The sequence below is a fragment of the Myotis lucifugus genome, unplaced genomic scaffold (assembly GCF_000147115.1).
Source record: "Myotis lucifugus unplaced genomic scaffold, Myoluc2.0 scaffold_49, whole genome shotgun sequence".
NCBI classification, from domain to species: domain Eukaryota; kingdom Metazoa; phylum Chordata; class Mammalia; order Chiroptera; family Vespertilionidae; genus Myotis; species Myotis lucifugus.
Window position 1 is genome coordinate 5,501,326 of NW_005871097.1, and position 72,089 is coordinate 5,573,414.

Below are 72,089 nucleotides of genomic sequence, written 5' to 3' on the forward strand. Positions count from 1 at the left end.
ATGAGGTACCACCTCATAGCTGCCAGAATGGCTACCATCAATAAATTAAGTAATATATTTGATAAATTATGCCATGGTACTTACACAGAGCTGTTTTCATAAGAAACATATTCCTAAAGGCAAAAGGCAGGTTTATCTTTACAGTGGGGCCTTGACTTACGAGTGTCCCGACTAACGAGTTTTTTGAGATACTAGCTGTCTCTCAGCCAATTTTTTGCATTGAGTTGATAGAGTAATTTGAGTTAACAAGCTCCTTAACGAGCTCAGTCTCAGAAAGAATTAAACTCGTAAGTCAAGGCCCCACTGTATTTCAATCAAACATTTTCTATGGCCACAAATGCTGCTGATTGTCCACCACCCAGAGGTAAGGTAGCTGATTGCAGGTGAGATAGTTATTTTGTTTTGTTTTGTTTAGGAATGAATAAAACAATTTGAATCATGAAACTTAAAGTTATCCCATCATCTGTGAGGAAAAGCAAACATCTGTCTGGTGACCTCTAGTGTAACCTGCACTGTCTGAATTTTTCAGGCGTTTTGACAACCCTATAATTCTCAGAATTTTCCCAGCCTACTCTGAGGAAGAGGTTTGATTGTTACGTACAAGAATATTCTTTAAGTACTCAACTCAGCAACAAGCAGCAGGCTGAAATAAATAAGAGAGATGAAAAGGGTACAAATAACATATTTCAGCCAAAGAATGAATGTTCTGAATAGGCAATTAGTGACATTTGAAAAGCAGCCGTAATAAACAAGATTGGAAATGAAGACCACTACAGGAGAGGCAAGGACAACTTGTTGGGTAAACAAGACCCTCATCTCAGTAAAATGAGGTGAACGTTGGGCTCATCAATGCAATAATCCCACATGAGTATAAGAGAGAGAGAAAAATCTGAGACGGTTGTGGATAAAGATGGAAGACAAACCTGGACATTAAACAGCAGCTCAATACAAGTGCTGAACTGCCACGAAATAGTTTGCATTGGTTTGGGGTACTTAAAAGTGATAGCCATATGTAATTGAGAGAAGGAGCAGAGGGAAAGACCTCATATGTTCCCAGGAAGTTTCTGTGTGGATCTACAATGTAAAGTGATATAGCTATCAAGTAAGGGTCTGAAAGAGTCCCTTCCTAAAAAGAAAGGAGTGCGGCATTGAAGAAATGCTTAGCTTCACTTTTTTTCCACTCGATTTTCTTTTTAAAACAAATGCATTATATTTAGAAAATGATGCTTAACTGTCATTTAAGCTCTTCTTTATGTGCGATGCACAGAACTAAGCACTTTACAGACATTATCTCATTTTATCTTCACAACAACCCTTCAAGTAGGTATTATTATCGCCAATTGCCTAGTACATATAATACAAATATTAGCTAGAATGACCCTTCCTTTTGAGATATACAGGGTGTCCCCAAAAATGTATACACACTTTAACAGCTGGGAGCTCAATTAATGTTTCTTTCTTTTCAGATTTAACCCATTGGAATTAAAACTGGCAGCCAAAGTGTGTATACATTTTGGGGGGCACTCTATATGGGTGTTAACTTCTTGGTGTTAACTTCTACTTAATGAAAAAACAATGCTAGTCTCATGATTCCTAAACTTCTTAGTGGCTTACCTTCTCATGGTTTTCCCTGCCTCTGAGCTCCTGCTTTTGCTAAATGAGTTTAGCTTAGTAATTGTCTGATCATCCCATAGTTTTATCTTTTCCATTCAGTTCTACTCTAAACATTGAGCTCCTCCCTTACTTAATTCACACACAATCACACTTACACGCATACACATAAACAAACACACACAAATCCAACCAAGCCATTTATGCTTGGAGCAACTTTTATCAAAGATCTGGAAAGACAGAAAAGGTCTACAACACGGTAATAGAAGTAACTTCGAAGTCATATTAGCTCTCCCTGTTCCTAGAGTCCACTTGGCCACCCCAACATTCCATGTAGGCCCAACCTTTCTTACTGGCTCTTCTTTCGCTTCTCATCAGGGCCAACAAGAAATGAATCGTTTCTCCCATGTTCTTATAGAAAATGCCTGGCCTTTCCTGTATTCTGCATTCCCTTTCCAGACCCTTCTCTGAGACCTATACAGTAGGTCCTCGGGTTACGTCGGAGATCTGTTCCTACGGTGCGACGTGATGCAATTTTCGCCATAAGTCGGAACCCACCTACATAAGCACCTACTTCACTCACATGGAGCACATACACAGCAGTAATGAAGTGAAACAATAAAAAAAAAAATTAAAAGAAAGATAACAATTCCTGACCTTTACTTGTAAATAAATAATAAAAAAACATAAAGCACATATGTACACACGTCAAAATGACGGAACTCTTTTTTTATAAATAAATGGGAGATGGCGACGTAATCACGAAACGATGTACGTCAAATCCGACGTAACCCGAAGACTGCCTGTATTTTCATAGCCAAATTATCCATCAAGGCATTTTCCCAGAGTTCTCTCCCTAAGAGGATTTAGATATCAGCAAATAAGAAATACAGGCGAGGGAACCGAGGCCTGAAGAGATTTAGAAATTTGCCCCCAGGTTAAGGGTGCAGGAAGTAGTAAGTGGCAGAGTCTAAATCAGCCGTGGGCAAACTACGGCCCGCCGGCCGGATCCAGCCCGTTTGAAATGAATAAAACTAAAAAAAAAAAAAAAAGACCGTACCCTTTTATGTAATGATGTTTACTTTGAATTTATATTAGTTCACACAAACACTCCATCCATGCTTTTGTTCCGGCCCTCCGGTCCAGTTTAAGAACCCATTGTGGCCCTCGAGTCAAAAAGTTTGCCCACCCCCGATTCATTCTCTAGAACTGTACCGTCTAATGTGGAAGCCACTCGTCTCATGTTGATACTTAAATTGAAATTGTACTTAATTGAAATAAAATTAAAATTTCAGTTCCTCACTCTCACTAACCATACCAAGTGCTGAGGAGCTCACATGGCTCATGGCTATTGTACCAAGTAGCTCAGATTAGAACAGTTCCATCATTCAAGAAAATTCTATGGGCCGTAACCGGTTTGGCTCAGTGGATAGAGCATTGGCCTGTGGACTGAGAGGTCCCAGGTTCGATTCCGGTCAAGGGCATGTACCTTGGTTGCGGGCACATCTCCAGTGGGGAGTGTGCAGGAGGCAGCTGATCGATGTTTCTCTCTCGTGGATGTTTCTAACTCTCTATCTCTCTCCCTTCCTCTCTGTAAAAAATCAATAAAATATATTTTTTTAAAAAAGAAAAGAAAATTCTATGGGACAGTGCTCTGCAGACTGTATAGTTCCCAGACTTTGCTGTCTCTGGCCTAGCTGCCACATTGGAGATGGTCACAGATTCATCTCATTCTTTTTATGTTGGACTGCCATCTGCTGTGCTATTTACAAATTCAAAGAAACACGGAGCATAGTTCCAAGTACAGAGTCTGCAGAAAATCAGCTGAGTTTGTCTGTCATCTGTGTGAAGGCCATTTCTCTGCACAGGTGTCCAGCCTTTCAGTGACGAAATCACCAGACCGTGCTCTTGCCATGCTTCTGCTGGCCTTGGAAGACTGCTGAGACTGCTTATCTTCTGGAAACAAAGGCCTCACTTCATAATCAAGGCGCTGGCTGCTTTATGAACCTTACAGAAAGAGCAGGACTTTTAAGGAGGGGCTGTGTTTCCAGCCCCTCATCCCCTTAGATCAGTGGTTCTCCACCTTCCTAATGCCGTGACCCTTGAATACAGTTCCTCATGTTTTGGTGACCCCCGACCATAAAATTATTTTCGTTGCTACTTCATAACTGTAATGTTGCTACTGTTATGAATCGTCATGTAAATATCTGATATACAGGATGTATTTTCATGGTTACAAATTGAACATCATTAAAGCATAGTGATTAATCACAAAAACAATATGTAATTATATATGTTTTCCGATGGTCTTAGGCGACCCCTGTGAAAGGGTCGTTCGACCCCCAAAGGGGTTGCAACCCACAAGTTGAGAACCACTGCCTTAGATGATAAAGTGCAGCTGCCTCTGAGAGAAAGTGCTCTTAGTGGTGCTGTATTGATAATGATGTGCCTACTCCCTCTGCACCCGCCCACTCTGAGTCCTTTCTCCTGTTCTCTCAGTTCTCTTGAATTATCCGGTTAAATTACTCAAACTGCCACCATTTCTTCATTTTGAGCTTTGATAGCAAGAGCAATGATTCATCAGGATTGAATGCCTTTATTTTTTTAAGTGATACAAATGTTGCCAATGCATTTTTTAAAAATCCTCACCTGAGGATATTTTTTCCATTGCTTTTCAGAGAGCATGGGAGAGAGGGAGGGAGGTAGAGAGAGAGAGAGAGGTGACACATTGACTGGTTGCCTCCCCCACACCTGACAGGGGTTGGGAAGTGAACCCGCAACCCAGGTACCTGCCCCTGACCAGGAATCGAATCCGTGACCCTTGGGTTCCTAGGCTGATGCTCTAACCATTGAGAAACACGGCCAGGGCTGGATCGAATGCATTTAAATCAGTGGTTCTCAACTTGGCTGCTCATTGCAATTACCAGGAGAGCTTGGAATCCCGGTCATCAGGCCCTCAGAAGATCAATGACAGAATCCTGAAGGATAGGTCCCAGGCATCCGCTTTATTAATAGTCCCCACATGGTTCTGACGTGCAGCCGGGTGGTCTGGCACCACTGAGTTGCGTGTAATGACAGTAGAGGTTCCCAAACTTGGATGTGCATGAGCACTGCCCCGGAAGCTTTGTAAAAATACAGATTCCCAGGTTTCTCACCCACCAATGAGTCACAATCTTAGAGCCTGGGATCAAGCTACCTGTATTTTTCTAAACAGGCACCAGAGAGTCCAATAAAAGATAGCTTTGCAAACACTTGCCTAGAGGCAACTGCTACTCTATAGGGCCAAGGCCAAATTGCTCCATATCAGTAGGCCTCTCTCTCCTGCACTTTGCACCCTCTGACAGGCTTCCATTCCCCCCCACCCCGACCACCCCCCCACCCCGCACCACCCCCACCAGTACTGCAAACACCTCAGCTCCACACCTGCAGTCCTGCTGGTCAAACACCCCCAGGGCCCCTCCTGCCTCCATCTTCTAAAAGAAGAAAACAGAAGGGGAAAAACAAAAATCTGACTCTTAAAAATAAAGATTAAAAAAATAAAAAGGAAACTGAAATAAAACTGGCATCTAGAAAATGCTCAGAGAATCCCTTCGCAATGGACCTTTCTGCATTCATCATATAACTTTCTGCCTCAAGATTAGTCTTGTTTCTCCCTAGCACCCAATCCATTTTGCAACTGAGTCCATAGTCCAGCATCTTGCCTTATGTGCAGTAGGTACTCAATAAATGTTTGAATATAAATGATTGTGCAGAAGTTTTCCTGTATTCATAATTTAACATTCATAGTTGTTGTTTTTTAAGGTCTGGGTTGTTTCTTTTTACAGTCAAAAAAACAAGTCCCTTTTGTAACAATCAAACAGTGGCATATCTGCACACAGAAGTGGTAAAGCAGAATTTAGGGAAATAATTTAAATTAGCAGAAGATAGACCCTGCAAGCTGTTTAATTAATGCATTGGGAATTAATGTCACTCTAATTTTAAATCAATTTTCTGAAGTAAGTGGAAGAGCCCACTGAAACGTTCCCCACCTATTTGTATGAATTTTGCTCTTAAATGTATATAAATGAACCAGAAGACCAAAGAAAATATAAACAAATGTTACATTTCTCCAAGGAGATTTACATCTCCTTGCAGAAACCCCAGCAGTTTCAGAGCCCAGGGCTGCTGGGCATTTATTAAATCTGCTTATAGGTGGTTTTTCTCGGGCTCAACCACTGGAGGTAGTTCAGACCTGCTAATGACTCAAAGATGCTCATCCAGGAACCCTGTAGAAAGAGGCCATGATTACTGCCAGGGAGGGAGAGAGTTTTCCTTCCTTCCTTTTGCTTATATTTTCTGTTTTTTATACAATAAAAATCTATTTTAGGTAATAATAAATTTAAGTGTCCCAGCTCAATAGTGAACATTGGGAGTTTCATTTTTATTCAGGTAGAAATTAGAGAGGATCTTTCCATCTCTGTTTAAAGATGAATTAGGTGGCCAAGCTTGTGTTCATTACTTGGTTGGAACCCTCTTTATTGGGAGCTTTCTGCCAGTTTAAACCTTTGATGATAAAAATTAATCCATTAGAGAATATTTTTCTCCATCACACAATGTTTCCCAGTTGCATATTTCTTTATGCATTCTTCATAGATAAAGACCAAAGTGGATCTTGAAAGCAGCGTAAGAAAATAATCCAAACATTAGAAAATCTGTATGCAGGAAAATCTATCTATAATTGTAAAAATTAGTAAACAAGTGTCCCTAGATAGAAGAATGGTCTAGCAAATTATAATATAGCTATTTGAAAGATATTTCTAATCCATTTGAAATATTATGAAGATAGCAACCTGGAAATACATATCAAATAACATTAATATATATCAACACCACAATGATATGCCCCTTCATACTCACTAGATGGTTAGGTAATAAAAAGTGTTGGTAAGGATGTGGAGAAATTTCAGAACTCATACATTACTGATGGGGATGTAAAATGGCATGACCTCCTTGGAAAGCATACTTGCACTTCCTCCAAAGGTTAAACACTGACTTCCCATACGACCAAGCAATTCAACTCCTAAATATATACCCTCCAAAATTGAAAACAGATGGTCGAACAAATACTTGGACACAAATGTTCATACCAGCACTATTCACGGTAGCCCAAAGGTGGAAACAACCCACTATCCATAATCTAATGAATAAACAAAATGTGCTATCTCCACACAATGGGATATTATCCAGCCATAAAAAGGAATGTAGTATTGCCAGGCTGGCATGGCTCAGTGGTTGAGTGTCAACCTATGAACTAGGAAGTTAGGGTTTAATTTCTGGTCAGGGCACATGCCTGGGTTGCGGGCTCAATCCCCAGTAGGGAGCGTGCAGGAGGCAGCCAATTGATTTTCTCTCATGATTGATGTTTCTATCTCTCTCTCCCTCTCCCTTCCTCTCTTAAATCAATAAAAATATATCCCCCAAAAAGGAATGAACTACTGATACATGCTATAGTGTGGATAAACTTTAAAAATATTATGCTAAGTGAAAGAAGCCATATACAAAAGACTTTATATTGAATTAATTCATTTCTATGAAATGTCCAGAACAGGCAAATCTATAGAGACAGAAAATATCTGGGGCTTAGAAGGTTGGGGTAAATGGGGAGTGACTACTAATGGGTACAGGGTTTCTTTTGGGGGTGATGAAAATGTTCTAAAGTTGATTGTGGTGATGGTTGCACAACTCTGTGAATATACTAAAAACCATTGACTATACTTTGAGTGGGTGAATTGTATGGTATGTGAATTATATCTCAATAAAGCTGTTATAAAAACACACCTAGTTATAAGCACACTATGACTAGAGAAAAGCATATGCATAGATAAAAAATTCAAATTTTAAATATTTTAATATGATTATATAATTATAATGACAAAATTAAAAATTTATCCAATTAATGTAGAGCTATCAGTACAGGGATTTCCAAGCTATTTTTGTGAGTATCCCATATTGTCTTCAGAAAAGATTCACTTTATTTACTTACAGCACATGGTGACTCTCCCTAAAAAAGAAATGTAGTATTATAGATTAGAAAGGTGACTGACAGGTGCACAGTAGATCTGCAATAAATATTAGCCAAGTAGGTATTTCTTGAGGTATAACCTGAGCCCCCTTCTCCCTATACCCTCTCTCTCACTTTTATTCTCTCCCAGAACTTTGACTTCTTCTGCAATAATAATCCCCAAGTGTATTTCCAGCACGGAACTCTTTCCCAAGTTTCAGACCCCTGCAGTTAACAGTCCCATGTTAATAATATATATAAAAAGTTTATTAATAAACTTTTCATTGCTATTAAGCCCTCTTCCCTTAGAATCAGCATTTATAAAAATATTTTTGACTTTTTAAAAATATTTTTATTGATTTCAGAGAGGAAGGGAGAGGGAGAAAGAGATAGAAACATCAATGATGAGAGAGAATCATTGATTAGCTGCCTCCTGCATGCCCCCAACTGGAAATGGAGCCCACAACCTGGGCATGTGCCCTGACTGGGAATTGAATTGTGACCTCCTGGTTCCTAGGTCAATGCTCAATCACTGAACCACACTGGTTGGGCTATTCTTTACTTTTTATTTGAACCAATACAAGCTTGTTTACTTGAACACTCCACCTCAACACAAGTGTTAAGCTCTAGTAGTAAACCAGGAAAGGAACATGAAAGGTGGGAGAAGGAAATTAACAGTGTCTGTAGGGCTGTCTCCTCTGAATTTCCTCTTAGAATCCAAAGCAGGTGCATTTTCAAAGATAACTCCACCCTTCAACCCCTATCCCCCTCCTATCACCTAGTCATGAAATACTAACACTGAGACTGTTGAGAGTAGGGTCAAACGTGATCTCAAGGACCCTAACAAGAGGCTATAAATGCTCCAGTATGGCAGACATATTTTGATGATAAATAGCTATCTGGCACTGTGTTAAGGCTCCACATGCATAAACCCATTTAAACCTCACATCAACTCCAAGGTGAATGCTAATTAATAGCTACATTTTCAGATGGATTCAGGCTGGAATAATAAGTTGCTCAAGGTTATACAGCTAGGAAGTAGAGGAATGAGAATATGAATACATACAGTCAGTTGTTGATCAAGGTTCCTTCACCCCAGCACTAGTGTCATTTGGCACCAGATGATTGTGTGCTATGGGGACTGTTCTGTGCACTGTAGGATGTTTAGCAACATTACTGGCCTCTACCCACTAGATGTCAAAAGCAACCTCTGAGTGGTGACGATTAAAAATGTCTCCAACATTGCCAACTGTCTCCTAGGGGGTAAAATTATCTCCAGTTGAGAATCACTGCTGTAGATGGGGGACCTAGTTTAGAGGCTAAATAAATTGCCAGTCAATGATAACTAGCAAATAGCCCAACCTGGATTCAAACCTAGGATGACCTAATGCCATACATTATGCTATATTGATCAATATGGCAGAGAAACCAAAGAGCCAAAAGATAAAAGGAGGAATAAAAGAAAGCAAATAAGATTATTCTTTTAAAATGATTTGCTTTTGTTCAAAGCAAAAGAAACATAACAGAAATGGTTCCTATAGACTCTTAAAGAAATAGAGTCTTAAAGATTGTTAGAGTCCCTAATGCACTTAAATTTAAGAGTAAACGGATATTCTATAAAGCAGTGTTTCCCAGACTCAGCTACATATTAGAATCACCCAGTGAACTTTAAAAATACTGATATCTGAGTCCCAGCCCCAGGATATTCTAATGTAATTGGTCTAGGATATGGCCTGGGTTTAGGGTTTTAAAAGCTTTCCAAGTGTTGCTAGTATGAATCCAAAGCTAAGAACCATGGCTAGAAACAATTAAACTAGCCTTATCAATTATATATTAAATTGTTGCATTTGTTTAGCTTAATAGCAAACCAAATGGTTACCTAATAAACTTAGTACATACATTATTGTCAACATTCATTGAGCTAATGATAATCAAATTTGCATATGTTCATAGCATTGTATAGCCAGAATGGAAAGTATTCTCTAGTTCCTAACCCTTGGTCCATCTTGTCTCCCATCATCATTTACAGTAGAAAATGAGCAATAATGATGGAAAGGATATTGGTTATTTCATAACTTTTCATAACACTGTAAAACGAATTTTTTAACTTATAGGGCAAAATGTGGCTTGAAATGGTTTCAGGGCTCTAAACACTTTCATTTGGATTATTACTTCAATATGTTTGATTAAGTGGTTTCTCTAAAAGTTAACCTTGTCTCTACTATCATGAATAATCTAGAATTTATTTGATGCATCACTTTCTAATATGTGATTTATTCAGCTGACAATAGGACATTGTAGGTATTTATTAAGATAGCCTTCAAACTATGTTAAAGATAGCCATGTTCTCAACTAGCTTCTTTTCAAAATGACCAGCAAAACTTGTGTAATACGGACAAAACACTGCTGTTCACCGCAAATATGCTCCCTTTCCTTCCCTGAACAGTCTACACACACCTGCATGTAAGCAATAAACAGTGTGGACTTCCGGATCATTTTTCCAATACCAGAGGCCATTTCTAATCATACTGAACGAAAATGTTTGCAGGGGACAGGGTGGCGGGTGGGGTGGGGTTCTGGAGGAAGAACCAGAAGGGGGTGGGACGGCAGTGCCTCGTTTCCTCCCTCAGCGCCGTTTTGTGGCTGCGAGACCCACAAATAAAGGGGAGAATCAGATCAGACCGGCGGTTGATCGATTGGGCGGTTTCACGCCCCCTGGTTGGCGATCCTGCAGCGCCGCCTCGGCCTCTGTGACCGGGCTGCATCTGTGGGACTTCTGTCTGGAGAGGACTCAAGATGACCACCGAGGAACCTCTTCCCAAAAAGGTTCGACTGAGTGAGACAGACTTTCAAGTTATGGCACGAGATGAGTTGATTTTAAGATGGAAAGAGTATGAAGCATATGTGCAGGCTTTGGAGGACAAGTACACAGACCTGAACTCCAATGTAACTGGCTTAAGGGAGTCAGCAGAAAAACTACAGCAACAACACGAAGCGTCTGCACACAGAAAAGACATCCTTGTCATGCGACTAGCAACCAAGGAGCGAGAGGTCCAAGAGTACACTGCTCAAATCCAGTACCTCCAGCAAGTCCAGCAGCCCGGTGCTGCCCCGCTGACATCAACAGCGGCAGACCCCGCGATCAACTTCTTTTTCCTAAAAATGAGAGGTGAGCTGGACGAGACTAAAGACAAACTGGAACAAACCCGGAATGAACTGAGTGCCTGGAAGTTCACTCCTGAAAGCCAAACAGGCAAAGACGTCATGGTGAAATGCCGAAGGCTTCTCCAGGAGAATCAGCAGCTTGGAAGGCAGGTGAACCGGCAACTTATTGCGCAACTTGAAGCAGAGTTGGCTTTACAGAAGAAATACAGTGAGGAGCTTAAAAGCAGCCGGAGTGAACTGAATGACTTCATCATTCAGCTGGAGGAAGAAGTAGAGGATATGCAGAGTACCATTCTAGTTCTACAGCAGCAACTGAAGGAGACGCGCCAGCAGTTGGCTCAGTACCAACAGCAGCAGGCTCAAGCCCCAGCCCCAGGTACCAGCAGGACTACATCTGAGCCTGTGGGACAGGCAGAGGCCACAGGTAAAGACTGCAGTCGGCTGACCAATGGACCAAGCAACGGCAGTTCCTCCCGGCTGAGGACGTCTGGGTCTGGAGGTCACAGGGCGGGGGACACGACCGAAGATGGCTTTCCTTCTTCTCCAGGGACTGGTAAGAAGGCCTCCAACAGCTCAGAGGAGAGAACTGGCAAAGGAGGTAGTAGTTACATAAACCAACTCAGTGCGGGATAGGGAAGTATAGTCTCTCCCACGGGCAGTGAAAACTCTCTCACACAGTGAAACGACATAGACTCCAATCATGACTCTCAAAAGGAAAAAACTGAGTGGGAAAGGTAACCGAACTGTTGGTTCCGGCCACGTTCAGAATGGCTTGGACTCACGTGTAAATGTACAGTGTTCAGTTTTATAATATTTTTCCAGCAACTTTTTATGCAGGGTTATTCAATTTGGGAGAGGATACTATCCACAAAATTAATGCATACTTTTGTCACAATTTGCCGTGTGTGTGTGTGTGTGTGTGTGTGTGTGTGTTTTCCTTTTTTTTTTCTTCTTTGCTTCAATATATCTGCCACTTTGGAAATTCTAACAGTTAGTTACTTTGTTGCTAAAACGTAATTTGGGGTCAGGTTACTTTATAAGAGTTAATGTGATGTTGTAAATGGAAATCTTTCCTTAAAGTATAAGGCAATGGTGTCTGTATAAATCTGTGTCTATCTAGAACCTGTGGTGTGTAGGGCATTCCTGCTCGTGCTTTACTATGCTTATGCACCATTCAGACTGTTAGAGTAGATGTGGTTTTATGACTGCCAAGTTTCTCAGCGCAGTAGTTTTCACTAAAAGTTAGACTTGTTGATGAAGTCCTGTAGTAGTTTCAGTGTTAGTTTTCCCCCCATGCATCTGTGAATTTTATATTTAGGTGACTGAATGTTTGAGAAATTTGTGTGCATAGTTACTCAGTTTTTATGAACTGTTGTATCCTGTCAATGCACATTGTTCTGTGACTCCAGTATTTACCTGTACTGACCAAACTTAAATAAAGATTTTTCTTGTTAAAAACATTGCCTAGCAGTTTGCATTGATTCTTAGAAGATGGTTATTTCTCATACATGAATCTAAGTGAAGGTCATTTCTCACACACTGATCCATGGAATCTGTAAGGTTTCTTCAGAATTAAACAAAAGAAACCAAAAATTATGTCCCATTACAAGCTGTCTTTCAATCACTGCTCTGAAGATGAAGGGATAGATTTGCTTTTTTTATTTTATAGTTATTACCCATTTTGTTGGGTATTTTTTGGAGTAAGGAGAAGGCTGGGAAGTATAAAAACTTTTCCTAAGCCCTGGAAGTGCATAAATACCTTCAAGGGCGGGGTGGAGTTCAATAAATTATGGTAGAAATGCTCTTCAAAAAAGTGCCTATACATCTATAGTGGATAACATTGAATTGGAGTCTTACTTTAGACACCAGAACTAAAAGAAAAGAGCAGTGACTCTGGGTAACAGCAATATCTGAATTTACTTAACATCTAGATTCCCAGAGAGTTATGTATTATTTAATTTAATTACATTTAATTCTATTTTAATTGCACAAATGGTCCACTTTACTCTTGCAGTTAATTCTTTTATTAAAAAGTGCCCTAACTGGTTTGGCTCAATGGATAGAGCGTCAGCCTGCGGACTCAAGGGTCCCAGGTTCGATTCCGGTCAAGGGCATGTACCTTGGTTGCGGGCACATCCCCAGTAGGGGGTGTGCAGGAGGCAGCTGATCGATGTTTCTCTCTCACCGATGTTTCTAACTCTCTACCCCTCTCCCTTCCTCTCTGTAAAAAAATCAATAAAATATATTTTTTTAAAAAAGTAAGGGTAGGGCCCTGGCCAGTGTGACTCAATGGTAGAGCATCAGCCCGCACACTAAAGGGTCACAGGTTCAGTTCCCAGTCAAGGGCATGTTTCTGGGTTGCAGGTTTGAGTCTCCATTGCATCTAGCAATCTGTTTTATATGTTTTAAATATGCCCTGTATGTTTAAAAGATGTGCTATTTATTGGTTGGCTAAAGGAAATAAGCCTTGCATCACATAAATTATCAGTCCCTAATTAATTTTGTATAATTTCTGCTGATCCTTGTTCAGTTGCTCCTTTCTAAACTAGAGATAAATTTGTACCAGGATGAATGGAAAGGATGAAGTGACAAGGAAAAAGAACGGAGCAGATGCAAGCATGAGGTTTTTGATGACTATTGATTGCTTGGCTCTGCTGTCAGTTTCCATTGATTTGTTGAGGTCGACTGGATTTACTACTACTATGCTTTGTTTCTGAGAGCCAGTATTTCATTTTCCCTGCAGCAGATGTAGCTTGTGCATAGGTCATTTCCCTGAGACCTCAGCGTATCCAGGAAACAGTCAGGAGCTAAGAAATAAGTCAAAACACCTCTGAGCAACCAACATAGATATGGCCGTTTCCCCACTGTCTAAACACATACATAAAGTGGAAAGCCCTTTGGAGCTCTCTGCACAACATAATTCTAGTAAACTCAATTGTGTGATTTTCCAGCAAGGCATATTAGAAGCAGCAAATTTGTTAGGAGGTCAGAAAAAAATAAGGCTGCCACAGAGAGACTGCTAACTCTCTGACACTGGCAACCACAAAAATAACGCCTAAGAGACTACAAGAGAGAAAAAGACCAAACAACACAAAAAGAAAACCTGTAAGAACAAGATTCAAGGAATCAAAACTCAGGAGATTTGATCATGCCTTGTAGAGGCAAATAACCTTATAGTTCAGGGGTGGGGAATGTCCAGCTGCAGGCTGTATAAAGCCCACCAAATCATTTAGTCTGGCCCTCAAGGCATTAGGGGTGAGCCAATTAAATGTTTGACCAAATATAGCAGGCTAATTTTTAAGTTGATAATTTTGTATGGCCCACAAATGATGTTATAAATATCCAAATGGCCTTTGGCAGAAAAAAGGGTCCCCACCCCTGCTCTAGTTGAACTGCACATGAGGACAACACTGTATTCTGTGTGGAAGAGAAATTGACAGTCTCATGGCAAGCCTGAGATAGGAAAGAGTAAGATATGCCCAGGAAACTGTTGGAGGAAACAGGAAAGTATGTAGTATATTTAAGAAAGAGTTCTAGCCAAAATGGTTTTGCTGCTGTTGTTTTGTGTATTTAAATGAGTAAAGATCAGGAAAAAATGATCTCTTAATTTTTAAAATTTTAATCAGTTAAAAATTTTAACAGAAAAAAACATTCTTATTTAAATGACATAGTTAAGTAAGTCATTTAAATATGCCACTTCTTCCCTAACATTCTGGATACTTTAGGCATTATTGTTTTTCAAACGAAGTATGAAAATCTCTTTAGAAGTGTCGTGTTCTGCAAGTATCATTATAACAGCAATAATGTGATTTAGGAAAGAGAGATACAGAAAGAGAGAGAGGTACAGAAAGACAGAGACTACTAACTCTCTGGCATGTCAGGGGTTATTACCATTCCATCTTTCTTGCCTTTCTTGCCCAGCAACATATGCTTTCAATTTTTACATAGTCATTAACATGAAGCATAATTCATTCTGCTTTTATTTGACTTGCCACTCATCAGATTTACTTTTTATGTAACTATAATAATAATAATTTTAATTTTTATGACTGCCAGTTCCTAAATTGCTTCCAAGTTCACTAATTATCCATAAGCAATACTGTAATAAATAAACATCTATGCATATATAGCTATTATGTCCTTTTGTAGTCTTGAATTACTGTCAAAGGATAAATTCCCCCAAATGAAATTAGACATGTATCTAAAGTAAAGTAAGAAACATAACTGAAGAGTGACCAGCTTTACCAGGTTGTGGTAAAAATAAGGTCTGAATACTAATCAAATCCCTCCTCCCCAGATTAGCAGAAAACTAATTCCAGAACACCTCTTCCTCCCACTGCTCTGAATTGCCCAAGAACCTGGAGATTCATTCAAATTCTTCACAGAAAACTAGAGACTGACCACCATCCAGTGGGCACTTCATGACATTGCTTCAGTTAATTCTGTACTGTGACACAAATGACCCCATGCATCTGATGGGCAATGTCCATGGCTCTTACACTCTGAGCACCCATCACCCATCTATGACGGGGGCCCAGTGGGCATTCTCATCCCTCTATTAAGAGATGAAAAAAGAGAAGTTCTGAGAAGTAGTTACTTGACCAAAGTGTCAAAATCAGTAAGGTACAAAGCCAGATCTTTCATCCCCTAGAACAGGCCTTTGTCCATTTCACCATATGAGCTCATTATGTGCAATATTCATGCCAACCAAAATCTGAAAACAATGGGAGGGCACTATTAACCTGATTTTTACAAAACTATAAGGGGAACACTGTGCAGTATATGTAGGTATGTTTTTCTATCATGCCCTATACAATATCTTGTGAGACTAGAAAACATACCATAAGTGCAACTGTGCTCTAAAATACCCTTACACATTATAGGGCTCAAATGATTTTAGGCAGTTGAAATTAACACTATTCTTTAGAGATTAACTTAATCCTGAGCTTGTTGAAGATATAACATTAAAAAATGTGAAAGAATAGAGTTGGAAATGCAGTCTACAAACAACACCTTATTAAACATCAGATGTATAGTTACACCCATTTACATGTGATAACATGTCACTAGCGTATGGCTGTGAGATTATGCATTTGTATTTGCTTTTAAAAGTATTTCTCCATCAATAACTATGTACAGCTGTGCCCTCTGCTGGTTGAAAATGGGTGCTATTTTAGGGAGCTATACATGGACAAAATATAGTGCATTATCACATCTATTTAAGTGGAAATTTTCATTACTTGAATTCTGAGTAATATTTCATAAATTAGTTGAATCCATCCCACACCAATCCCCTAATCCTCTTTATAAATTACTGCTAAAGAATCTCATCTACTGAAAATTCAAAACAGTTAAAAATTAGCTCAGTACTGTTTATCAGCTGATAGTGACTTGTTACTTCCAAAAAAAGTAGTCATAATTTAATAATATAAATATAGATTAATCTTTTTGGAGTTCACCAGATCTCAAGAAGCCTTTCATTATAGTATTTTAAGTTTGCCAATATCCAAATAACCACAATTATTGTCCCATTTAATTTCACAGTCGTTTAACCAGTGTTTATTCCCATGTGGTATGCTCCGTTTTAATGACACAGAACCAAGTGAGGCATGCCCCAATTCTCAGGGGTTTTATCATTGAGTGGAAGATGCTGAGAAGCAAATTAACAATTCTGGAGTAGCATGTGTCATGAACACTGGGATGGCCCAGAACTCCCTTCAATGAAGGACTTGTTGCTCCAGCCTCAGTGAGCCACCTCACCCAACACCATGCTCCCTCTCAGAGGCCCATGTCCAATGACTTCTCCATATGAAAGATAAAGGCCCTGACAGCTCAGCCTATCACAACCCAGAAAGGCATTTTAGCACCTGAAATGCCTGTGGAGTCCACAAAGACTGTTGTTAGGCCACATCCAAGTTCAACTCTTCTCTCTACCCCATTGCTTCCCAACTGGGGGCGATTTCCACCCCCCCCCCACTCCAATATTTGGCAATGTGGAAACATTTTTACTTGTCACAACTGTGGGGAGGAGAGGTATGTGTATATCATTGAATCAGCTTTCTGGGGAACAGTTATAATCGGACCTACAACAAGAAACCATTTGGTTTTTATATGAGGGTGTATAAGAAAGAGAGTGGTGTGTGTGTGTGTGTGTGTGTGTGTGTGTGTGTGTGTGTGTGTGTGTGTGTGTAAATGTATTAGTATACAACAAACTTGGAAGGACATACACTAAATATAAAGAGTGGTTATTTTTAAAGTAACAGGAGTATTTCTTGTTTTTCTTTGTGCTTAAGTGCCTGTGTTTTCCAAGATTTGTGTTTTTGTTCTTCTGTGTTTCTTCTTGTGTTTTGTTCTGTGCTTGAAACACATGTTACTTTTGCAGTCTGGGGAGGGAAAATATGGTAATTGCAAGGAAAGAGGGCATGGTCAATAGTATCAAACACTGCATAGAGGCCAAGTAATACTAGATAGTAGATAGAAAGAAGTCAGCAGAGAGCCTCCGTGAGACAGCTGTGTTGTAGTGCACGTGCTAGGAGAGAAATGACAGTGGATTGAGAGAAAAGGTGAGAGAATCACAGCAGGCCACTTATTACAGAAGTAGGACCACAGAGAAAAGTTGAAAAAATAGACAGTAAGGAGTGGTAGATGAACAGTCAACCCAAACTATTGCAAAGATCAGAAAGCCTGAGCAAGGCTGATGCTGATGGAGAGAGAGAGAGGAGAGAGAGAGGAGAGAGAGAGAGAGAGAGAGAGAGAGAGAGAGAGAGAGAGAGAAATTGAAGTGGCAAGGTGCTTGTGAGACCGTGGGTTTGGATGCAAAGAACACAAGAATGGATTGGCCTAGGCAGAAACCAAGAGACCTCTTATTCTAAGGCAAGAGGCAGGGTGAGTACAGAGTTTAGACATTTTGAAGTGATAAAATCTGCACCTGGTCATCTTTATTTTTTCAGTAGGAGGTGAGGTCATCACCTGAAATAGAGTATCTGCATGCTGGGACAGGAGCTTGCCAGGGAGGTGAACCTGAAGGGAAATTGGCAAGGCCTGAAGGTGGCTCACTGGGGGGGGGCGGGGGGAATACTCCCAGGAAACTGACATTTCCTTTACTCGGTTTCAAAATAACATCTTAGGAGTGTTAGCACCACCTACATGAGGCAAGGGGACTGGCTCCAACCAACTTCTCCACAACACTCTGGTAGCAGAGGGGTGCCGGAGGGGTCTAAAAAGCCCCATAAAATTAGCTATGGCTTCCCACACCTGGCAGGATCATCTACACCTGCACATCTCTGAGGGGAATTCGGGGTCCCAGTATCACAGTCTGGGATTATTCTGTGCTACTTTGTGCTTTAGGTAATGGCCTCTGTAGATTGCCTTGCCCTGGGGTTTACTAGTAAATAAACTCTGCATCCTCACAGGGCCATCGGGCCTACCTCAGTCAACCTGATCGCCAGCTGCTGGGACAAGCAGAAACAGACTTCTCCAAAATATAAAAAAGAGGACATGCCATGCTGCAGCTGGAGCTTCGTTTTCTCCAAGCTCTGACTACCTCCCCCCCCGGCCACACACACACACATGCCTCTCCCACCCCCAGGATACATTGATATGAGATTACTGTGGCATATGGCCTTAACAGACCGTGGAATTTTTAGGAGCTCCGTTAAAAGGAATGGTTCTCAACTGGGAGCAATGTGGCCTCCCTGCCCAAGGGAGATTTGGCCATTTTGGCTAAACATCCCACAATGCACAAGGCAGCCCCCACAATGGAGAATTATGCTGCCCCAGATGTCCTAGTGCTGAAGGTGAGAAACCCTCCTTTTTTTGAGGGTATCTTTGAAAAGTTTTATTAAATTTTTATTATAAGTAATTGTATTCAAAACAAAAATAAGTGCAGATAATACAAAAGAGCATAAAATACAAAGTAAAAGATCTTCCCACCCACTTCCAATCATCAGAGGTAATGCTGTCAACAATACCTACTTGTTAAAACCAACATGGTGCTCTAGAGCAGCAGTCACCAACATTTTGGACCTCATGGACCACAGTGGTCCGCGGACCACCTGTTGGCGACCGCTGTTCGAGAGAAATCCTGCTTTAAAGAGTTACTCATCTGGAAGGACCTTTTAAATTCTTGCTAAAATCCATATAAGGGTTATTACTAATTTTTTATATTTTTATTGATTTCAGAGAGGAAGAGAGAGATAGAAACATCAATGATGAGAGAGACTCATCGATTGGCCACCTTCCACAACCTGGGCATGTGCCCTGACTGGGAATCCAACCATGACCTCCTGGTTCATAGATCGATGCTCAACCACCGAGCCACGCCAGCTGGGCGAGTTATTACTAATTTGAGGTTATTGCTTTAAGAAAATCAAAGAAAGTGCCAGACAACAGGGTAACAAGTGGTAGGATTTATAAATTGCTAAAGGATGACATTAAAACTCATGTGAACTCCAACCTTCTTCAGCTTCCATTTCAGAATCAGTTTCTCACTCACCCTGGTCAGCTCTCTGGAGTAACAAATGCCCATCCTTTTCTAAAGGGATTGTCCATTGTCGTGCTCAGTGTTCCCCATCACCAATATTTCCATGTGAATTTAAATGATTAATGACTAAAACTTAGCCTGGAAGATAAAAAGAACAGGGCCACCTCCTCAGTCAGCTACAGAATTTCCACTCCCTGTAGCAATGGGGATGCGGAAGAATCTGCTAGCTTCCTGCCTTCTTCTTCAGTTAACTTTTAGCTGGGAATCTGGCTAGCAGACAATTCCAAGACTCCACTACCCTTAGGATGGTCCAGTGATGAAGCTCTGGCCATTAGTGGGATTTAAGCAGAAGTGTGGCTGGAGACTTAAAGTAGCCTTAAAGCTGTGGTTCTCAACTGGGGGTAGCTTTGGTCCTAGGGGACATTCGGCATTGTCTGGGACATTTTTAATTGTCACAGCTGGGGGATGCTAGTAGCATCTACTGAGTAGAGCCCAGAAATGCTACTAAACATCCTACAATGCACAAGAGAGCCCCCAAACCCAGAATTGCCCAGCTTCAAATTGAATTGTGCCAAGGTGGAGAAACACTACCTTAGAGAGACGGGGCTTGCCACGGCTTCCCATATCTCTCTTCCCGCTGGCTGAAGTAAGGCACAGTGGTGTGCCATCTTGTGCCATGTGAGCCAAGGCAACAAACCAGGGAGCATGAAGCAACAAAATAGTTGGAATTTGAGTCTCTGGCCAGGTGGGTCTACCTCACCACTCTGAGCACCTTCCACCCAGAGAGACAGAATATATACACGCACTCATGGTACTATAAACTCATAGCACGCCAGTAACTGCTCTACCTGACACGTATCTACACGTATCTACTCCAGGCCTGCTTGGTTCTGCCTTTCCCAGGGTTACTTCAGCTCTTTCTCCCTCTATCTTCTCCCTCTTCTTCTCTCTTTCTTTCCTCCCCTGATGCAGTTTCTTCCATAAGGCAGAGATTTAGCCAGGCCCCAATTAACTTATCAGCCTCAATCCACACCTGAATTTTCCCAGAAGACACACAATTCCTATCATTCCCTACCCCCATTTTCCATCCATAGATATCCCATTTCATCCCACATCCATTTTCTAAACAGTAGAGAAAGTATCTTGTCTAAAGTAATCTCCCTCAATATAGAAACACTTTCTGGCCTTTACCTGCTAGATTTTCTTCATATAACTTACCATCATATACAATTATATTATCTGTTTATTGTCTATGCTCTACTCAACAGTGTTAATTTTATAAGGTCAAAAAATGTCTTGTTCACCACTGTATATCGGGTAAATAGAATACCACTGTCTGATAGGCATTTATAAATACATAATGCGTGCCACATATATAATTTTAAATGTCCTACTAGCCATGTTAAAGTGATAGTGGGGAAGGGCACGTAGTAAGAAGAGAGCCACAGTTGTTTGATAATCATTCACCTTAACTAACTATAGATGAGAAGTTTTCTTACAGACCCTGGGAAGCTGGAGGATGAAACAAGGCTGTAAAAAGGTACTAGTAAGATGCCTGGATGGTTCCATTACTCAGAAAAGAAATACATTTTGAGAACTGTGCCCAGACCCTGACCCCCTCTGGTTGTTTTTCTCAGGAAGATTGTTTTTCTCTACCCCGCCCCCCTCCCCCAGGCTGAGCCATTTGTGACATCATAGATTAGCTACCTTGTGATGGGATTTTGAGCTCCTGCAGGCCGGACTGCAGACCCCATCCTCCCCTTTCCATGTTACACTTGCAGCTGCAAGTAGCTATCTTCTCCCTCCTATGTATATAACCAGCCAACTGGTGTGTGTGGGGTGGGGGCTCTGAGCAGAATTTCCAGGGTGACCGACTGCTCTCCCATACTGCCAGCATTATTGGAATAAACGCTCATATATGATTCAACACTGTCTCTGCTTAATTTGGCTCAAGTAGTGACAGGTGGTGGACTGGGACCGATTGTGTCCAGTTTCAAAAGTAAAAAGATCATTTAATTTTTATCTTATAATTTATTTTACCTAAATAGTCCTTCCCTAACGTGCTCTATTAAAAAGAGATTTTTTTAGCCTTGGCCCATGTTGCCCATTGGTTAGAGTGTTGCCCTGTGCACCTGAAGGTTGCTGGTTCGATTCCCAGTCATGAGCGCATGCCTAGGTTGCAGGTTCTATCCCCAGCCCCAGTCTGAGGCAACCAATAGAGTGTCTCTCTTACACCGATGTTTTTCTCTACCCACCCCTTCCACCCTCTCTTCCACTCTCTCTAAAAATCAATGAAAAAAATAACCTCAGGTGAGGATTAACAAAAGAATTGAGATTTTTCTATTTTCTTATACTAATTCTTCAAAACCCTCTGTACGTTACTCTTACAGCACATCTCAATTCAGCTACCACATTCCAAGCTGTGAATAGCCACAGGTGTTGAGTGGCTACAGTGGACAGTGCAGATGCAAAATAATACTTGAGAATAACTGTAGTAGGCACGCAGTACATCTTGGTTAAAGTTAATATTCTTCTGGGCTGTGATTCTTCTATAGTCCAAGAACAGCATGGTAATAATGTCCACGCCGTTCACTTAGCCTGACTTAGCCACCTCCTCTTATTAGGCATTTGTTTCCAGTGTTCACTTCTTAAAATAATTCTGCAATGAGCATCCAGTTTACATGTTTTCCCTTGGAATAAATTCCCAGATGTGAAAAATTCTAGGACTTAAAGTATGCTCCCTTTTAGGGCTCTTGCCGCATTTTGCCAAATTACCCCAGAAAAAAATATGCCTCTTACACTCCGAGTGGTTTATCTTGGTTATTAATGATTTCTCTGCGATACTAACCGGGCAAGTACTGCTGATAATGATTGTGAGGATAAGTAATGTTAATAGGCACCACTTGTTTGTTTGCTCTAACGCACCAGGCACTGTGCACTAGGTATTTTTCACATACATTATGGGAGAGGACCTGAGGCACAGGAAAGTCAATAGACTTAGCGCTAGAATGGCGCTCAAACTCAGATCCGGAGACTATTTCCAAAGCTGGGCCGTTTTCCCCTGGGCCGCGACCACCCTCCCTTGAGAAGAGCGAAATATCAAAGGCCGAGGAACTATGGGGGGGTCGGGGGCCGCGCAGAAACCACCTTCGTGGCCGCAGCGGTCCGGGTCCTCGCCGTAGCGCCGCGACCAGGGTGTCCCACGTTCAACTCGAGGGGTGGACCCTTCTCCGGCGCCCGCCCCCCAGCGTCGTGGTGCAGAACGCGCTGCGGACGTGGCGTCACCGCGGTGTGGGCGGGACTTCCGGCGCTCGGTGTGGCGAATCGGAAGTTCACGTCTAGTCGCCGTGGCGATAGCTCCGCCCACTCACCGCCACGGAGAAGTAGGTCCGTGCATCCCACCGCCCAGGATCTGGAAGCTGGGAGCCCGAGGTGACTCCGGGGACGGCTGGGTGTTCATTGGGAGGTGAAGCGTAGCCTGGCTTCCTCGGAGGCCCTGAGAGCCGAGGGCTGGGCTGTCACGTTGTCGTAGAAATGATCATCTCGCGGTAAAAGGTGGAGCCAGAGGCCCAAGAGATGCCTAACTCCTTGCTGGTGTTTTGTGACGAGGGCCTAGTTGCAGTCTTCTCCGCTCGCACGTGCGTCAGAATCACTGGGTGACTTTCCAGGTCAATTAAATTCGAATCCCTAGAAGTAGGGCCCAGGCATCGGTATTTTTATTAAAGTTCCCCATTGTGATTCTGGTGTGCCAGGGGCATTGTGAGAAGCTAGATGTGGAAGGTGAAATCGGCCTGCCCATCCAGCCCTGTCTCTGAACAAGATCGTCCGGGGCAGCCTTCTTCTTGGAGGGACGTCTAGGATATTGGTCCGTCTTCTAAAAAAATTGGGGTTTCTTTCTTTTCCCTCGCACTTTGACCTCTGTGGGAAGTCGATGGGTGGAAGTGGAAGTTATCTGGAGAACATTTGTATGCACCTTACCCGTGGAGATGGGGAATGCCTTTGCCCTTCTTTCTTACTCAGTAGTTAAACCAGTAGCCAACCAGTACCCATTAGCTTTGAAATCCAGAGAGTTCCTTAGTACAAACCAGTGGGTTCTGAGCAATTTCTTTATCAGAAATTATTTTTAAAGTTATTTCACAGGCTAGGTTCTGTATTCAGCTGTCTTGAACCTGAAGTCAAAACAGCATTACTCGAAAGTCCAGACTAAAGGTTAATAACACAAATGAGACTTCTGGGGCTATTTACTTTCAACATACAATGTATGCTTATATGGTTTATAAAATTAACAGTTCCTTTGGGATGGTAATGCAAACAGAAAACTGTATTTTGAAAGATTGTTAGTAACTTTGGATAGGCATAACTGAAGGCAAGTTCACTGTAAGGTGTGTGATCATTGCTCTGCTGGGAAAGTATATAAACTAAAGTTCCAGAGAAAAATTTTCATTCTAAAACTCTTACAGAGGGTGAAAGATTGTTGTATCTTTTAGGGTCCACCATTGAAGGATATAATGTGAGATGAGAGGGGTGGGGAAAATGGAACATGTAGGCTGGAGTTTGGAGTTTTCAAACTAGCTACAGAGCTCCTGGAACCACTGATCTACAATAGGAAATCCAGTTGCAGGTCAGAGAAAAAAGTGAACAAGTGAAGAACGTATAACTATAGTTGGTCATATACATTGAAAATATCTTTGAAAACATTAGTTAAATAACGCTTTCTGAAAAAAAATGTGGAGTTTTATAATAAAGTCAGAGTTATTTGAGTGATTAGCTACTCAGTGATTTTAGAGAGGGTAGAGGTAGGAGGAGAATGTGTTACCAGGAAACAACAATCCCAATAGCATCCAAGGAAAGGAAATATTAGCTGTGATTTTTATGCTGGAAGAAAAATGGGAAATTTAAAAGAAGTAGACTGCCAAATCCATGCCTACAGATAATTGATTAAACACCCAAATGAGTGGGGCATAATGAATGCTGTCTACATTCAGAAAAGAGAGATTAACATGAAATTACCATGTATGTATTTATAGAAGTAAAATTTGAAATGAGGCTCCTGAAATCTACTGATGCTCTTAACCACTTTTAAACTAGCCATGGTTTTTGCTGGTAGGTGCTTAACTTGGATTACCTGACCACTTATTTATGATCACACTAGGTTTTTTACTGCATGAAGGATATACTTATAGTGAAGAGATCTTACTGTCTCTTCTTATGAGTTGTTTTATTATTATGTCCTCAGTTATCCCAGTTTTCAGCTATCCTATTGCCTGTTGTGTTCTTTTTGGGTGTCCTCATATTTCACTTCTGATTCTGACGTTACACTTCTGATTCTGAGGTTAGTCACATGGGCATTTGGTGAACTTTTAAAGAAATCCATTCACAAATCCATCACTCTTGCTGACTGTTATCCATGTTAAAAAGAATTAACTACATCTTTTCAGTCTATCTCCTTCCCTCAAGCTATGTTTCTTTGTGCCATTACTTATTGCAACATCCGGAAGACTGTAAACTGGGGTTTGGGGAAACTGCTTGTGGGCTCCCTTGCCTATGGTGGCTGTTAGAGACGGAAAGGTGTGGTCTTGCTGAACACGGAAGCCTATACACTTGTGGGAGGCCTGTGTCTGGGAGGTGGAGCTTGGGCTGTTGAGGGTAGAAGACCATTCAGACTTGATGTCCAAAACACTGAGCAGGGACCATGCAAAGCCACAGGAGGGAGCCAGATGAACTTGCCAGCCTTATTAGCTGCTGGGGGTGAGGGCAGGAAACAGTGCTCTCAAAAAAAACCTCATTTTATTATTTCTCTTAGGTGAGGAGGTTCCTACCAGTGTGTGTTATTGAAGTCATCCACTCCGATAGGGTTATTAGAACCGCGTGACTCCATTTATGTAATTCAGATTTCTCACCATATCTTATTATGAACAATCTCCAGCAGACCCTCCTCCTCCTTCCTTTTACCTTAAAACATTGTAATGAAGGCCTAACTAGATCCTGAAATTATTTCATTGGCTCAGAGAATCAAATCGGTGGGAGCTTTATAAGAATGGTACGACTTTCAGGGCTTTAACCAGCATAACTTACTTAATGACTGACTTTTTGTGTGTTCCTATGCAAAAATCAAAGCAGGTGAGTTTTCGTTTATTTAATTTTCAGAATTCTAGTGGAAAAGGAAGATAGGAAAATCCAGTTACAGACTTATCATTTTGAGGGAAATTTGTGCTTTTATTTTATTTATCTGGCTGCTATGACACACCCTAGATCAGGGGTCCTCAAACTACGGCCCACGGGCCACAAGCAAATACAAATATTGTATTTGTTCCCGTTTTGTTTTTTTACTTCAAAATAAGATATGTTCAGTGTGCATAGGAATTTGTTCCTAGTTCTTTTTTAAACTATAGTCCGGCCCTCCAACGGTCTGAGGGACAGTGAACTGGCCCCCTGTTTAAAAAGTTTGAGGACCCCTGCCCTAGATCCTATATTTATAAGACTATAAATGCTGTATACAATGAAAAGAAGATGTACAACACATTACTTATTTGTGAAATTTTCAAAATAACTCGATGGAAGTAGTCACAGTGTGTCCATTGAAAACTACAAAGCTCTTGTCTGTTGTTATTCATGTATATTTATACATTTAAAAATGTCTTTTCCAGGATAAGCAGATTCAATGAAGAATGAGCGCATTTTTCAAGCAAGGCTTTATAGGGAAATATATTGTTGAAGACTCAGAGGCACTGTCTTGTCTGTGGGTCTCGGCAGCGTTCAGTGAATGACCTCAATGCTGTTTTTATTCCTTCCTTCTCTAATGGTTGAGGACAGACAATGAATTCGGTCTCTGTACTTGCCAGGGCTCAGCTGGGTAGTGACTATTATGCCATTGTACTCACGGGGGAAGGGCTGCCCGGTTGGTAGTGCTGTGGCTCCCGGCCTGCCCTGACATTGCCAATCTCTTTTCTTTCAGCTGCACCATCCCGTCAGCCCACAAAATGTGCTATAATAGAGTAGGAGACACTCCTAGGGAGGTAGGGAATGAAAGATAAAATTAAAGACCACTGAAAAGGCATCTAAGTCTGCGGCAACCATAAGCTTTCTTTGCTTTGAAATGATAGTGGTGTCTGATGGTGGTGCTGTCATAATGTCTAGAATTATTTTAATGTTGGCCTTTCAGAAACCCAGGTGTTTTTATTAAGTTCATAGCATTGTGTGTAGAAAGAATAACCAGCTTTGAACAGGACCCTTCCCTTGGGAGCTAACTGGTGCAGCTAGTGGGGAAGGATGTGTATTCCTTCTCCCAGTGATCAGACTGGGAACTCTCCCTGCTTCCTGTCCTTGTTGGGTCACTGTCTCACTCACGGCAGCTGGTAGAGCAGTGGTTCTCAACCTTCTGGCCCTTTAAATACAGTTCCTCATGTTGTGACCCAACCATAAAATTATTTTCGTTGCTACTTCATAACTGTAATGTTGCTACTGTTATGAATCATCATGTAAATATCTGATATGCATGATGGCCTTAGGCAACCCCTGTGAAAGGGTCGTTCGACCCCCAAAGGGGCCGCGACCCACAGGTTGAGAACCGCTGTGGTAGAGTGTTCATCAGAAATCATGGCACTGCATGTGCATTCTTTTTTTTTTTTTTTAAATATATTTTATTGATTTTTTACAGAGAGGAAGGGAGAGGGACAGAGAGCCAGAAACATCGATGAGAGAGAAACATCGATCAGCCGCCTCCTGCACATCTCCCACTGGGGATGTGCCCACAACCCAGGTACATGCCCTTGACCGGAATCGAACCTGGGACCCCTCAGTCCGCAGGCCGATGCTCTATACCTGAGCCAAACCGGTTTCGGCTGCATGTGCATTCTTAAGTCCCGTCAATTGATACTGTTTTGCCGGAGTTTAAGGTCATTTTTTCTTAAGTCTTTAAATGTCTATGTAGATCTTTAAGAAGTGATTCAGTTTTCTTATTTAGTCATGGAGAGGATTCTTTTGTCCCAAGTATTAGGAACTCGTCACCAACATTGGGGTTGGTCATAATCTCAGTTCTCTTGCTTCCACTCGTCTTAGTCCAAGTTTAAGGGTGAGAGTCCAAAGTTTTTCCAGTGATTTCCAAGTGGAAAGTGAGGAACAATTAGGATGCTCAGCACATTGAGGGCAGTGTCTGTACAGCTTAATGATGTATGCACGTAAAACGGGTGGGCAAATGATAACCTGCAGCTTTTCTTTTTAAAAAATATATTTTATTGATTTTTTACAGAGAGGAAGGGAGTGGGATAGAGAGTTAGAAACATCGATGAGACAGAAACATCGATCAGCTGCCTTCTGCACACTCCCTACTGGGTATGTGCCTGCAACCAAGTTACATGCCCTTGACCAGAATTGAACCTGGGACCCTTGAGTCTGCAGGCCGACGCTCTATCCACTGAGCCAAACCAGTCAGGGCTGGCCTGCAGCTTTTCTGTTGTACTACACAGGAGCTAAAGATAGTGTTTACATTTTTAAAGGGTTGTTCTTTTCAATTGAAAAAAGAGACTGGATGTAGCCCATAAGCCCAAAATATTTACTATTTGACCCTTTACAGAAAAAGTTGCTGGCATAAAATACCAAGAGTAATACTGGAAATAGCGAGCTAATCCTATACAATAAAGAGCTAATATGCTAATTAGACCAAACAGCAGAAGGACCGTCCCAGACAGCCATCTGTATGATCTTCCTGACAAAGCTAGGGCTGTGGGGCTGCAAGAGGCAGCCGGGGCTTGCAAGGGCTGAGCCCGTTGCACGAATTTCGTGCATTGGGCCTCTAGTAATAATAATAAAGCTCTATGCAAGCTGGTATTCCTTTTATGTGTTTTTCTATACTTTATCTGATTTAATTTTTCAGAGATTGATTAATTTGTCATTTCAGGAACTATTTCTAAGCAACTATCTGTAGGATTTTAGGAATCTTAAAAATAAGGAAATGTAAGAGGATATGATACATAGGTTTTGGAATTTGGGGGGCGGGGGGAGATAATAAAGCCAAGGATGAAATTGGTATATTTGACATACAGCCCCAGGCCTCTGAACTTGCTGGAGGATGGCAGCAGATGTGATTGTGAATGTCCTAGTGTCTGTCCATACCAATGCAGAAAGCACTAAAATTGAGGACAAAGTTGCCTGTATTCCATCATTAATATAAATTCCTCTTTCCTTAATGGCCTCGGTCTTAAAAGAGTCTAGTCCTTTAGCTGATTAGTTGGTGTGCTTTGTAAATAGGCAGCACACTGGGCTGAATCAGAGCTGCTTCTGCTTCAAATGCTGAAATTGGCTTTCTTCGCTCATCTCAGCTTATTATCCTGGTGTCTTTCTTGCAAACGTGGTCAGTGTACCTTGCGTGATCTCTAAAGCAGTGTACCATGGCAGCCCTTCTCTCAAATTATTTAATGAATTAAAGGCATAAATAAGTAATCTCTCCTCAAATTAGTGCTTCCCCCTTCTTTTTAATCACAGCCATTGACATTTAGCAGCCTGGTGAACATGATGGATTGCACTTGAACTTCTTAAATAGTTGCCTACTTTATCACATCTGCCTACACTTCCCACTCTGCAAAGTGGAGCCTCTCAGACACCATCTCATGCATTTGTAGAATATTGGTGCTGCTTCTTTAAAGCCAGGCTGGATTGTCCCAATTCTAAATAAAAGCAGGCCTTTCTGAGGTCTATAGTAGTGTTCAGTGACAATCATGTTGATTACATATTCGAGGCTGTCAGTTTGGGATAAGTACTATTCACATTAATGTGGTTCTAAGTATGTTTTTTAAGGCTAGAAGGCTGGATTCAAAACTCTTCATCTTCAGAAGACATGCAGATGTCTCCTGGACTTTTCTAATTTAATTCCTAGGCTACTTGTGAATCTCTAAAACAAATTTGATTAAGACACACATGGAGTTCACTTTAATGTCATTAGGTGCTGCAGGCTCTCAGAAAGCGATTCGGGAATCGGTGATAGACAGATGAAAACTGGCTGCAGGTAATTAGCACCGAAAGGCTGCACCTTACAGTTTAGCACTCAAGTGTGTGCTGATTTTGCCATAATTTCATTTTCGGTTCGTTTCACTTCTCTGGGTGGTTAGCCCCTGAATTATATTGACTATTTTAGATTTCTTCAGTGGCCTGTAAAGCACAAAGCAGGTAACCAGGTTTTCAGATAATGGCTCATGTTTTAAACCTTTAAATTATACTTTAACTGGTGAACTGCCACGATACTTTGAATTTAATTTAAAAAGGTCCGCCGCTTGCGTCTATAGATGCTTATGGCGTACAAATGGTTAAGAGTAATGTGGACTGAATGTGCACTTACATTTCCACTGCATCTGTTAACCTTTTTCCAGTTTACGTTCACTGCATATGTGTGTATTTCTGAATTTAGAACAGTGAACAGGAAGTGTGGGTTATATTTAAGATAAATTTACAGAAGTTCATGTCAGCCCTCTTGGAAATACCCTATTTGAAAGCTTATTATATTTAAAAAGAAAGCAAATGATTCTCTTTTAGGTTAAATCTTAAAAGAAGTGGTCATTTTAACGTCTCAACATTACCCATAGTGAAACATCTGATCAAGATTACAAAATAAGTCAAGTTTCTTTCTTAAGGCTTGGAGATTTTTAAATTCTATTCTGTGATTGAGTGAAGTTAGGAAAAATAGGACTCTTTCAGTATCTGATTTCTGAATTTTCAAATCCTAAGCAACTGCTCAGCAACACATTGTGTTAGTGGCTTCGTCTAACACAGCGGTTCTGAACCTGTGGGTCGCGACCCCTTTGGGGGTCGAACGACCCTTTCACAGGGGTCGCCTAAGACCATAGGAAAACACATATATAATTACATATTGTTTTTGTGATTAATCACTATGCTTTAATGATGTTCAATTTGTAACAATGAAAATACATCCTGCATATCAGATATTTACATGACGATTCATAACAGTAGCAAAATTACAGTTATGAAGTAGCAACGAAAATAATTTTATCGTTGGGGGTCACCACAACATGAGGAACTGTATGAAAGGGTCGCGGCATTAGGAAGGTTGAGAACCACTGGTCTAACAGATGCTTAAATTCTCATGCATTTTAGGGTATTATTATTGTTTAACTTCTTAGAGTACATTCTGATATAGATTGTCATTTTAGTAGCTCTGAACTTCTGAACAGAAGGAAAAATATTAAGTCGGTTTTAAATGGGTTGTAAAAGGTGCAGATTGGACTTTACCTTTAGGTATTTCCTGTCATATCAGTAAGTCACACGCGCTTAGGTAGCGGGGAAAGGCGCAGATATGGGTATAGCAAGGCTGTTGGGCACAGGCATCCTGCATGGTGGCTCCATGAAGAGCCTCCTTGGAAGTTTCTCCTCCTGCAAAGGGGCAGCGTGGTTAGACAGGGAGAGCACCTGTCACCCGCTGGCTGAGAGGTGCTTATCACAACCCAAACCAAAATAAGGTCCATTGAGGGGCCTTAAAGCGCAGGGCACAACCCAGGCTGGAAGATGTCTTATTTAGAGGGGCTTCCCCAAGGCCCAACAAAGGTTTCTGGTGAGTTGGCAAGATGAACATTATTCTATTCAAGTCTCAGGGACATGCAAGTTAAATTTAAATAGACATTGGCATGAGTTCAGGATTGGTACATAACATAATAGTTGTCAATTTTAGTTCATACTCTCTATATTATTTTTATATATATACTAACTACTATTTATATAGTTATTTTCAATAGGGAAACAAGTTCTGTTGTTAAATCTCTATATGTCGTTGCACTTTAAGATAGTGACCTTTATGCTGCTGGGGGCATCTTGCATGTCTTTCAATAGTGCTGATGTAGAGTACAGCTTAGGGAATACTGTCAATAATATTGTGATCACTATGTACGGTGCCAGGTGGGCACTGGAAATATCAGGGGGAACACTTTGTAAAGTATATAATTGTCTAACCACTATGCATACACCTGAAACCAATACCAAAAAATATTGAAAAGTAAACTGTAATTGAAAAACAAAAATTAGGGAAACCAGTACTTGAGAAGTGGAGTGTCCCTTGAGCCACTTGATCATACCTAAGAGGATCCCTCCTTTTCAGACCACAAGGTCATGCCCAGGTGCCAGGGTCCCGTAGTAGTAAGTTGCATGAAGACTAGGCATGGTACTGGCAAGAGGCACCCTATGAGAAGCTGCTTGGCAAACTACAAAATAGCCATGAATACCACATACCTATACTGACCAGATGTTGTACTGTGGTTGGTCTTTCCTAGTTCCCGTGCCCATTTGGACTTTCACAATCAGAGATGGCAGCAAAGGTAAGATTTTTGTTTTAACTTATAAGAGAAAAAGGTAAATTTTAGTCTTTTAAAGTCTTGGTGTTCTCATTCCATGATGGAGAAGACCAAAGAAATACATCAGAAACGAAAAGTAAAAGCACCACTGGGTGCATTGCTCAATGTCTTTTGTCCGTGGCACTGAGGAATAGGCTGGGCCAGCAGGCATTTAGGGGGCAGAGAGGGAGGGACCAGAAAACATGCCATTCATTAGTCCATGTGGTTCTTGGCAGGCCGTTTCAAACTGGGAACTAGTTGCTTAATTACAGTGGATAGAAAGGGCCAAGGTGATAGATGTCCAGTCCTTATCTCTCCCTGCATCCTATCTAAAAATGATCATTACTAGCTTCTGTCCTGCTTTTTTATGGCCATCACATTAAGCTAATTATCCTGTGCGTACCTCATGTACACATACTTCAGATCGGGTGTGCATACACTCAGTTTCCATTGTGGGCATGGACCTGTCATGTCCTCTTTGGCCAGCAGCATCCTACAGTAGAGTAGGTTGTTAGTAGATACTCAGTAAATATGTGTTAAGTTGATGAAACATTTAGAGATTTATCTTGAGGATGAATTGTAGTGTCTAGCCTACACCTCCCTTTATTTTGTAGATGACATCATCGGAAACTACCACGCCTTGGTCTTGTCATCCAGTATACGCAAGATACTGGCAACATTATTATCAAGCAATGGCTTGGATGCGAAGCCACCAGAATGCCTATCGGAGGGCCATGGAGTCTTATTTCAGTTCCCCCTGGTACTTCGCTCCAGGAGGTCTTCCCCAGAGCTTTTATGCTAAGAAAGGTAGATCTTCTCAGCCCTTCTATGACCATCACCTGTCCTCCCAGGACTCCCACTGTGGTTATTCACATTCTCCAAGGTCTGGGCAGCATCCTCCTGACACCACAAGCGAAGACCAATCTTGGACCACAGAAGAGGAGGCGGAGACCGACTCAGATGATGAGGTGGAGTGCGACCTGAGCAACATGGAGATCACAGAGGAGCTCCGCCAGTACTTTGCAGAGACTGAGAGGCACAGGGAGGAGCGGCGTAAGTGCAGAGCTGCCTTCACATGCTTCCTTTCCTTGCCCTGCATTCTGCAGCTTTCTCTCCCTCAATCTGTAAATTTACTTTCTAACTCCTCAACTGGGTACAGATACTATTCCAAATCCAGTCACAGGCCTGGAAAAGCCATGGTGACATGGCACCTCAATTATATTAGTTACCAGAGCTATTTTTATATAGGACTTTCTTTTTAGTTCTATAACAAAGCTTCACCCAGTAGGATCTCTAACATTTATTGAATGTCAGAGACTCCACCAGATGGACAGTGTACATGCGTGCATATGTGTGCGCATACATGTGTGCATGCACGTGTTCTCTAACCTACACAATAGTCCCTCGAGGTATTAAACCCATTTTACAAATGAAGAAAGTGAGCCTTTAGAAGGTTATTTGACTTATTCCATGGTACACAACTAATAATTTGCTGTCAGGAATCAAACCAAGGTCTGCCTGACTCCAATTCCTGTGCTCCTTCCTCATGCACAAACTTAGGGATTGGGTTTTGTGCCTAAGACAACTAGGTTCCTAAAATACTGTTGCCAACTCATTGGTACATAGCTCTGAGCCTTCCCTGGTACTGCAGACATGCCATTTCTGAAACATTAAGCTCCCTACCCTCAAAGTAGAGATCAGTCTGAACCTAAATAGAATAACAAAATGCCTAGTACTTACTTAAATCTTCGATTTGATCCTGCATTGAGACTGTCTTCCCAGGGGTTAGAGAATTGTGATAATGGTCTTATATCTTCAGTCAGAAAGCAGGAATTTTCTTTTTATAATTTCTGACTACAAAGAACTAGAACTGCTTTTGGTGCTCTTCTTACTATTGGAGTTATCAGATCATTTACATTTTAAGTGTCTCTAATAAATATACAAATATCTCTTCTTTTCTCTCTTATAACCAGTAGCCAGTCTCAATATTGTTTGTATTGAGTTCTAATTATATGACAGTTTACCTACCATTTTTAGTAAACAGAAACATGGAAGTCTAGGAAGAGTTTCATTTCCATTTTGAATGATCATATTTTCATAATGATGCAACATTGTTTTAACTTATAAGAGAAAAAGGTAAACTTTAGTCTTTAAAGTCTTGGTGTTCTCATTCCATGATGGAGAAGACCAAAGGAATACATCAGAAACGAAAAGTAAAAGCACCACTGCAGAAATATATTTATTGATTTATTGATAGCATTTATTGATCCCGCTAGGTGTCAGGAACTGAGCAGTGGGCTTTGTATAAAGCGTCACGCCCTTTAGTGTCTTTGCCCATCATTCTTCCTTCACTAAACTACTCATTCAGTTTTTTTTTAATTTTCCTTCTTTCAATTAAACTGTTGACTTCTTTGGTGTGCATTAGAAAGTATATCCAAACAAGTATTTTTAAAACAGCACTTACATTACACATAGAATACATTTCTTTCCTTGAGCACCAGGAAGGAAGTCTACCTTTTTTCAAAATACATACAAAATAACCATTTGACACGTGAGGGAGAGTAGGCATTGGCCCGTGTCCACATTGTTTGGAATGCTGTTTGTTACTTTTGAAAAAATAATGATGATGATGGGGCTTATTTCTGTTGTCCTTACCAGAAGATGTTTTTCCCCCAAGAGATTGATAATATTACGATCAAAGCTGTAATTAAGAATGGGAGAAAACCCAGTCATCAGAAGGCCATTTTGACTTATCTGCTAATCTATATAATAAAGAGCCAGGGTCCTAACCACCAAAGGCTTGACCAGACCGGAAGTCAGCTGGGTTGCCATGGCGACCCAGCACTGATTGCCTAGGGGTCTGCAGATCAGGCCCTGAGAGAGGCCTACAGAGAGAGAAGCAGGGTCTGATCCGTAGCCTCTGTGGAAGCCATTGATCAGAACTTGCCTCTCTCTCTCTCTCTCTCTCTCTCTCTCTCTCTCTCTCTCTCTCTCGGCCTCGCCAGGGGCTGCTGATCAGCCCTGCCTTTCTGATTAGGCCCCATTGGTAGGCCCAGAGATGCTGACTGGCATAGAAAACTGACTGATCAGAACCAAATCTGGGTGAATATAAGGAGCCAATGGCTGCCTAGGAGGCGGAGCTTTTGACGCTGACTGGCATAGAAACTGACCAATCAGAACTAAATTCGCCGACAGAGGAGGGCTATTGGGGGCGAGATCAGGCTGGCAGGGAAGGGCAGTTAGGGGCGATCAGGCAGGCAGGCAGAGGCAGTTAGGGGTGATCAGGCAGGCAGGCAGAGAAGTTAGGGGCAATCAGGCAGGCAGGCAGAGGCAGTTAGGGGTGATCAGGCAGTCAGGCAGAGAGGTTAGGGGCGATCAGGCAGGCAAGCAGAGAAGTTAGGGGCAATCAGGCAGGCAGGCAGGCAAAGATGTTAGGGGTGATCAGGCAGGCAGGCAGGTGAGTGGTTAGGAGCCAGCGGTCCTAGATTGTGAGGGATTGGACCTAAATCGGCGGTCGGACATCCCCCAAGGGGTCCCCAATTGGAGTGGGTACAGGCTGGGCTGAGGGAACCCCCCCCCCTCCGTGAACGAATTTCATGCACTGGCCTCTAGTGTAAAATAAACCTGATACAGTTACTCAGTAAAAAATAGATATGAATGGGATGAACAGAAAATAATGAAATGTGTTCTTCCAGGGTGAGCAGTTCAGTTCCAGATATGGTTAAGAACTATCCCTGTTCCTTCCTCTTGCCTTTGTCAGTTAGAATCCTAGGTAGGTTAAAAAATCATGAAAATTATCTGCTACGTTGTGCCTGGCACTTAGTATTATTTTAAATGAATGAGTAAAGTATTTTGTTATTATGAGCCTTAAATCATGAGGTTTTGAAATCTTATCCCACAAAGTGCTAAACTTGCTATGGTTCTGTGAGACATTTTACAAAGTGAGTTAGGCTTGGAATGCTGTATGAACTTGATGAACTTCATATTTTGGTTGATGGTATTCCTAAGTCATCTTCATTTACTTCAAGGCTCTAAATTGCACTGCTGTTATTGCTGTTATGGCTTGAGTTGTGTCCCTTAAAAAAGATATTGGAATCTCAACCCCCACCTCCCTCAACCCTGGACCTCAGGATGGAACCTTATTTGGAGATAGGGCCTTTATAGAAGTAATCAAGTTCAAATGAGGTCATTAGGATGGGCCCTGACCCAATGTGACTGATGTATTTATAAAAAAGGGGACCCTTGGACACAGACACACCCAGGGAGAACGCCATGTGGAGACTGGAGTTGTGCTGCCACCAGGCCAGGAACTACCAGGAACTAGGAGAGAGGCCGGAACAGATCCTTCGCGAGCACCTTCCCTGCCGAGGGGGCACGGCCCTCCCCACCCTTGAGCTGGGCCTTCTGACCTCCAGAACCGAGACAGAACATTCCCATTGTGCTAAGCCACCCAGGTTTTGTGCTCTGACGGCAGCCCTGGGAAACTGTACAGTCACCCTGCAAGAATTGTCTTTGTTCCCAAATGCAGTCAGGAGTGGGACATAAAGGGAACTGGAAAGGTCTTACCATCTCTACGAAGAAAATGTGATGTATATTTGTTTTGCCATGATCTAGAGCGCAAACTAACAGAAAGGGGAGCTTTGGCCGGCTGGAGTGGCTCAGTGGTTGAGTGTCGACCTATGAACCAGGAGGTCAGGGATCGACTCCCAGTCAGGGCACATGCCCACGTTGCGGGCTCAATCCCCGGTCAATGATTCTCTGTCATCATTGATGTTTTTCTCTCTCTCTCTCTCTCTCTCTCTCTCTCCCTCCCTCTCCCTTCCTCTCTGAAATCAATAAAAATATATTTTAAAAAGGGAGTTCATGAAAACCCTTACGACCTTCATCCTTAACCTTACTCCCCAGTATTTACATTATTATTAGTAACACTAGAGGCCCGATGCATGAAATTTGTGCAAGAGTAGGCCTTTGCAGCCGCGGCAGCTGCCTCGGTCCCTCCCTCGCAGCCATGGCGGCTGCCTCAATTTCACAGCTGCCTCAATTTCACGGCTGCAGCCCCGGCTTTGTCCGGAAGGTCGTTCCACTGTAAAGCTGTTCAGTCGATTTGCATATTACGCTTTTATTATTATAGATTATACAGAGGCAGCTACAGCAGAACCACTCAAGTCACAGGGTTCCACCACATAGTAGCTAGAGGTTCTTAACCTCTTGGGGGCCACCTGCCCTAACCTTTCTGTGCCTCAGTCTCCTCACCTGTGAAGTGGGGATCCTAATTAATGGGGTGGTGATTATGAAGATGAAATGAGATAAGAGAACAGTTAGAGAACAGTGCTTGGGACAAACCCAGGGCCCAAGAAATGTTACTTGTCATGGTTAGTTGCTAATAACTCATCCTTGATTGTGGATTATTAACTGTAAACTGGTTTTATTCTGGTAACTGTCCTACTTAGTGCTTGATTCAGATTCTGTACATTTTTTATAAAGAAGCTCTATGACTTCCAAAAAAGTCATATATTTCTGCTCTAGGCAGCACTTAACCAAACTCTTAAATTGATCGAAATGTTCAATAATTAAATATTCAAAACATAAAAGAAATAAATTTTGGTCATTAACACAATTTAGTCCTTAACACAACTTTGAGTTCTGTTTCCAGGTCATTCTTGCTTGACATAACTTACTAAAGTAAAATACTTGGGCCAGAAAAATGAACCCACCCCCCATTACTAATAACAGCACTGAACACATTGAGCTGCCAGTTCTTTGTGCTTTTTCAAATGTGTACTTGTAGCAAAATTCAGAATTACTTGCCCAAGAGTCTCTGCTCTGCTTTTGTGTCCTGCAGTCTGCCCTGAAAGCATTATGAAGTCCCTGGGAGGCGTGAGAATTGTCTGGCGAGGGTGAGAATCTTACTGCTAAAGACTTGGTCTCTATTAGAAGTAGCTGCCAGGGCTTGGCCCTGCGCCCCCAATAACAAAATAATGGGCAGTGGTTCACCGGCATTATTTTTTTTTCACCAGCACTTTGGTGAAATACGCATATAGGATGAATACGCATTCCTTGGGGCAGTAATGAATGATGGAATTCAGATGTAAGTGATTTGAATGCCCAGGGTGCTTTCCAGTCCATTGCCTTTACTAGAAACGGTGGAGGTTTAGTTCTGTACACAGTCGGGAAATGCTTCATAAAGCGGTAAGGGACCTGAGTAGTATGAATACTTAAAGTTGTTTTGTTTTGCTCTTTGAACCACTAGAAGCTACTTCATCATTAAGGGCAAATTCAACTCTGAATATGAATCATATAGAGAACACAGAATTTTATAAACTCTTACCAGCCAGGGAAAACGTAGCTAAAGTGGATTTAGCTTTTCATCTGCTGAATCTTGTTTAATATTTTCTTAGGATAAAATCCTTCAGACGAGATAGCATGTTCTTGTGGTTACTACTCTTCCAGCTAGTCTCTAATTTAACATATTTCAATGATAAGAGAAAAAAAAGGGAAAAAAAGGAAGGATAAAGAACTTTTGTGCAGTGGGAACAGGCATGCTTTTGATTATGTTATGTCTCATTTCCAACTGAGATCTTTCCATTATCTAAAACTTCAGTGGTAACGTTACTTACAGGAAACTAGACAGTTGTGAAGTTTGAAAGATCAGCTGTGTTTTCACCTACTTCTTAGGGAAAATCTTTATTGTTAGGTTAAGAAAAGTATTTTTTAGGCATAAATAACCATCGATTGTGACTGCAAAGTTATAGTCCTAACTCTTAGAGGGAAAATGTGTGCCAGTATCGTTCCCCATAGAGAAGAAAGCCCTCGGAAACAAACACTGCCCCTGTTGTCTCCGGCTTCAGCCAGTCAGATGGTTATCACGTGTTTTGGGGCTAGTTGGTGGGTCAAAGCAGGGACATGTTCGCAAAGAGCGAACCCAGATGGGAAGAGGAGATAAATCAAATTAAAAACGACACCTAAAAGAGCCATCTATGGTGTGGTCCATGGTTACTTTTGCAAATGAGGGTAGAGCCAGTGAACTTGGTGGTCAGAGGAGGAGCTCCACAGGCTAATTGTGGAGAACTGGAATGTGCTTCAGGCTTTGAGGGATGGGGTCAATTGGGAATGAGAGAGAGGAAAAGGGGGTAAGGCCACCTCCAGTTAGCACTCAATGGTGCTATTCTTATCAAAGGGCCCAGATGTGTTCTTCATACATTTGATGGGAGACATCTGCTCCATTGTGTTGTGTCTACCTGAGTAAGGAGGTTTAGACTCTGTCAGTTGGCTGGAACCCTATCTGGTTGGTCCTGCTTCAGTCCACCCTGTATGGAAAACCTGAAGGATACAGCGAAGGTTACAGCCCAGTATTTAGTGAGCCATTTTGGTTTAATCAATGATACTCAAGTGTGGAATAATACTGATTGAGCATAATCCCGCCACATGTGTGTTTCATCTAGTCCAGCTGTTCAGACATGCATAAAGCCAATCAGTGAGAAAAAAAAAAACATGCAAAAGGCTGTAGAAAAGTGGAAGGGAAGGATGGAAATGCACTTTTATTCTAAAAACAGAAATGGTGGTTGTCCACTGGCTTGTATTTGTCATGGAGTGAGGGATGTGGGGTGAGGATGGCAGACCCATCAGAAATGGCTCCAGATCTGCACCTGTGTTCTGGTGTGTTGCTGACAAGTCAGAAATGAGGCATTCATGATATAAAACAAGTCTGTGCTTTCACTCGGTTGTGCTATAAGATCATTAATTCTAGCAACGTAGCAGAGAATATAATCAGAAAGACATGCTAATGCTGAAAAAATGAGGGAAAGTAACATTCTTCAGCACTCATTTGTCTTAGTGCTTTGTCCTCCAAAATATTCTGCCTATGGGCTAATTATTTGTGGAATAATGAATGCATGTTTCCCTGTTCCATGGGCTTCTCTAGGGTCCAAGTCATTTCCCATTATTTTTTTTTCCTTTATGGACATAAGTCTCTATTGGCAATATCATGTAAATCTTTGGACTCAAGCAAAAAAAAAAATCAAGGTTCTATATCCTAAATCCAGATGAATCCAGTACAGTTTCTCCTTAATAGTATAATACTGACTGTTTTTCTTGTTTTAACCCTATGTATGTATTACCCCTGCATCAGTTTCCCTGGACTGCTAACAGATTACCACCAACTGGATGGCTTAGAACAACAGAAGTTTATTCCCACAGTTCTAGAGCCCAGAAGTGCAAGATCAGGGTGTTGGCAGGACCACACTCCCTCCAAAGTCTCCTGGGCTTTGTTTCTTCCAGCTTCTTCTGGCTCCTGGCGTTTGGTGGCTTGTGGCAGCATAGTTCCAACCTGTGCCTCCAGGTGTACATGGTTTTATCCCTGTGTCTCTATGTGTCCTTCTCTATTTCACCCTCATTGGATAGGGTTCACCCTAATCCAGTATGATCTCATCGCCACCCTTCCCTTAAACACATCTGCAAAGATGCTATTCTATATATATAAAAGCCTAATGTGCAAAGTGTCCCCTCGGGAGTTCGACTGGGAGTTCAATCGCTCGCTATGATGTGCACTGACCATCAGGGGGTGGCACAGAGCAAAGGAAAGCCCCTGCTGGCAGCTGGCAGCCAGGGAACGGAGGCCCCAGCTGGCAGCCGGAAGGCCCCGATTGGCCCTGATCGCCAGCCAGGCCTAGGGACCCTACCCATGCACGAATTTCGTGCACTGGGCCTCTGGTTTCCAAATAAGATCATATTCACATGAACTTCCTTGGAGGTTCCAAGGAGATGTGAATTTTGGAAGGACGTTAGTCAACCCACTACAACCCTGTTTTAAAACTGGAATATAAAAAGAGTATGATTTGTATCAAAACAAATTCCCATGTCCAAATATCCTACAAGAAAAAAACCTCTTGTATCATCAAGTCCCACAGCTGTTGTCAGTAAAAATGACCCACCTCTCCGCAACAAGGCACCTGTTCAGTTATGTCTGAGGTGTGACGTTCCCCTTCTCTGCTTCAGTCATCTGATTCTCCATCTGGTTGAATGAGCCCTCACCTTGTTTTGACAGGAAGAAAAACTGCCAGTGACTGAGAATCCTTCTCAGTGGGAGGAAGGAAGCAACAAATAGAAAACGGAATAAGAATAAGGCTTGCTTGGTCCCCTAGGTCAGTATACAGGAAAGCACTTTCAGCCAGTCTGAGGGTATTTGGTTTAAGCTGGCTGGTTTTCAAATCTGTAGTCCAGCCTTGGAACATATTTTTTCATTGTGTGAGTAAGTGGAGGTGAAGTGACTCAAATGTAAGGAAACAAGATCAGACCCCAACCCTGGCTCTGCCCCCATCCTCTCCCGGTGGAGGCTCTGAGGAACCTACTGTAGGGGAGCTCCACCCAGCACCTTCTGTGATTTCAGCATCTGTTTCTCTCTCTCTCTGGGTTGTCATCATTTTTCTTCAACAGCATCTGGAAGAAACAGTTGTTTACAAAAAGATAATGTATGGCCTTTGTCCACACTTTCTCTACGATCATTTCCTGAGCACCGGCTTTGTGTCAGGCATTGTGTCCTCCGGGGACTGGGAGTAAGGGTGAAAAAAGGCAACAGGGACCCTCCCCCTTCCTGCCCCTTAAATCCATGCAGGAAACCCGGAAACTTCCAGACTTCTTGTGGGCAGGGAGGGGACAGAGTTGGGCCTTAAGTTTTCATGAGGAAGGCTGGGTGGGAAAGAGATACAAGTAGAGAACAGAGCAGAGGACTGTCTTTTATTCTTGCAATGTATGAACTAACTTTGTTAAGAACTAAAACCCCATGGTGGCAACCCATGAGCCGAGTTCAAACTTGGAAAGTTGCACAGGCTTCATAGATTGCCAGCTAAGGTTGCTTTGTGTTAACAGTATTTCATCAACAGTTAAGAAAATGTCTCTCGAGCCCAAGCCACTTTGGCGTGTCAGCCTGCAGACTGAAGAGTCCCAGGTTCAATTCCAGTCAAGAATACATGCCCAGGTTGCGGGCTCAATCCCTAGTAGGGGCCGTGCAGGAGGCAGCCGATCCATGATTCTCTCTCATCATGGATGTTTCTATCTCTCCCTCTTCCTTCCTCTCTGAAATCAATAAAAATATATTTATTTTTTAAAAAGAAAATGTTTCAACAGAATTATGACACCAGTTTAATATTGGTAAGAGTTTTTGTCAGAAGAGTAGCAGAAAGAAGCATAATTATAACCATGCTAAATTATAAGGAAAAGAAAACTATAGATGCAAAAGTAAAAAGGTTAAATTCACATATCCTAACGGCAGAGAGCAACACTTACTAAGACAGCGAAGATTCCAGTGTTTACTCAAACTTCTAAACTCAAGAGACTCGGATTTAGACAGGAAGTGGAACATCTGTTGTGTCACTTAATCTGTCGAGAAGGCTGATGATAGTCTTGGGACAAACTTGAGAGTGAAAGGACTGTGGCCTGGGAACCTCTGCCCTGTAGATGCAGAGGCTCGGAGGCCCCAGCAGACCTACACATGGGATTGTGTCCTGCAGGCCAACAACAAAAGGAGAGCCCAAGGATGGGAAATGGGGCCAAGGCTGTCCTAGGTGGGCCTCTCTTCCCTGGCTAATGGGGAAATACCAGGCCTTCAGAAGAGTGGTCCTTGAGGGGCGGGGTAGGGAATAGAATTTAAACACCCATGAGGACTGAACAACTTAAATCCTGATGTTTCAATCTTGTCAGAAAGACTGAGAATGAGAAACAAATGCTTGTTGACCTCCCGTTCATTTCCATATTAGGTCAATATTTGGGTTTAGGTCTGCGTTTCCCAGTAAGTCAATTCTATCCTTTCCCTGGATAAGGTAACAGGGATATGGTCTTCATTTTGACAGTCATTTGGCATATCAGGGCATTGCTTCCTTGTGTGAAAATGAACTGCAGATGTGCTAAGACAGAAATGGCCACATTTTTAATGTTTCCAAGTTTATAAAACTCCTTCCCGCCTAGTCCAAGGTGTCATTTATGAAGAACAGGATTTATGAGAGGGATTGTGCATAGCCACATAAATATCTTTCTGTGCACACTTGGTTCCTTCACTTTTGTGGTTTCTTCCATACTAACCTTTCTTTCTGCTGCTTTTAACCAGGAAAGAATGATTTATAGTGTTGTTTTATCCCCTACAACCATCTTCACTCCTTACTTGGTAGCATTTCTCTTGGTAGCAACAGTAGCTACAGATGGATGCATTCGGCTATCAATTTCTGTTCTTGACAGTCGCTTACAAAAATCTATGTAATAGGCTAAATTTTACCTTCCGCAGCATTGTTTTGCTGATATTTTATGTTCTTATTTACATAAGAATAAAAGTTATATTAGTGCTTTTTATGATAGAAAATAGAGAAGGGGAGAATAAATTGAATAAATATTTCTTGCTTTATAAGAATCCATTTATTCATTCATCCATTTATTTATTTACTTTAAATCTTCACCCGAGGATGTGTTTATTGATTTTAGAGGAACTGGGAGAGAGAGACAGAGAGGCAGACAGACATCAGTGTGAGGGAGAAACATCAATCGGTTGCCTCCCATACACGCCCGGACCGGGGATCGAACCCACAACCTGGGTATGTATCCCAACTGGGGATTGAACCTGCAACCATTTTGGTGTACGGGATGATGCTCCAACCAGCTGAGTCACCCAGCCGGGGCAAGAATCCATTTAAATTAATAGGATTGAAAGCATATAACGAAGACACTTGAAATGGAGCCTAAGCCAACCTGAGAAGTGAAAAGTCAGATCCCATAGCGAGGACATAGACACCCGGCTCCATGGCCGGTGTTGTTCAGTGCCTGCGCACTGAAGTTATCTCTTTACCTCCTTACCTCTTTAGCTTGGTTAATGTAGCAGGAAGATTAGACCACAGAGGTTTCCCATCCATTTGCTGAATTGCCCTTGTTCGGCTCTCGTACCTTCGGCAAGTGTTCAATCACTTGACCTCCTGTTGCCTGGTACAGTGTGTGTTTTAGATGCTTGAAAGGATCAGGTCATGGTGGCCATTGCTCTTTCTGGATTACCTAAATTCAGTTTTTCTGCCACCACTTCTTCTGTGCTGGGGAGTACTTCTTGCAACGCTGGCCTTTCCAGGCAGCCCGGTCTTTCCCTGCGGGCCTGGGTCGGTGTTTAAAACCCAGTGAGCCCCACCTGCCCTTCCTGGTTGGGCAGGATGTGAGCTGGCTGCTGGGTGAGGAGAGGAGGCCAGTTGCTGTCAATTTCTCCTCTATTTTCAGGGCTGCTTCCAGATGTTGGGTAGTTTGGGGTAGCACGTTTCCTTGTGGCTTGTTGCTATTTCTCCCAGCGTATAGCCCCCTGATAAGTGAGCAAGGAGCTTCCAAACTAAGCAGTGCCTTAGAATCGAGAGAACATCGCAGCCAGCACAGCTGGGCGTGGCTTCACAGTGTGAAAGGGAAAGCTAAGGGACTTGGGGTACTGCCCCCCCCGCATGTCTAGCAACCTTGAATTCACCCCAGTTGACTGTGTTGGCTTGTTCTCAGGGCGGCAGCAGCAGCTGGACGCGCAGCGCCTGGAGGACTATGTGAACGCCGACCACGACCTGTATTACAAGACAAGCCGCTCCATGGAGCCGCCCTCCGAGAGCCCCAGCGAGCGGCGCCAGGCCGAGATGAAGCGCTTGTACGGGGACAGCGCCGCCAAGATCCAGGCCATGGAGGCCGCCGTGCAGCTGAGCTTTAACAAGCACTTTGACCGAAAGCGGCCCAAGTACTGGCCGGTCATCCCGCTGAAGTTCTGAGTCCTGGGCCCCCAGCCCCCAGCCATCACCCCCTTCCTCTGGGATTTGCTCCTTCATCTGCTTCTGTGCGTTTTCTCAAGGAAAGGGGACTTTGTCCTGAGAAATCAGCATGTTCACCAAAGTGCCAGTGGGCCTGTCATGTGTGGGGTGGGAGGGGGGAGAGGAGGGAATGAGGGTGGGGGAGGGGCTGCGAGGGCTGAGCCCCTTGCATGAATTTCGTGTAACATATCAGCCTTTTTTAAGCAGCAGGGCATGTACTGTGGCCTGCTTGCGAGATTTTTCTTTTGACATAAAATGATCATTTCATATGCGTTACACTGTTGAGTTCATTGAAATTCTGACTTAGGGATACTCCCTAGATCAGTGGTCGGCAAACTCATTAGTCAACGGAGCCAAATATCAACAGTACAACGATTGAAATTTCTTTTGAGAGCCAAATTTTTTAAACTTAAACTATATAGGTAGGTACATTGCTATTAACTCAATTAGGGTGCTCCTAAGCTGGCCTTTGCTAAAAACATCCTCTATCTGAGGGGTCGACCTCAGCGAAGTACCCCCACTTCTTCTAACGCCACTTCTTCAAAATAGACTCGCCCAGGCCAAAAACGGACTTCTGCGCACGGGCCACGAAGTTTCCATTGCACTGTACGTGCGCACCCGCACGTGGTATTTTGTGGAAGAGCCACACTCGAAGGGCCAAAGAGCCGCATGTGGCTCACCAGCCGCGGTTTGCCAACCACTGGCCTAGGTTGTTGTCTTTTTCTGCTTGCTTCTATCTTGAACCCAGCTGAACTAGGCAGATGCTTTAAATGTGGCAGAAGTGGTCTCCTACTGGAACTCCTCCGCCCCCACCAAGATTGGGCCAAGCATGCGGCCAGACAGCGACTTCTCTGCCTGCGAGGTCAGCACTCATGTGCTGCCAAGGGCCAGAGAATTCATACTTTTGGCTTTCAGGCTGCAGGTCTGTGTCCTGACTTCTCAGTTGTGCCCTTGCCACCTGAAAGCAGCCATAGACAATAAGTACACAAGTGAGTGTGACTGTGTTCCAATAAAACTTTATTTATAAAAACGGGCGTGGGCCAGATTTGGCCGATGGGCAGTAGTTTGTGGACCGCCACTCTAATAATAGAGGAAACTACCTGTCTGACATTCTTTTTGTTATCTCTTTACCTCTGCAGAGTCTGAATGTCAGAACTGAGAGCAAAGAACTGTAATGCCCAAAGCTGCTCCCCTCTGCAGCCTCCTCTGGTGTGGAAGAGGTATAATTGAACTCTTACTTTGTATGGCAAACATCGTTTTGATAAGAGAATACATTTCTCAGACTGAAAACCTAAAAATGGATGAAACAGGCCATTTAAAAGAGCCAGCTGCCTTTTAAATAAGTTATTACAGCGCGTTGCCAGGGTGAGCCTTGTTGACCCGAGAAGATTAGCACATCCATCAGAGGTTGGTGAGAAGATTTAGTATTGACATGTTTTTCCCTAAGAACACTCGCTCCACGTCTCAGCCCCTGCCCTGTGACAAATGCATTACTTTCATCAGCCCCAGGTGCTTGTTTTTCCCAGCTCTCATTTTATTACTGGAGTTGCAATTTGAGCCTGGGTATTGTAGACAAAAATCAGAATTAATTTCCCCTGAGGTGACGTGTGACTAAAATTCCAAGTCTTCAGTAGTTCTCTTTTTTATATTTTAAACTCGTAAGCCTAAATAGAAAATGGATGTAACTCGGGCACCAATACAGACTAATTCTATTGGCAGCAGGCTCTTAGCTATTTGAAAGTGAAATGTTTCTCTTTACAAAGGACTCTCCTTCCTTTCCCCAAAGAAAGCACCATCCCAGTGCCACCCCTGCTGGCTTTGTGACTGCAGACCCAGTTACTTTCGCCTCTCAGTGCTTCGTGTTCCTAGCTCTTCAAGTGGGTGTTAACTCCCCCACACGGAGTCCTTGTGAGGACCACATTGAGTTAGTATTTGGAAAACATAGTGCTGGCTGCACGGTAAATACTCAATACATGTTGACACTTATTTATTCTCTGTCTTTAAAAATTGCCAAAGAGCCCTGGCTGGTATGTTAAGTGGTTAGAGCATCAGCCTACTCACTGAAGGGTCTCTGGCTCAATTCCTGGTCAACGGCAGGTACCTGGGTTGCAGGTTCAATCCCCAGCCTGGTCCCGGCATGTGTGGGAAGCAACCGATCCATGTGTCTCTCTCACGTTGATCTCTCTCTCTCTCCCTCTCTCTCTCTTTCCCTCCCTCCCTCCTTCCCTTCCTCACCCCTTCCTCCTTCCCTCCCTGATCAATGGAAAAAATATCCTCAGGTTAGGATTAACAACAACAACAAAAAAAATGCCAAAGAGAGCCAGTGGAAATCCTGGGTGTGAAATTTCTTCCTAATATGGAGAAATGTTTCCCTGTCAGCTCTTCAGATGGATGCATTGGCTTCTTACATCTCATTCCCACTGGTCCATCTTCCCATATGCCTCCTGGATAAATTGTGATAGAAGAGACCTGTGACGTGTTCATTCATTTATTCAGCAAATATTTTTAGTCCTTTCCATTCCAGGTAGTCAAACCATAGCCTCTTTCCTCAGGGAACTTGCATTTTAGGAGGAGAAGCAGACAGGTGTGCAGTGATAACAGTTGCAATGTGTGCACTGCTGTACGCATGCGTGCAGGAGCTGCAAGAGCATAGGAAAGAAAGGGATGAGGGCAGGGCTTCTCAACCTCAGCACTATTGACATTTGGGACCGATTATTGTTTGTTGTTTTTTAAAAAATAAATACTATGGCCCTGGCCAGTGTTCTCAGTGGTTAGAGCATCAGCTCTCACACGGAAGGGTTACCGGTTTGATTCCGGTCTAGGTCAAGTACCTGAGTTGCAGGTTTGACCCGCCCACGAGTGGAAGGCAACCAATCGATGTGTCTCTCTCACATTGATGTTTCTCTCCATCTGTCCCCCTTTCACCCTCCCTTCCACTCTCTTTGAAAATCAATGTAAAAAATGTCCTCTGGTGAGGATTTTTTAAAAAAATACATACTGTGGACACATATATGTACTAATATCAAGAAACTTGCATGCAAAGTATTCATATACACCAGCTTCAGAATAGTGGATAGTTCTGAGCAGGGAAGGAATTGGAGTGCCATTCAAAAAAAGGGGATTTTCTGCCTCTGATGTTTAATTTTTATATAACAGAAAAGCTATGGTAGGAACTCAGTTTTGATAGAGGCCTCCAAATTCATCAAGCTATTCTGACACAAAATGTTGTATTTCGCTTTATCAAACACTTATATAGGGCTTACTATGAGCACATACTCTTCTAATTACTTTTCAAATACTAATTTCTTTAGTAATCAACCTATGATGACCTATTACAGGTATACAACCTGTTTTCCAAAACCTCTAGGTCAGGCATGTTTCAGAATTCAGATTTTGTTGTGCTTTCAGTTTTATTCAGGTCAGGCATTGTCATCAGATCCTTACAGTTAAGTCAGATTTGGCTGCCAAACAAATTATTAAAAAAAACAAAAAACAATAACCAAAGAACAACTTCTAGTTTCCAGAGCTTTGGGGGTTTCAGAAAAGGGGTGAAGGAATATTCCCATTTGTAGATTAGGACCCTGAAGCACAGAGATATTAACCAGCTGAATCGGGTTCACTTTCAGTGGTGCAAGTGGCTGTCAAACCCAGATATTCTGACTCCTAAGCTCCCCACTTTTAGCTGCTTCGCCCTGCTGAACGCGGTCTCTACAGCCATACGTCCATATATGTAAGACACACTATATCCAAAGCATCACAAAGAATCTGGAGCCACTTACAGCCCTCAGCAGGATTCCAGTACATTCTGTGCTGAAGCACCAGGTTAGGTTCTTGCCCAGTGATGGCGAACCTATGACACGCGTGTCAGAGGTGACACGCGAACTCATTTTTTTGGTTGATTTTTCTGTTAAATGGCATTTAAATATATAAAATAAATATCAAAAATATAAATCTTTGTTTTACTATGGTTGCAAATATCAAAAAAAAAATCTATATGTGACATGGCACCAGAGTTAAGTTAGGGTTTTTCAAAATGCTGACACGCTGAGCTCAAAAGGTTCGCCATCACTGTTGTAGCCCTAGCTCTGCTTGGGAATGTGTGACTCTGGATAATGCATGTGCACTTTTTGTCTGAATTTTAGAACTGACGCTATCAGCAGCAAGAAGAAGAGGGGATACACTTGTGATATTGAGGAAATAGACAGTGATGGCGAACCTATGACACGCGTGTCAGAGGTGACACGTGAACTCATTTTTGGTTGATTTTTCTTTGTTAAATGGCATTTAAATATATAAAATAAATATCAAAAATATAAATCTTTGTTTTACTATGGTTTGCAAAGATCAAAAAATTTCTATATATGACACGGCACCAGAGTTAAGTTAGGGTTTTTCAAAATGCTGACACGCCGAGCGCAAAAGGTTCGCCATCACTGAAATAGACGTTCCATGGGTTGGTGATTTGGGGCAGGCGAGAAAAAGTCTAGGATGGCTCAGGTTTCTGTCTTGGATGGTGGTTCTAGTTATTGAAGTAAAGAAAACAATGAGAAACCGGTTTGGGAACAAAGATAATTAATTCTATTTGGAACATAGTGAGTTTGAAGGGCTCACAGGACATCCAGTGACATCCTGCCAGTCACAGGATATTTGGGTTTAGAACTCAGTGGAGAGGGTCTGCATTAAAAAGACTTAAGAATGTGGAAAAGGGCACCATATATAGACTGGGAGGAATGGACCAGTGACAATAGGCCCTGAAGAACAACAACGTCAAAACGTAAGTAAAGTGGAGGCTGTGATGGGAACTGAGAAGAAACGACAAAGACAAAGGAGAGAAAAACCAGGAGCTAGAGGTATCTTGAAAGGGAAAATTGTAAGTGGGACAAGCAGACAATGTGGCTCCTGCTGGGATGCCTTAGGAAGTTGATATCACCACCAATAAAGTATTTTTGCAAATATATATATATGCAAATATATATATATATATGCCTATATCTCAAATATATTGCAAATATTTTTGTAAATATATATGTGTATATATAACACAATCTAATTAAGACTCTACATCTAAGTACTAATTTACAGGAAGTTCAGGGAGTAGACTAACATTTTAAACACACTGAAGATACAATCAGCCAAATCTAGAATGAGGGAAATTTGATAGGACAGAAAACCTAGTTTCTTCAACAAATGGACTTTTAAAAAGTGTGCGTTGGAGAAGAGGTGATAGCAGGGGGAGGAACTGTTCTAAGATGTAATGTGTCAACTTTGTATGGATCCTAATTTGAAAAAAAAAATCATTATTAAAAATTTGGGGGGAATTTGAATATGGACTGAGTTTTAGAGGATAGTAAAGAGGTATTAAATTTGTTAGGTGTAATAATTGTTTTGTGGTTATGTTTTTTTTAAGTTCTTAACTGAATCCTTTACAGCTGAACGCATATGCTGTATTGGATTTCCTTGAAAGTATTCCAGGGGCAGAGCATGGGAGAAGTGACAGTTGAAACAAGATCAGCAAAACGTTGAGAATTGTTGAAATTAGGACATGGATGCATGGAGACTCATTATGCTCTTTTCTCTGGCTTTGCTTATGTTTGAAAATTTCATAGTAAATTTTTAGAAAATGAAATGGAATTGGAAGGAAAGAGATTAATAGTATTGCCACAGAAAGGTCAACTAAGAACAGAAAAGTAGACTTTGGCCTGACATTCTAGAAATCATTGTAATGTAAAGACTCTTAAAGCAATCTCTGGATAGATGGGAAAGAAAACCAAATTTTACATCAAAAGCTAAGATACCTCAACAATAAAAATGTTTTGAAAGCTAAGGTACTGCCGGGCCGGGGGTGGAGGGGGGTGGTATGTCAGAGAGACACAGGAACCAATCTGAAAGAATTCCCAGTGGCCAAACAGGAACAATTTGAACAAACTATATACTATATAACATAGTATCAGATTATAACCCAAAGTATAAGAGAAATATACATGAGTCCATGCTAATAAAAAATTGAATAATAAATAGAAGAGACAAATTTTCCTTACACAAGAATTCCAAATAATATTTACAGATAGTGCTCCCTCTATGAGGCAGACCTTATTCTCCCTCTCCCACTGAGTAGGAGCTAATGAGTGACTCACTTCCAAAGTACAGAAAGGGGAAAATAACTTTCAGTGGAAAAACCTGGCAGACATCACATCATTTAAGTGCTCAAGGTCAGCATCGCCAGTGATAAATTCTGTGGGTACAATGTGCTACCTGATGTGATCTGATGTGATGAGAAGGGCACTTCACTTCCCGTAGTCTCAGAACCCATCACCCCAGTCTACTCATGAGAAAAACATCAGATAAACCTGAACGGAGGAACATTCTAGAAAATAGCTGACTAGTACTCTATAAAATCCTCCAGGCCATGATAAGGAAGAAAGATATTGTTACAGAAGAGACTAAGGAGACATGATGACTAATTTCGATGTGGGATCATGGATTGGATCCTGGAACAGAAACAGGATATTAGGGAAAAAACTGATGAAATCCAAATAAAGTCCATAGTTTCATTGAATAGGAATGTGCCAATGTTAATTTCTTAGTTTTGACAAACGTGTCATAGTTATGTCAAATGTTAGCAATATGAGAAAATGGTGAAAGTATGCAGGAACTCTATATGATCTTTACAATGTTTCTATAAACCTAAAATAATTCCAAAACAAAGAGTTTTAAAATAAAAATAGAAATTTAATATTGATTTTTTCTCATTATATTTATGTGTAACTTGTTCCACATAAGTTATTTTTCTAAAGAAAGAATTTACAAAACCCCTTTTACTCTTTTGAATGCTATAGAATCGGACACCTCAGACACCAGAATGGCAAGACTGAAGTGTAAGTGAAGGATCCAGCCTGTGTTAGGTACCTAATGTGTACAGTGCTGGACAATTTGTACATGTTACCAGCTTTGTTTCTCCTACCAACACAATGAAGCATGATCAAATTTTCTGATGAGCAAATTGTTTCAGAGTAAGAAAAATAACATGCCCAGTGGCTGGGGGATGGGTGGAAAATGGAAGTGATTGCTAATGGGTTCAGGATTCCCTTTCAAGGTGATGAAAATGTTTTGGGATATAGAGGTGGTGGTTATATAACGCTGCGAATGTACTACATGCCACTGAATTGTTCACTTTCAAATGGTTGCTTTTGTGTTATATAAACTTCAGCTCCATGAAAGAAAATGTAATAATTTAAAAAGATAGAGAAGCTATGGTCGAGGGCTGGGAGAAAAACCTGGAGAGTGATGGGCAGAAATCATGTGGTGTGTAATATTCCTCAATTTCTATTTTTTTTGGCCTCAATTTCTATTTTGTGGAACAGTTGTTCCACAGAATAGGTGTTAGTACAGTCCAGCTGGTGTGTCTCAGTGGTTGAGCATTGACCTATGAACCAGGAGGTCTCAGTTCGATTCCCAGTCAGGGCACATGCCCAGGTTGCAGGCTCGATCCCCAGTGGGGGACATGCAGGAGACAGCTGATCAACGATTCCCTCTCATCATTGATGTGTTTTTTTCTTCTGCCCTCTTTTCCTTCTCCTTTTCCTTTCTACTTTGTTCTTCCTCTCATCCTCCCTCCCCAGCCCTATCCTGTTTCTTAATGGAGTGGCTGAGACTTAATTCATTCTATTATGATCAGCCTAATATGAGCCATGCATATTGAGCATGCAGCCTCATTGGTCCGTGCAGTCACAAAATTAAATTCAGACATCACTATTTCACTGCAAATTGCGATAAGTGATGTGAAATTAAATGACAGGGAGCCATGAGTGTGAACAATAAGGGAGCTAATTTCCCTACTGAGCTCATGGAAGGGGATGTCATTGGCATTTGGTTTTCTGCCATCCAGCATGTTTTTATTGCCTCTTTAGGGTAACTGTCTTCTCTTTGCATTGGGGGCAACCACCCTCTTCCATTGTTTGCAGCAGCATCATTGATGTTTTTTTCTCTCCCTCTCCCTTCCTCTCTGAGATCGATTAAAAAATATATTTTTAAAGATAGATATTAGTACATGATAGAATACAAATACTCCATAGGACACAGTTTGAGAAACACATTTTCATTGAAGGAGGCCTCATTTTAACAAAGAGAACAATCTAGGAGTCTTATTTGCCTATGGGTGTTATAGAAGCCACACATGTGGCTTCAGGAAACAGAGAAGAAAAGGACCAGAGACAAGTTTGAAGAGAAGCTGTATTTGGGCTCAGTCTATTCATAGATTTGGCAATATGCAGATGGCATGGACACACACTCCAGGTAGAGCTACTAGTAAAAGGCAGAATATATGGTTTTATATGAGAAACAATGTACATCCATCTACCAGGCTCCCACGGTTCTCAAACATGGCTACACATTAGAATCACTTGGATCCTTCTCTAGCCAATTAAATCAAAATCGCTGGTAGTGGGGGCCCAGAAACTGCTGTGTTTTTTTGTAAAGCTCTCCAGGTAATCCAATGTGCAGCCAAGGTTGAGCTGTGCTCAAATTGGAGTGTGGTGTCATCCACTACATCTCAAACTTTAGCATGTGTAACAGTCACCCGGGGAGCTCATTAAAATACAGATTCCTGGGCCCTATTGTAAGATTCAATATTGTGGGGTGTGGCTCATGAAGCTGCCTTACTATTAAGCTCCCAGGTGATGCTAATGCTGTGGTTCATGGGTTTTACATTGAGTAGCACTAATGTCATCATGTGATAACAATAAAGGGACAGAAAAGGAAGGTTTGCAAATAGTTTGCTTTCTTAAAGTATAATCCACAAAAGTGAATTCAAGTGTCTGAATGGGAGACAACGTGGTGGTGTTAGGGCAGCCATGCCAGGACTTGCAAATATCCCAGCTTTTCATCCTCCATAGCGTGTACATGGTGATGGGGAGAAGGTTGTGAAGACCCGGGCTAGAGTAATGCGTTCGTGAAGGAGAGTGATGACACAGAAGTATGGGAACGGGCCATTTTATGAAGGGTCTTCCCTGCTGGACTATGAACTCTAAGCAAGTGCAAGGTCTTTACAAAGGCCTGGACTGAACAAAGCCATTTTTCAAAAAGAAGACATTTGCAGTATCTGTTCAAAGGCGACTACAGTAATGAGAATTAATGGAGCTTGACTAGAGAAGTGGCAGTGGAACTGGAGAGAGAAGATAGATGTGAGAGATGGGGCAGAAATAGCAACTCCATCCTCCCAGGTGCTCAAGCAACTCTCCTCTTTCACTCCCCCAACCAATCCATTAGAAACCCAGTTGGCACTACCTACTTCTCACATTCCTGCTGCTGCCTCCATGTCCAAAGCACCACCCTCTCTCACCTGGATTTGTTCAATGGTTTCCTAACTGCCTTGGCCCTCCTACAATCTATTCTCAGCACAGCACCTACAGAGATGCTTCTAAAACATAACATAAGCCAGCCAGATCGATCACTCTGCTCCCATCTCGGAATAACAGCGTAGGTCCTTACAGCAGCGTTAAGGCATAGCAAGACCTGGTTCTTGTCCCTGTTATCTTTCTGACTTACTTGCCCACTGTCTCATTTTCCTCCAGCCTTGTTGGTCCAACTGTAATACCTCACTCAAAGTAGCAAAGTGGTCCCTAGACCAGCATCAGCATCAACTAGGAGCTCATTAGAAATACAGTGTCTGGAATTCCACCACAGCTCTACTGAGTCAGTATCTGCAGGTCTGTTTGCTTTTTTGTTTGTTTGTTTGTTAATTCTCACCCAATCCATTGATTTTTAGAGAGAGTGGAAGGGACAGACGGGATTGGGGGGTGGGGGAGAGAAAGAGAGAAACATCAATGTGAGAGAGACGCATTGATTGACTCCTCCTTCCTCCTCCCCCACGCCCCCCAAGCCCCGACTGGGGTGGGGAATGAACCTGCAACCCAGGCACGTGCTCTTGACCGGAATTGAACCTGAGACCCTTCAGTGCTCAGCAGATGTTCTACCACTGAGCAACACCGGCCAGGGCAGGATCTGCATTTTAACAAGAGCATCACGGGATTCCTCTACATGAATAGAATGGGAAGCAGTGGTCCAGAAGAGCCTAGCACACTGCTGCCCCCAGGATTATGCATTTGTCATTTCTCCAACCCAGTGGTCGGCAAACTCATTAGTCAACAGAGCCAAATATCAACAGTACAACAATTGAAATTTCTTTTGAGAGCCAAATTTTTTAAACTTAAACTATATAGGTAGATACATTGTTATTCACTTAATTAGGGTACTCCTAAGGCTTAGGAAGAGCCACACTCAAGGGGCCAAAGAGCCGCATGTGGCTCGCGAGCCGCAGTTTGCTGACCATGGCTCTAACCCAGACAGCTTGTGATCTAGGTAGCCACAGAAATCATTCACTCCCTCCTTTATTTTTTATTTTTGCTGCAAAAAGCTTTATTGTTTCATTTGGTCCAATGAATGGGAGAGAGATCCTGGGTGGTTAAAAGAATGGCTAGTAGTTCCCGGGAAAGGCTCAGGCAAAAACCAGACACCAGGGGAATGCAGAGGGGGCCCTCAAAGGCTCCTGGTCAGCTTGATGGTGAGCCCTTCAGAGATACTCAGCCCAGCCTGGGGACCGGCAGCCTGCGGAGGTGAGTCAGGTGTCCACCATCTTCTTAACGAGTTTCACCTGCTCACCCCGGAAGTGGTTCTCTAGGAAGCTGAGGGTCTGTGCGGGTAGAACCCAGGGACTGCCGATCCCAAAGGGCCTGGTTCAGGTTCCTCTCCAAGGCCATGGCAGCTTCCATGGTGTCCTGAGTTTTGTTTGCCCACTGATCTTGGGAAGGCTTCAGCACGTCCTGGAGAGAATGTGACCACCACTCTGGTTTTGCAACTTTAAGAAATGCTCAGCGCCTTCGAGATTCTTCTCCGCCAACTCCAGGAAGAAGTGGCCCCGCCCTCCAGAGCTACATTGTCAGGGTGGAAACAGAAGCCCAGAGAGAGGTAGGTGTGGGAGGCCCGCAGATGCAGGTTGGCCAGGTGCTTGACAGGGCCTTTACCTCAATTGAATAATTCTGACGAATTTCGGAGCTCATCATTGTTCAGCAATAAAAAATTAAGGTAGAAAAAACAACGATGTGTTGGCTAGCCTAGAAGGTGGTTCTGAAGGTGGTGACTGGATAAGATGCTGGAGAGTGGTTGGAGACTGGAAGAAGGGGTGTTTCTGGGCCTGTTCTGTCCAAACGCTGTTGAAGCAAGAGACAGATCCGGGACGCCGAGGGCACTATGACTCTCTTATTCACATTCCACCTTCTCAATGTTCTATTTTAAATGACACTCCCTCCACCAGGAAGGCACTCATTAACTCTTCTGCTGCCTTTATTTCCCCCATAGTACTTATCACCTGAAAATAGTGGTCTCTGGGAAGTGCAATCAGGTATGGAATGATGAGGTATGGCCTATGGCTTTTTTTGAGCCTAAGTCTTGCAGGATTATTTGACTTCTAAGGATGTGCATGTATACCTTCCATTTGTTTGTTGAGATTAAAAACTGCCAGAATCTAGTTCCACATGTTAAGGAGCTTAGCAGTCAAAACATGGAAAAAAACCTATGTGTCCATCAACAGATGAATGGATTTAAAAAAAGTCATATAAACATACAATGGAATATTATTCAGCCACAAAAAGAAGGAAATTCTGTCATTTGCAACAGAATAGATGGACCTTGAAGACATTATGATAACTGAAATAAATCAGAGAAAGACAAATACCATATGATCTCACTTATATGTGAAATGCAAAATAAATCCCACAAAATATAGACACAAAGAGCTGACTGGTGTTTGCAAAGATGGGGAGGGAGCAGCCAGGCTGGTGTCTGAGAGAAGAGTCTTTCAGGCAAGTGAAACAGCCAATGCAAAGGCCCTGAGGCAGTCTCACTGGCAGATGGAAAGGATAGCAAGGAGGCCAGTGTGGCTGGAGCGGATGTATAGGGGAACATGGGTGGTGGAGAGCAGGCAGCTTGTGCCACTGGGCTTTGTCCATTCTGCTAAAGACACTGCCTTAATGAGACAGGAAACTATTGGAGAACATTGGGATCAAAGAGTGAAACTTGCTCTTACTTGTTTTTGAATTGCATGTATTTTAAACTTTATTTACTACTTTTTAAATAACTGTTAAATATTGCTGGCTTCTTTATGGCCAGAGTTTTCTAATGTAGCAGTTGTAAGGGTGTGAGGTTATACATTAAGCAATCACACATTTATGGGCATAAGTAAACCAGGGACTGAAAACTCAGTTGCCAATTATTGAAAAAAACCTGTTCAGAATTAACTGCGGTCCCTGGTTGCAGTCAGTGAATGCTCCTTGACTACAGCCGTTATTAATCAGGAGAAATAGCTTGTGCCAGTCTGGATGGTGGATTACAAGGCTGACCAGAGGCTGGAAACCTGGCTGGTGGCTGCATGTCAAGTTCATGATCTAGGGTAGAACAGCGGCTGGAAAAGTCTAGAGACAAAATGGTTATTTCACTCCTTAAACCCTTTTCCCCAAACCATCTCCTAGATGCTTTCCTCAAACAGGGTGCTCTTACATTTTAAGAGTATCCCTCTGGCTGCTGTTCAGAGAACAAGCTTCAGGGAATCAAAGGTAGAAGCAGGGAGGCCAGTGCCAGAATGATTATGTTACTCCTCACTTCACTCCCTGAAGCATATTCTTAGAGCTATTCAAAGTAGATGCATGTGAAGAACCTACATTTAACACATAAGGAAAGTCTTTAAAAGCTCATTTCTTTCTGATCGTAATAATAATACGTACTCACTGTAGAATACTTGATAAAGAATAGAAAAATATGCAGGAGAAAAAATATTTGCCAGTATGATACCTGCTGGATGCAACTACTGTTAATATTTTGGTGTGTTACCCTCTCATCCATGTGGTTTTACATAGTGAGATTCATAACATGCATGTACATTGGTATTCTGCTTGATCTCTTAACCTAATAGAATACACATTTTACCACTAAAAGAATTATGTATTCTACTGGAAGCATAATATTCTATTTTATGATCATATAAAATTTACCCCAACCAGTCTACTAAGTAATGCATCAGTGAAGATTTTTATGCATAAATGTTGGTCTGCATTTTTTATTTGCTTTCCATAGAACAGACTAAAAGTGGAATTCACAATTCTAACAGAATCTATTTAAGGCTTTTAATACTCATTGTCAAATTGCTCTCCAAAATGGTTGTGCCTATATAAATTCCCATAAGTTTACTAAAGTCATAAACAACCTTTAGGTGGGGGGAAAATCCTTCATTAACATAATCTCCTTAAAGAAAATTTCTTTTTAAAATGAGACCGTATCAGAATTTCACACATCATATGCACAGCAGAGGGTGAAAAATAAGATTCTGAGTATAAAAGAATCAGAGTTTTTAGATCAAAGCTGAAGTTAAATTATGATCTAGCTCAAGTAGTACATATGAAACCAAGTGCATGCTGTGTGTGCTTTATAGGCATAGAAGTAGTCATCACTAAATATATGTGGTTGCTAAGTAACTAAAATGAGGACTAAAAATTTCATTTAACACATTCTCCTCAAATTGAGTTATTCCAGGACTAACCTTCTTTCTAAATGGTATAACATGGAGTAATTTATGACAGATTGATGTTCAGCCAGAAGGAAAGAAGTATGTAGAAAGATGAGGTAAAGAGCCCTGGCTGGTGGTCTCAATGGTTAGAGCTTTGGCCTTCGCACCTAAGGTTCTTGAGTTTGATTCCCAGTCAAGGGCATATATCTGGGTTGCAAGTTTGATCCCCAGCCCCAGTCAGCGTGCATGTGGGAGACAACCAATTGACGTGTCTCTCTCACATCGATGTTTCTCTCTCTCTCTCCCTCTCCCTCCCTCCTTCTTCCTCCCCCTCTTCCCTTTCTTCCCTCCTCCCCTCTCTCCCTCCTTCTCCCTCCCCCTCTTCCCTTTCTTCCCTCCTCCCCTCTCTAAAAATTAATGGAAAAAATATCCTTAGGTGAGGATTAACAACAACAAAAAAGATGAAATAAGGAGTAGGAAGATGTAGGTTCTAGAACAATTCATTACTTCCTTACTCCAGGTCAAGCTCATTTGACCAGCAGTTCTCAACCTTGGGTCGTGACCCCTTTGGGGGTCGAACGACCCTTTCACAGGGGTCACCTAAATACATCCTGCATATCAGAAATTTACATTACGATTCATAACAGTAGCAAAATTACAGTTATGAAGTAGCAACAAAAATAATTTTATGGTTGGGGGTCACCACAACATGAGGAACTGTATTAAAGGGTCGCGGCATTAAAGGTTCAGAACCACTGTTCTAGAGACACATAAGCCCTGAGATTTCTTCCATTGGCCCTCTTAGAGCTGAAATAACATGGGTACCTCCCTGGTGCCATGTTGCTCTGGGGCGGGACTGTGATCTCCTGGGGCATATTGATGAGCCAGGAGGCCACAGAAGACTTGGGGCTGCTGACCCCCAGAATTCCTACACTGATCATCTCCCTGACAACCAGTATGTCAGTAGGATTATGATTCTAAAGCTCTGAGCTCAACAATTCTCCCAGAGTTGCATTATCCTGGAAGTGGATTCAACTGGTACTTTACTCGACTTTGATTGCTACAATCAGAGCCTCAACGATCATGAGATGAAAGAAATGAAAATCCAGTAAGATCATACTTTTCAGAAAACATCAAACAGAAAAATTGTGCTATGCTTTTTATATCAGTATCTTGTTTCCATATTTCCCTATTTCTTGTATCATTTATTATATGATATAACCAAGATCTTTATGCTTAAAGAAAGGGTTACAAAGAATGCTGTTTCTACTGACTTTGAAAGTGAAAGAAGTTAATCCTAAGGCTTCTGCTGGAAGGAAGCCCTGTTTCTATTTTCATTGGAAGTTTCTCAAAGCAAGATAATGAGGATTTCTCAGGGTCATGATGTTCGCCTGCTTTCCCTCCATAAAATCAGCTGAGTCTCACACAGATATATTTCATGTAATTTCTTGAAACAGATACATATTATGGAACCTTTTCCTACAGCACCATTTCGTGCAAGTTCTGGAACATGCCATTCCCCTGACAGATACTGGTAACATGACTCTTAATTATACTGGACAGCCTGACTCAAAGCCACGTGTGCCAGGGCTGAGCCATGAGAGCACCAGTAGACGCCTCTTGGCATCCACACTCATTTCTGAATTTGATATTGCAATAGCTTTTCACCTACCAATTTCTGTTTGGGGGTTGGATTTAGTTTTTAATCACCTGCCAGAAAAAGAAGCCAGCATTTCTGCAGGGTAGGAGGCTATAGAGTTTTAGGAAACTCTGCCATGGTGAGTTTTAGGAAAACTGTCAGAGCAATGCATTGTTTATTTTTCCTGTCTGATTCCAAATTCCCAGATTTTAGACTATTGAATCAGCCTAAATTAAACAGAGACCTATATAGGTTTTCAGACATTGCTAATTGTGACAGTAGGACATTTACCAAACATCCTTTTCTTCTGAATCATGCATTCATATGCATAAAAATCTCACCCAGAGGCAAGGCCAAGAGCTCTGGATAGGAAGTCAAGACACCCAGGTTCTAGCCTTGACCTACCACTCTCTGCTGGGCTATTTGAGGCATACATTTTTCTGAACCTCCTTTTTTCTTTTTAAATATGTTTTTGTTTTGAGAGAGAGAAAGAGAAAGGGAGAGAGGAAGAAATACTGATTGGCTGCCTCCTGCACACCCCCTACTGGAGATGGAGCCCACATCTCAGGCATGTGCCTGACAGGGAATGGAACTGGTGACCTCTAGGTGCATGGGACAATGTTTAAGCAACTGAGCTGCACCATCCAGGGCCTTTTTTTTTTAACATTCTCGGGACCTCCCTTTCTTTTTGTTTGTTTTTTTAAAAAATATATTTTATTGATTTTTTTACAGAGAGGAAGGGAGAGGGATAGAGAGTCAGAAACATTGATGAGAGAGAAACATCAATCAGCTGCCTCCTGCACACCCCCTACTGGGGATGTGCCCACAACCAAGGTACATGCCCTTGACCAGAATCGAACCTAGGATCCTTCAGTCCACAGGCCGATGCTCTATCCACTGAGCCAAACCGGTCAGGGCGGGACCTCCCTTTCTTTATTGTAAAGTTATAGAGTGCATGAGCTATCTCAAGTCCCTGCCACCATCTGCAATTCTAAATAGATACAAATGTCCAGAAAAGATGAAAGAGTCTGGGTATCTACCTAACATTTTTTAAAACATTTATTCGCAAAGATTTATGCACACGTATGTTCATTGCAGCCTTAATCATGGTGGCCAAGACATGGAAACAATCAAAATGTCCTTTGCTAGATTATTGGATACAGATGTGATGCATATATACAATGAAATACTACCATTTGTGACAACATGTATGGACCTTGAAAATATCATGCTTCCCTGACTGGTTTGGCTCAGTGGATAGAGTGTCGGCCTACAGACTGAAAGGTCCCAGGTTCGATTCCAGTCAAGGGCATGTATCTTGGTTGCGGGCCCATCCCCAGTAGGGGGTGTGCAGGAGGCAGCTGATCGATGTTTCTCTCTCATTGATGTTTCTAACTCTCTATCCCTCTCCCTCTCCCTTACTCTCCGTAAAAAAATCAAATATATATATATATATATGAAAATATCATGCTAAGTGACATAAGTTAGATGAAGTTAAGAATCATGTGATTTCACTCACGTGTGGGATATAAAAACTGAAAGTAACAAATGAACAAATAACCTTATTAACCAATGCTGTCCTAATAAACCTAATTTTAAAATAAAGAAAAGATGAAAGAAAGAAGAGTAAAGATGTAAAAGAACCAAAAACAATAATGCAGGCTTCCTTCCTTTTGCTATTCTTTGAGTTCTATGACCATTGTTTTTCTCCCGTCATTTGGTGGGAAGGATAGAAGATTCAAAAAATAAAAATAAAAATAAAAAAGGACACACATGGAAAGCAGAGGCTCAGGAAGGAAAGAGGCAGAGAGGAAGAGCCAAACAGTGTGGTGACAGAAGCATCGCCCCCGGGCCTGCTGTTACCCTCTTCTGCCAGTAGCCTTTGTGAACTGTGGCAAAGCACAACCACTGAGATGGTGTGAGCCGACCCAGCAGCAGTTCCCACTCTTAGAGGCCATAGCATCACTCACTTCAACAAACACTTACAGAATCCCTTCTTTTATGTTAGGAGTGACATCCTCAGCCCTAGGAACTTGCAGGGAGATGGGGTAGACAAGATGTTAACAGAGAAAATAATCTCAGGAAGCAGAAAATTAAGTCCAAAGTTGTGTGGGAGGGCAGCATGCCCTAGCGGCAGTCGGAGAGTCAGGGGACCTGTGTGGGTTGATGGGAGTCAGGAGGATCCAGAGGAGAGGTGGGACTTGATTAAACTTGAGGGTTGGGTGGCAGGGATGTGTGCAGACAGCAAAGAAGGGGAAGCACCTTCTAGATCCATCCTTCTTTTTCCTGACACTGCTCCAGTATGTGTCAGGGGCCTTTGGGCCACAGTGTCCCTACTTTTCTTCAGATGCTCAGCTATCATTTTAAATCAGTCTTCATACATGTGTTCTTAGTGAACAAATCAGCAATTTTCTTCAGAAAGGACCATTTGTCCAACACATTGAACATTCCTATTTCCTGTCAATGTGGAGCTAATTTCCTGAAAATTTTTATTAGCCTTTTCCATTAAGACCTTCTTTTGCAGTGAATTTCACCAAGGTCAGTATATGGACTCATTCTCTCATTGTTACTTGCAAGATGATCCTACTAAAATGTGGATGATTTATTACCTCTCTTTTCCATTCATCCATCTCTGGAGGCCATGTTTAGGTAGGAAGGCTAGGGGGCACAGAAGAGAGAAATTAAACTCTCATTTTTGTTGTTGGTTCAGTTTCACTCACTGTAAGAATCAGGCCCTCAGAATCAAACAGGCAAGCAAATGATCTGCCTCCGGCTCTGAGAAGCTGTTTTTTAAAGCTGCTTAATGTCTAGACTTAATATATATATACACACATGCACACACATATCAAAAATTGTGGTTGGAGAAAGACCAAAATCAAATTTCTAAATGCTATAGCTTCTTTTATGTGTAGACTAAAAAACCCTACCAGTGAAGACAACCCACAGAATAGGAGGTAATATTTGCAAATTATTTATCTGATAAGAGAATTGGATCCAGAATATATAAAGACTTCTTACAACTCAATAATAAGAAGACAAATAGTCCAGCTAAAAAAAATGGGCAAAAGATTTGAATAGTCATACACAAATGGCCAGTAAACAATGAAAGATGTTCAACACCATTAACTGTGAAGGAAATACAAATCACAACCGTAATTAGATACCACTTCATTCCCACTGGGATGGCTATAATAAAAAAGATAGACAATAACAAGTGTTGGTGAAAATGTGGAGAAAATAGAACGTGGGGATGTAAAATTGTGCAGCCACTTTGGAAAACAGTCTGGCAGTAGTGAAATACAGAGTTACCATACCACCCAGCAATTCTACTTCTAGGTATATACCCAAGAGAAATGCAAACATAATGTCTACACATAAACTTGTACATGAATGTTCAGAGCAGCATTATTCATAATAGCCAAAAAGTGGAAATAACCCAAATGTCCATCAGCTGATGAATGGATAAACAAAATGTGATCTATCCATGCAATAGAAAATCATTCAGCCATAAAAAGAATGAAATACTTACATATGCTACAATAGGGGTGTACCTTAAAATATTATGCTAGATGAGAGAAGCTGGTCACATATTATATGATTTTATATATATTTGACCCTTAACAACATGGGGTTTGAACTGTGCAAGTCCACTTATATGTGGATTTTTTTCAATAAATATATTGGAAGATATTTTGGTGATTTCATTAATAAAATGAAGCAATCATAGATTAAGCTCAGCTACCATAAAATGATCATATTGCTGCCACTTAGTTATCAATGCAGGAATTATTATAACTGTAAATAAATATGAATTTTTTTCACATTATCTTTTCATTTTTGATGTCCAGTATTAGTAATACATATAACATCTACAGTGTTTTGTATCATATAAGACAATATTGATGTAGGTACTGACAGAGTGACAGATGATTCATCTTGTAAATATATGGTGTACATTTATGGTATCTATACACTACAGTGCTGTAAATGTATTTTCTCTTCCTTATAATTTTCTTAATATTTTCTTTACTCTAGCTTACTCTATTGTAAGAATACAGAATATAATACATATAATGTACGAAATCTGTGTTAACTATGTTATCAGTAAGGCTTCCTGTCAGCAGTAAGCTATTAGTACTTAAGTTTTTAGGGAGTGAAAAGTTATATGTGGATTTTAGCATGGGGAGAGGGGTTAGTGCCCCTAAACTCCATGCTGTTCAAGGGTCAACTATATATGAAATATTCAGAATAGGTGAATCATTGGAGATGGAAAGTAGATTTGTGGTTGTCTTGGGTGGGGGAGTCTTGGGGGACAATTGGAAGTGATTGCTATTTGGTCTAGGTATTTCAGAGGTGATGAAAATGTTATAAAATTGATTATTGTGATGGTTGCTATTTAAAAACACTGAAATTGGCCCTGACCGGTTTGGCTCAGTGGATAGAGCGTCGGCCTGCCGAACTGGAAGGGTCCCAGGTTTGATTCCGGTCAAGGGCATGTACCTTGGTTGCAGGCACATCCCCAGTAGGAGGTGTGCAGGAGGCAGCTGATCGATGTTTCTCTCTCATTGATGTTTATAACTCTCTATCCCTCTCCCTTCCTCTTTGTAAAAAAATCAATAAAATATATTTTAAAAATAAAAATAAAAAAATAAAAACACTGAAATTGAACACTTAAATAGGTATACCAGACAAAAAATCACAAAGCTTTGTTCCACTTTTGCTGACAGATGTGAAAAATGAAGGAACAGAAATCAAATGACAGTGACTCAACTGCTGCTACTAGCGTGTTCCATCAAAACAGTTAAAATTGGCACCCATCTATTTCCATGAATCATACATGATCATAGGGGCGAGCAAGTCCCATAACCCACTTTGTCCTGAGATAATGCTGATGACTGAGGATAGTGTCTTAGAAGATAAGAACCCTGAGTTGGGAACAGGGCTTCCCTCACAGCAATGTCCCCAGGCATCTCCTAGAGCCCGAATCATTTTCATAGGCTGAACCCAGGCCGAGTTGTTCAAAAGATAGGAGTAAAACATTATTGTTCTATAGTTGAATCTAGATGAAAAAGATTAGATTTCTATGATCCCAACACACACACACACACACATACACACACACACACACTGTACCAACAATTCTTTAAAAATCTTTTAAAAATATATTTTTATTGATTTCAGAGAGGGAGAGAGAGAAACATCAATGATGAGAGAGAATCATTGATCGGCTGCCTCCTGCACACCCCCCCACTGGGGATCGAGCCTGTGACCCGGGCATATGCCCCGACCGGGAATCAAACCATAACCTCCTGGTTCATAAGTGTATGCCCAACCACTGAGCCACATGGCTGGGCCCAATTTCTTTAAAAAAAAAATATTGTTGAAAGTTACAGATGTCTTTTTTTTTTCCTCATTGACCCCCTCCACCCTGCTCCCACCCACCCTCAGGCCTTCACCCCACTGTTGACTGCGTCCATGGATTTTGCATATATGCATATAAATTCTTTGGTTAATCTCTTCCTGCCCCCGCCGCCCCGCTTCCCTCTGAAATATGTCAGTCTGTTCCATGTCTCTGTATACCACCAATTTCTTAAAATGAGTTTTTTTCAGTGTTTATTACCAATGACCCGGTCAGTAATTTTACTTTTCGAAAGCCATTCTAAAGAAATAATCTTCAATTTAGAAAAAAAGCTATGTGCACAAAGATGTGTATCATCACAGAATTGATGAAAAATTGCCCAAAACATGGGGAGTGGTGAAATAAGCCATTCTACTATCATGAAGCCATTGAAGTAATGACCGTGTGATGTGGGTATGCAATATGTGGAAATGTACACATATAAAAATAGTGGTTACATTAGGGCAGTGGTCGGCAAACTGGCCCCTTGAGTGTGGCTCTTCCACAAAATACCACGTGCGGGTACGCACATACAGTGCGATTGAAACTTCGTGGCCCATGCCACGGGGCCAAAGAGCTGCACATGGCTCGCAAGGCGAGGTTTGCCTACCGGTGTTGGGAGCACAGGTGGTATTTTTCACCATCTTTCTAGAATGAACTTTTATTACTTTTAGGATAAAATAAAATAATTTACATTTTTAAAAATCATTATGAGAATGAAAATGGTACATTTTCCTTACAGAAAAGAATCATGACTGTGAACCGCTGCCTGTGTTTTTTGGTTGTCTGGACAGTTTTCAAACTGTAGTGTGCATGCAAATCACTGGAGGATCTTGTTAAAATGTGGTTCTGATTCAGCAGGTCTAGAGGGGCCTGAGACTGCATTTCTAATGAGCTCACATTAGATGCTGCTGCTGCTGCTGGTCCATGTACAACACTTTGGGTAGCAAAGGGTCTAAAAGTTTCTTGAGAGAAATTGTCTATAAATCAAAACCCAAAACAAACAAGCAAGCAGTAATGCCACGCGAGGGTTGTTAAAGTTGGGAGAAGGTTCCTATAAATTGGTACCAGGGAGAGCCAGGGACCCAAACTTCCCCCAGTTTGGTTTTATTTTTTCCCAAAGATGCTTTTGTTCATGTACATCAACTTGAGAAAATGTTGGTTTTCCATATCATTACAGATTTCATTACATTTAATTTTTTGAATTGTGGTAAGAATACTCACCATGAACAGAAAGGATATGTTTGTTCCCTTTAAGTGACTTGAGTTCAGTTCAGATGTCCCTGGAACCAGTCCATGATTCCTTCCCTTTCTACAAATGGCCACTCAGCTGTTGGCGTCCGCAGAATAAAGCAATCAAGACTCAGGAGCCCTTTTCTGTGAAATGTACAATCCTTGTTCCCTCTCTCCCGAGGGCTTTCCCCGGGGTTGATAACTCAACTGAACCTTCTCCAGTCTGACTCCTAAAATAAAACCTAAAGAAGCTTTTCTGCTCTGCCTCCCTCAGGTGACTCATGGTCTTTATATGCTGCTGCTCATGGAGTTGCCACACTGCTCAGCGAGGGGTTATATTCATTTCCTATTACTGCCATAGCACATTACCACAAATGCAGTGGCTAAAAACAACACAAGCTTATTCTCTTAAGGTTCTGGAGATCAGAAGTCTACAATCAAGGTGTTGTCAAGGCTGCATTCCTTCCGGAGGCGGGGGGGAGGGGGCACATTACTCCAACCTCTGTTTTTGTCCTCACACCTTCTTTGTCTGAATCTGACCTCCCCCACTACCCTCTTACAATAACCCTGGTGATTACATTGGGCCCGCGAAGATAATTCAGAATCATGTTCCATCCGAAGGGCCTTAACTTAATCCCACTTACAAAGACCCTTTTACCATATAAGCTAACATAGTCACAGGTTCTGGAATTATGATGTGGACATCTTTGGGGGGACATAATCCAAGACATTATTCTCTCTTTTTTTGGCCCTTCTGTATCTTTATTTATTTTTTACTTATTGTCTAAAGCTTTACATATGTCTCCTTTTTCCCCAATTGACCCCCCCAGCCATTCCCACCCCAGGAAAGCCCCCACCGCCCCAGTGTCTGTGTCCATTGGTTATGCTTATATGCATGCATACAAGTCCTTTGGTTGCTCTCTAACCCCCCCACCTCCCCTGCCATTTGTCTCTGGATCTATTTTTGTTCATCAAAGTATGTTGATCATTATATCCCACATATGAGTGAGATCATGTGATATTTATCTTTCTCCGACTGGCTTATTTCACTTAGCATAATGCTCTCCAGTTCCATCCATGCTGTTGCAAATGGTAAAAGTTCCTTCTTTTTTTTAGCAGCGTAGTATTCCATTGTGTGGATGTACCACAGTTTTTTAATCCACTCATCTGCTGATGAGCACTTAGGCTGTTTCCAAATCTTAGCTATGGTGAATTGTGCTGCTATGAACATAGGGTTGCATATATCCTTTCTGATTGGTGTTTCTGGTTTCTTGGGATATATTCCTAGAAGTGGGATTACCTGGTCAAATGGGAGTTCCATTTTTAACTTTTTGAGGAAACTCCATACTGTTCTCCACAGTGGCTGCACCAGTCTGCATTCCCACCAGCAGTGCAGGAGGGTTCCTTTTTCTCCACATCCGCGCCAGCACTTGTTATTTGTTGATTTATTGATGATAGCCATTCTGACAGGTGTCAGATGGTATTTCATTGTTGTTTTGATTTGCATCTCTCAGATGATTAGTGACTTTGAGCATGTTTTCATATATTTCTCGGCCTTCTGTATGTCCTCTTTCAAAAAGTGTCTATTTAGGTCCTTTGCCCATTTTTTGATTGGATTGTTTATCTTCCTTTTGTTAAGTTGTATGAGTTCCCTGTAAATTTTGGAGACTAAACGCTTATCTAAAATAGCATTGGCAAATATGTTCTCCCATGCAGTGGGCTTTCTTGTTGTTTTGTTGATGGTTTCTTTTGCTGTGCAGAAGCTTTTTATTTTGATGTAGTTCCATCTGTTATATTTTCTCCTTAGTCTCCATTGCCCTAGGAGCTGTGTTGGTAAAGATATTGCTATGACATATATCTGCTATTTTGCTGCCTATGGAGTCTTGTAGGATTTTTATGGTTTTTCCATCTTACATTTAAGTCCTTTAGCCATTTTGAGTTTGTTTTTGTGTATAGTGTTAGTTGATGATCTAGTTTCTTTTTTTTGCATATATCTGACCAAATTTCCCAGCACCATTTATTGAAGAGACTGTCTTGACTCCATTGTATGCTCTTGCCTCCTTTGTCAAATATTAATTGAGCAAAATGGCTTGTCCATTTCTGGGTTCTCTGTTCTGTTCCATTGGTCTATATGTCTGTTCTTGTACCAGTACCAGGCAGTTTCAAGAACCGTGGCTTGGTAATATAGCTTGATATCTGGTATTGTGATCCCTCCAACTTTGTTCTTCTTTCTCAGGATTGCTGTGGATATTTGGGGTATTCCAGATGAATTTTTGGAACGTTTGTTCTAGGTCTGTGAAATATGCTGTTGGTATTTTAATGGGGATTGCATTAAATCTATAAATTGCTTTTGGTAGTATGGACATTTTAATGATGTTGATTCTACCAATCCATGAACATGGTATATTCTTCCATTTGTTTATGTCTTCCTCTATTTCTTTGTTCAATGTCCTGTAGTTTTCCGAGTACAGGTCTTTTACCTCCTTAGTTAAGTTTATTCCTAGGTATCTTAATATTTTTGGTGCAATGGTAAATGGGATTGTTTTTTTAGTTTCTCTTTCTGTGAGTTCATTATTGGTGTATAAAAAGGCCATAGATTTTTGGGTGTTAATTTTGTATCCTGCTATATTGCCAAATTCATTTATTAGGTCTAGTAGTTTTTTGATGGAGTCTTTGGGGTTTTCTATGTATAGTATCATGTCATCTGCAAATAAGGACAGTTTTACTTCTTCTTTTCTGTTTTATTCTTGTCTGATCGCTATGGCTAGCACTTCCAGTACTATAACGAACAGGAGTGGTGAAAGTGGGCATCCCTGTCTTGTTCCTGTTCTTAGGGGAAATGGACTTAATTTTTGCCCATTGAGTATGATGTTGGCTATAGGTTTGTCATATAAGGCTTTTATTATGTTGAGGTATGATCCCTCTATTCCCACTTTGCTGAGAGTTTTTATCAAGAAAGAGTGTTGGATTTTGTCAAATTTTTTTCTGCATTAATTGATATGATTATGTGACTTTTGTCTCTCAATTTGTTTATGTGATGTATCACATTTATTGATTTGCAGATATTGTACTATCCATGCATCCCTGGATTAAATCCCACTTGGTCATGGTGTATGATCTTTCTAATGTAATGTTGAATCCGATTTGCTAGAATTTTGTTGAGGATTTTAGCATCTATGTTCATCAAGGATATTGGCCTGTAGTTCTGTTTTTATTTTGTGGTGTCTTTATCTGGTTGGTCATTATTCTCTTATCACAGTGGTCTATTCATAGCCTATAGCTTCTTGCCCGTTGTTGATTTTATTTTTTTTCTTTCTATTAATAGCTTGATTAACAGCCAGGGTTAGCCATAGTCAAAGTTCTCAACCAAAGAGTGGTGGTATGTTATCCCACTGTTGTTAGTATTGCTCTTTGCTCTTAAGGGCTGATGTTAAATTAGACTACCCATATAATGTCCCTTTTTAAAGTCAGCAATGAAAAAAAGGCAATGTGATATGGGAAGAAGACACTGGAGTGATACACTCTGAAGATGGAGGAAGGGGCCACAAACCAAGAAATACAGGTCATAAGAAGCTGAAAAGGGCAAGGAAACAGATTTCTTGGAGCTTCTAGAACAGTGATGGCGAACCTTTTGAGCTCGGCGTGTCAGCATTTTGAAAAACCCTAACTTAACTCTGGTGCCGTGTCACATATAGAAATTTTTGGATATTTGCAACCATAGTAAAACAAAGACTTATATTTTTGATATTTATTTTATATATTTAAATGCCATTTAACAAAGAAAAATCAACCAAAAAGATGAGTTCACGTGTCACCTCTGACACGAGTGTCATAGGTTTGCCATCGCTGCTCTAGAAGGAATACAGCCTTGCCAACTCCTTGACTTTATCTCAGTGAAACTGATTTTAAACTTCTAAGCTCCACAGCCAGAAGAGAATAAATCTGCATTGTTTTAAAGCACCAGGTTTGCAGTAATTTGTTACAGCAGCAAGAGGAAACTAACACAGTGCCTTCCCCAAGTCCAACACTAGCAGCCATCAGAATCACCCAGAGCGCCAGGCCCCACCTCCAGAGGATCTGGTTCAGGAGGTCAGGAGCCTCCCATTCCATGGGCATCCCCAGTGAACTATATCAAGTGGTTGGCAGTCACATTCAGAGACACAAACATAATCTGAGCAGCACCAAGAATGGGAACTCCTTGCCGTCTGGCAGGCCAGTGGTGGACTCAGGCTCTGAGGCCCCCTTGAACCAACTAATTATTAGTTTACTACACAGAGGGGTCACTCACTGTGCCTCTGAATCAGTTCAGTTGAATGAAATAAGTGCCTGGGGCCACTAGGGCTTTGCCCACTGGCTACACTGAGGAGATGTTCACAGAGAGCACAGACCACTGCTCCTAGGAACCAGTAGACACACAACATCACTCAGCTTTGGCCTCATGAAAAGCAGAAAGGGCTGGGAAGCTTGGTCAACACAGGGAATGGCATAAAAAGAAGAAAATCTGCCAAGCTGGGCTAGTGGGACTCAGAGAAGGAAATGGAAGCCAAAGGCGGGGGGGGGGGGGGAGAAATTGAGGAGGTGGAGGAATAAGAAAAAGGAAATCAGAAAAAAGACAGATTGAGAACAGTCAGTGATTATGAGTAAGATGTGGGAGCTGCGAGGGAGACAACTGGTGTGTGGTCAGAGCCAAGGACAGAGTGGGGGTGGGACCACCGTCTGTGCAGCCGGTGGCTTCTGACAAAGATGGTTTGGGGGAGACAAAGCTCCCCTAAAGAGAATGTAAATTAATGCTGGGTTTTGAACTCCACTCCAGGAGTAAAACCCTTTTTCTTGTGATAAAACCTTAATGCAATGAGACAACCAAGAAAAACAGCATTGAATGCTACCAAAAGGTGAGAGATGTCAATATATGAAATTTATGTGTGTATATATATATATTTTGTGAAAGCACTTGGAAGGTGTTCTTGGGCCACACAAGCACGTGCCCACATACCCAACTAAAATGAATCAATCAACAAAGCCTTCTGAAGAAGCCAAGCGTAGGAATTGAAGATAAGGCCAGATGCACCCACCCTTGGTCCTCCCAGGGCCGCTCTGGCTGCTCCATAACTAGTTCCTGTATATGGAGCACTTGCTGAAAGTAACTAGTTCCTGTATATGGAGCACTTGCTGAAAGTGAGGCTTTGCACCACACTCTTTAAGTGCATCAACTCATTGCCTCTTCATAACAATCCTTTCAAGAAAGCTATCATTCTGCTCCCATGCTGCAGGAGAGGAAGGCTGCTCAGAGAGATTCAAGTCGCTGGTCTGGAGTCCCTGGAAGCTTCTGGCAGGATTTGAACCCAGTCCACTTCACTTCAAAGCCCATGCTCTTAGCTGAATCGCCAGGTCACACCTGTCAGCTGTGTGTGTTTAACTGAGGCAGATAAAGTGCTACTCACTGACACCTTTTCTTTCTTATCAGTATGTGCTAATTAACTTTTCCAAGGAGGAAACCTGGCTTTAGTGTACCTGCAGAAGGGTAAGACGCAGTACAACCGGCATCAGGAAGTGGTGGGGAGACACACTGCATCCCCAAAGGACCTGGCCCTAAAGACAGACACAAATGCAGCCGTATACTAGTACAGGGGAGGCAAAGGAAGCCTGTGCACAGCTGCTGGGAAGGAAAAGGAGCCTGGCTTTTTCAGATGGCCAATCTGCTCCCACCACCCACACAACACTCCTTAACAGAGCAGAAACCAAATGCAGAGAGGATTAATCCTACCTCCACAGCCACACACCCACGTATTTTTCCCTGGCCCTTTGCTGTGGTACAAAGACACACAGGCAAAGGTGAATGA

The 72,089-nt window shown here is 41.8% G+C and overlaps 1 protein-coding gene and 1 pseudogene across 5 annotated transcripts; both read left to right on the top strand.

Moving 5' to 3' along the window:
* Positions 1 to 10,437: 10,437 nt before the first annotated feature.
* LOC102424600 lies at positions 10,438 to 11,627 on the top strand (annotated as a pseudogene).
* A 10,996-nt stretch (positions 11,628 to 22,623) lies between these two features.
* GEMIN8 (gem nuclear organelle associated protein 8) lies at positions 22,624 to 44,561 on the top strand. 5 transcript variants are annotated; one of them, XM_006088595.3, is made up of 4 exons: positions 22,624 to 22,730; positions 31,568 to 31,612; positions 32,242 to 32,680; positions 44,132 to 44,561. In XM_006088595.3, the coding sequence occupies exons 2-4, from the start codon at positions 31,601 to 31,603 to the stop codon at positions 44,386 to 44,388; spliced, it is 708 nt and encodes a 235-aa protein (XP_006088657.1). In that variant the 5' UTR covers positions 22,624 to 22,730; positions 31,568 to 31,600; the 3' UTR covers positions 44,389 to 44,561. The 5 variants fall into 5 exon arrangements, with proteins under 5 accessions (XP_006088657.1, XP_014311221.1, XP_014311220.1 ...); XM_014455734.2 differs by lacking the exon at positions 22,624 to 22,730 and adding an exon at positions 22,738 to 22,853; XM_006088596.3 differs by lacking the exon at positions 22,624 to 22,730 and adding an exon at positions 22,755 to 22,936.
* Positions 44,562 to 72,089: the final 27,528 nt, after the last annotated feature.

Coding starts and splice junctions, on each gene's coding strand:
- GEMIN8 (XM_006088595.3), top strand. Junction 32,681..44,131: donor GAGGCACAGGGAGGAGCGGC/GTAAGTGCAGAG, acceptor GCTTGTTCTCAG/GGCGGCAGCAGCAGCTGGAC.